This window comes from Erithacus rubecula (assembly GCF_903797595.1).
Source record: "Erithacus rubecula genome assembly, chromosome: 3".
Taxonomy (NCBI): Eukaryota; Metazoa; Chordata; class Aves; order Passeriformes; family Muscicapidae; genus Erithacus; species Erithacus rubecula.
The window spans coordinates 67,947,871-68,004,654 of NC_136689.1; the positions used below are offsets into that span (position 1 = coordinate 67,947,871).

Below are 56,784 nucleotides of genomic sequence, written 5' to 3' on the forward strand. Positions count from 1 at the left end.
GTATATTGGAATGGCAAAAGTTATTCCCTTGTCATCTGTTTAGAGGAGTCTGGTAATACTTTAAAAAGCACCTAGTGGAGCAGAACTACATTTATGCTTCTCACTGCCTAACACAATTCAGATTTCTGGTACTCTGGCATCAGTAAACACTACAGACTTTCTATTGCCCAGGAGATTCATGGAAAGAAAATCTGGGTCAACTCACAGATTTGTGTCTTTTTTAAGACAGTGAGACACATGCTGTGACAACCAGCTGGCTTGAACTCTTTCATAACACAGGTTGTAGAACCTGAACTACCAATTTTATGAGACTCATGATTTCTCTTTGGGTTACAGCATATATTTTTGAAAAATCTGGTAGTGATTAAAACAGACCCCCAGGTGATAAGAGCATCCACAATATCCTTAGGAATTGTTCCAATGATTCTACAGGTCATCAAAATTTTAAATGAAGTCAGTATGAAACAATCTTAAGTGCACAGTCCAAACTTGAACATTTCTAAACTCAAAGAAACATTGGCTGGAGAGCACTTTTTAAACTTTTAACAATAAAATCTCTGAGGTGAATAGGGCTATATAAGGCTGTTAAGTCCTGTGACTATGAAAATGTTTCAAGAAGAAATGCTGCTGCACCAAACTCAACAATGCATAGCACAAAATCCCTGAACTCATATATGTGTAAAAGGGCTGGCAGTTTCCAGCTGGCAAAATTGTGTATTTTAAATGAAAATGAGTCAAGCAATACAGCCCTGAGGCTCCATCTGCTCAACTGTACAAAAAGTCATCATTGAAGAGATATTATTCCATTCAATCCAAACAAGTTATCAAGACCTAACAAATGAAATGCTATGCAGAATAAACCCAGGTGAAATGTTTGTCCTTGGGCTCTATATAGAATGCCCATGAGTGTCCCTGTCTGCTCAGTTCAGGATGAGAGAAAGCCTCAGAAATTTGTAGACTTATGTTCATAGCGGGCAAATACTTGAAGAAATATCATGCAGTGCTTAAAAAATACTGTTTCAGATTTCATTTTTATTCAATTTCTGCTGGTACTCATGTAACAGTAGGAAAAAAAAAGTCCTGAAATTCACTATGCTAAATGTCATTCAAAAAACATAGTAAAAGCAGTGGACTGCATATTTCACAACTTAAGAAAATAAGCTATATTGTTATTTCTGTGCTCTGTCAAAAGTTCAAATGAGCAGTTTCAAAATGTGCCCTGAGATACATGTGCAATCATTTTCTTAGCCTGTTTTCATTTTGTGCTGGGTTAATCTCACTATGAACTACAGGAATATATATCCTAAGTCATTCCATTGCCTGGAATAAACTACCTTAGTGCAGAAGACAACACATTTTGTATATATGCACACCTGATTTTGAAATCACCATACCTTCAAGAATTTTCACATTTTGAATTTCCAAGTTTAAAAGCTAAACCAAAAGTAGAGTGAAAACTAACATAACTAAGAAATATGAAAGGTTTGGCTTTAAAGTGACAAAATTAAGTTTTTTTTTCCAGATAGGCACAACCAGACCATTACTGTATTGTGGCAGGAAATATTGTCACTATCCACCTCAGACCCTCAGAGATGGGGTAGAGTTTGAGGACCACGAACTCTCCAAAACCCAGTTCTTCAAGTCTTGCCCCAAACCTCATCTTTGGGTCTAATGCCATAAATTAAACTATTTTGTTTTCAGTCTTTCTGGTCCTGAATGCAGCTTTAATTCTTTCCCTCCTAGGATCCATATCTACACAATTCTCCCTCTGCACCCAGAGCACCGAGTGCTTTAGGAATAAGAGCTCTCAGGGCACAGCTCTCCTCCATAAGGCTGCTGTGGTTTCAGTGCTGTTGAAAATGGTTATGTATGGCAGCCATCCACCTGGGAATACCACTGCAGCAGGACTCCCACAGGCACTATGTACCAGGCAGAAAGGTTCCCAAAGACAGCTGGTAGCTTGAAGTGCTCCTGCTTTTCAGCCCAGCACACTTCCCAGTGCAGTGAAAGGACACAGCTGCACCATGAGTCCATTGCAGGTCCTGTCCCAAGTGCACAAGCTCATTGTGTGTGCACCAAACTGGATCAAGATGCCACAATGGAATTTGGACAACCTGAATTTTGCTTGCTAGTGTTGTTACTGGCAGACTTTGTTACCTAGGTCAGATTGATCTGACCAGATTTAACATAATTTCATCAGCTAAAGAAATACAGGAACACAGAGGCTGTGTCTTGTGTCTTGTGTCTTGTCTGTCTGTACTGTTAAGGTCTCTAAGGCAGTGACTTCCCTTATCTGCAAGGCTCTCATGTCATTTAGCTGATGCCAATCTCACTCTGATGCAACATTAGTCATCCCTAGCTACCCCTCAGCTGCCACAGCAGAGGAATATCATAGATATATATGACACATCTGGTTGTGCTGTAGGCATGACTTGTTTCATTTACTCTGGGCCCAGGGTGTCCAGGCAACATGTAGTATGGGCTCTTCCCTCCAAACCAGGCATGGCAGCAGGAAGCATTCTCCACGGCAGCTTACTCAGCCTTAGGAAACACAGATCATCAGTGCCCATGCCACGCAATGCCACAGCAATGTGAGCAACAATGCCCCAGGCAGTCATGGGATGGACTTAGCTGAGGCCAGCAGGTACCCATATTAACATCTTTAATATGGTTTATTTTCATTACACTTGGTTGTACACAATCATTCTTAGAGTATGGTGACACAGGAACTTCAGCACTGGCAAGTATTAGATAATGCAGCTGTACTTGTCCCTCAAATTGAAGTAATGCCCTTAACATGACACTTCATTAGCTTCTCAAGAAATAATCTTGATGTCATTGCTCAGCATTCATTTAGTCTTTCCTCAGGCAAAACTAGCTGCAAATTATAGCAGGAATATTATATGAGTAAGACTGAAGTAAGGAGTGCAAGATTTAGCCTGTTATCTGTAAATGACAGAGGCGCCTTTTCTGATTTACTTTATTTAATCATATTTGCAGAAATCAGTCATTTGTCCTGGGGTTTCAGAAGCCAGTTCAGTGTGACTGGAGAGGCACTCTAGTGAGTGTTTTAGACCGAGGTCTGAAACCTAAATATAACATAAAAGAATTAAAAATCATAGGTACAGATAACACAAAATTACTAGCATCAGAAACATATCTGAGAATAATCTGTTACACTAATCAGAATGAGAGGGCAAAGCCAAAAAGGAAATGATACCCCAAGGAAGTAGCCTGTTTTAAATAAAAAGGAGGCTAAAAGTAGCCCAAAGGCTTCATGATGGTATAATCAACCATGAAAGAGTGAAAGGGATGGTTTTGCCTCATCCTTTGAAGATGGAATGAGAAAGAAATGGATTTGCAATATTTAACCCAGTTTTCTTGAGCCTCTCCCACCATTGATGCTATGCTTGAATCCTGATGACCACACAGCTAAAAGGTTCCTTTAGAAATCATCTCTCCTTTCACTTTGGCTAATTTTAGTTGTCTTGAGTGGCAAACTCTCTTTACATCTAATTTCCCAAAACCTGATTACCTGACTTAATCTTTCCTATATCACATCTTTACACATTTGCAGTCAATCTAAGGAGAACAGCTGTGTTGACCATGTCTAAAAATCAACCAAAGCATCCTCAACTCAAGAGGACACTTAACAAATTAAACTGCCAACCAGATGACTTAATGAAGAGATTCACCACAACTTTCCCTGGTACAAGGGGAACTGTGGATGTGTCTTTTTCCCTTGTGCCCAGAGTACACAGCCCACCGGGTGTATCAAAAAGGTTCAGTGGACTTTTATTAGAAAATAAAATCAAAAAACTTACACCGGAATTACAAAGTCAAAGCTGCACTGTGGTAACTTGGAGGTACTTGGAAGAATGGGGTTTATTACAATTAAGTTTGTCAGATTTTTTTTTTTTTTTTTTTTTTTTTTTTTTTTTTTTTTTTTTTTTTGTCCTGAAGGAATTAATGTACCAGAGGGGAAGATACAGCACTTATTTAGCAGACATCCCTACATCCATACAGCAAGTTGTCTTTCCAGAACAGGTTTGGAATCTTTTGTGTGTTGAGTCACTTCCCTCCTTCCCATTCCGTAAGCATCGCCCGTCACCTGACGGTCAGGGCTAACCCACGGGTGAGCGACACTTGCTCATCACTGTCACGACTGATTGAACAGACTGGGCCTGCTTAATCCGGAGAGAACAGGCCTGAGAAGGGATCTGATTTAATGCATATAAACATCTCCAAGGCAGGTGCCAAGAGGATGGTGCCAGACTCTCTGGTGGCGCCCAGCGACAGGACGGGGAGCAGTGGCCATGAACTGAAACACAAGCAGCCATAAACTAAAACTCAACGAGAGGAGGAACTCCCGTACACTAAGGGTGGCAGGGCACTGGGCAGGACTCTGCTGGAGGCGTTCCAAACCCCACCCAGGTGCGCTCCTGTGTCACCGGCTGCGGTGACTGCCTCGGCCGGGGCTGGACGGGCGGATCCCGGAGCGCCGTTCCCGGCGCACACTGCAGCCGCTGAGGGCGGCCCCGGGGGCGGGCCCGGAAGCGGAGGCGGAAGCTGCGCTCGGTGCGGAAGCGGCGGCGGAGCCGCGGTTTGCGTTCGGCGGGCGGCGGGGCAGGGGCGCTGCGCCACCGGCACCGGGCCCGCTCCCCGCGCCACTCTCCTGCCGCTCCCTCCTTCCCTCCCCTCGCCGCTGCGCCATGGCGGCCAACGGCGGCAACCTGCAGGTAGAGTAGAGCGAGAGGCGCCGGCCCTGCCCTGCCCGGCGCGGGGCGGGCCCGGCAGCGGCGGCGGGCGGGGGGCGGCGCCAGGAAGGAGCGGGGCCGGGGCCGGGGCCGGGGCTGTCCCGGGGCCGGGGCTGTCCCGGGGCCGGGGCTGGCCGGGGCCGGGCGCGGGGAGCGCGAACGGCCCGTGCTCAGCGCGCCGGCAGCACCGCCGTGAGGGCACCGCCGCCAAGGGGGTGGGGGCACTCGGCTTGGGCTCGGGGCGGCAGAGCCCGCGGGGTCAGCCCTCATGGGCCCTGAGACCCTGGGGAGGGTCCCGGGAAGCGGAGAGGGTCCCTGGGGCACCAGCCCTGCGGGACGCGGCAGCAGGGCCTGGTGCCCGCCCGGGAAGCGCTGTTGCTCTTGTGGTCTGGGCGCTGGCGTTGCCGTGAGGCTGCTGGCGGCTGTAGGAAGCCTCGCCTGCTCTGCTGTTCCGCTTGTGTTCACCCTTGGCTGGGGGGTGTCGTCGGCTCTGCGGCTGGCCGGCAAAACTGATCCCGAAGCGAAATAAGTGCGCTCCAAACAGTCCTTTTTTCTCTTCGGCTGTTTGAGCCGTGATCATTTTTGTATGCAGTGTTTACGCTGGCAGTGTGCATTGGCAAAGCTAGAAGAGATGTTATAGGGTCTATACTAAGCAGTAGAAGAATGACACATCTTTAGGTTGACATTCTTTCCTTGGGTGATGTTCATCAAACTATAAACCCACGGCCTCATAAAACATAGTTTGAGCCTCAGGGATAGGTAGAGCTGGCCATCTATACCCTACTTCATACAACGTTCTGATAATGATTTTTTGTTTGATAGCAGTGATGTTCTTCACAGGCTCACATGCAGCTGATGTAATGAAATATTAGAGCTGAGAATCTTATAGCCAGGTAATAGTCTTTGGCTGTTTACAAAAAGAGAGTGTAGAAAATCCAGGCAATACTTGATGCAGACTTTTGTGTGTTTCAGAGGAGCAGGTCTGTGACGTCCTGTGTTTTCTCACAGTTCTGTTTTAGCAGATGAACTTGGCCATTTGTTCTTTGGAATTAATGTCGCATGCATCACTGTCTTTGTTGTACTGGATCCAGGAATTATTGGGCTGCCCTGACAGGACTAAAGAGCTTTAATATGAAAATTACTTTTGGGGGATTAATTTTTGCTCTGTTGCTAGATATGAGTGGTGCACAGAGGTCTGTAAGGGAGTCAGCATAAAATGGGCAGCAAGGAGGCAGCTGTTCATTCATACCTGGGAAACTGCTTTTCAGCTCCTGGCCTCTCCAAAAAGGAAAGACTTCTGTTCTGTTCCAAAGAAGCTGATGCTTACAGTGCTCCAGCACAACAGAGCCATAGAGTCTGTTTAATTGGTTCATTGTTTTTAAATACATTTGATTTCAGGTAGATCTGTTCAGATGATCTTTGCTTCCAAGACAGCAACACAAAGCAAAGAATGCAGTATTTTGCTGTTTCTGTGTGTTTGGCTGTGATTTATTGGCTTTGTTCTGCCTGAAACACAGCAGAGTGTAGATAAGGCAAGAGTATCTGTACTGGAATGTCTAATGGAAACTCCTTGCTGCAATTCCAACTCTCAACCTTGCTCCCTGACATTACATAACCCTCCTGAGCAATGCTTAGGAAAGGGAACCACATGGGAAAAAATAGACTATAGAATATTTATTTGGTGAAGATTAACTCTGGCTGACTGCTTATTTTCAACTTACATGAACCAGTGGTCAAAATGACAGTTTTAATTATCTTGAAGTGGTATGGGCATTCCAAGGAGGAAAGTGTAATAAAAAGTTATAAGCACTTAAGGCCAACAGAACAGTTGCAATACAATAATTCCACAGGGCAGTGTGTGGCTTAGATCTCATTTATTTGAAACTAGCTGAACAAATAAAGTGAAAATCCATTCATAGCTTCTCATAGAACTCTGATGCTCAAGATTTTGAGCATCTCTGTTTTGGGGTTTTTTTTTTCCTTCTTTCCCCCCAGAGTGGTAGTTAGAATTTCTCGCTAGGATATCAAGAATCTAAATCCTCCTGGAGAAGCCAAGCAGCTGGCTTTTGAAGGTGTCTCCAAGCATAATGTTTGAAGAGCAATGGTGCTAGTTTCAGTGATTGTAATCAAGTACTTCCTGTATTGACTTTGCTGTTTACAGCGTTTGCTGATGTCATCAGTCATGCAATCATAGAATTGTTTAGGTTGAAAAAGATTGAGTCCAACCATTAACCTAGCACTGTCAAGTGCACCCCTAAATCATGCCCTAAGCAGCACATATATATCACAGTTCAAAGTGTCTAGGTCTGTGATAAAAAAGCCCCAAGCTTTATAATGGATTTCCAAATCTTTCCATAATAAATGTAAGAGATTGGTACGACAGACCGCATAGACAAAATACTAGTAGTTCCAGCTTAGTACACAGAAATGTGTTCTTCCCACTTTCACTTTTTTGTGTGCAAGTAAATTTCAGCAGTTTGTAAATCCTGCTGTTCCTAAAAGGATGGAAATATTGTGTCTTGTACAGAACACCTAAGACAATCAATTGCCTCCAACTTTGAGGGGGTAAATGTTGACGAGCAGAACAACTGGCCATCAAAGAACAGTAACAGCTTAAATAGTCTCTGATCATGGAAAATGCTCTTGTACAGCAATTAATTATTTGTTTGTGTTACAGAAAGCAATAGACCTTGCTAGCAAGGCAGCACAAGAAGATAAAGCAGGAAACTATGAGGAAGCCTTCCGCTTGTACCAACATGCTGTGCAGTATTTTCTCCATGTTGTTAAATGTAAGTGTGACGTGTTGGATGATTAAGTTGAGTTTAGTCGTCAGGTTGCACAAGAGTAATCTCTTATGTTGACATCAGTATTTAAATTTTTGCTCTCATCAACAGTTGATTCTTGCTAATTGTAGTTTGACTGAGGTCATATATTTTGCAGCTTTTACCTTTACTGTGTTGCGTGCTTGCTCCATTCTTGTAAGAAATCAGATTATTTTTTACTTGTGTTTTGTTTTAGGTTTTTTTAAGACAGGAGGCAGGTGTTTGCTGTCTCTCCTCTGGACTTTTGTAGCAGTGTTTCAAGCTGGCCACTGCACGAGGAAATATGACAATAAGTACAGGGATCCCTGTATTTCTGTTGTGCTGAAAACTGTGTTACACATGAAGTCTTTGAGTGGTTTTTGCTCCTTTAATTCATGCTGCTTGCCCTTCTAAAGACTCTCTGCTGACATTTTTTGCTTCTTAATATCATAGTCTTGCCGTTTATTTTGGCCGAGAAAATGTATGAGATGGACTTGTACGTAACAGTTTTTCTTCACTTTCCACATTCTCACTGTTCTATGCCTTTTCACACTTCTTTGTACCTTTTTGTGCCACATTCAGTGTTTGTATGCAAGGAATGGGCTTTCTAAATGTGGGTACGGCCCTAATGTAAGTGGGCTAGGGTTGTTTGCCTGATAAAAGTCACTTACAGATCTTCATGATTAGAAAAAAATAGTTTTCTTTATAGTCCTTTATTATTAGGATAATCTGTGTTCATCACCTCCTGTCCATTTAAATCTTACAGATGTTCTCAGAACATCACTTTCTGTGCTTTTAACAATACTGATGTACTTTTGGAAACTTAGCTCATAAAGCTGACATTAAATTTTGATTGATGGTTTGAAATACTGTAATAGTGATTATGAGAACAGTGTTGCTGTTGAAATGCACCTAGTTCTTTCAGATGTATTATGTAATGTTTCTTTATCTTTTAAAATTAGCAGTCTATGGAAGAATCAAGTATGGTTCTAAATAAAAATTGCCTAGCACAAGCAACTTCTTGATTAGCTATTTTAGAAAAGCAGTTATTAAAGCAATATCTAGCAGCTTGAAAGGCTGACAGAAAAGCTTCCAGTGCTGTTGTCCTTAATCCTTTAGAGTAATATTTTAAGCCAAGGCAATGTTCAGGTGAATATTTGATTTCTGTTACATGATGACATCTTTCTGGTCAGTTCTTTTCAAGGTATTGTAAAAAAATAAGTAGTTGAGTTGTTTGGTTGTATGGTGAGCCCTGAGAGAGATATATTGATAAGAGATAAAGAAGACAGATTTTTAGTCTTGTTTTTTGATTGATGCATATGTGTTTTGCTGTTTACAAACAATTGTTTCTCTTCAAACTCTTAGATGAAGCACAGGGTGATAAAGCAAAACAAAGCATTAGAGCAAAATGTACAGAATACTTGGACCGAGCAGAAAAGCTGAAAGAATATCTGAAAAAGAGAGAAAAAACTGCACCAAAACCAGTTAAAGAATCTGGTCCTGCTGAAGGAAAAGGGTATGTTTTTGGAGAAGGTAAAGCAAAATACTTCCTGAATTCAGCCTATTCTAAACTTCAGCTATTCAAAGATCACTTTTACTTGTGTTTCTGAAATGCTTTAGATGGCTACTAATGTTGAAATTCAATGGGCTAATAAAAATAACTTGAATTACTATCACAAGCACTTCTGGGCTTGTTTGCTAAAATGTGAATGGGAATTTGCATAGGAAATTCACTGAAGAATGAAAGGTGTTTCGGACTAACAGCTGAATCCAGTGATTATTTGATATAATGGCAAGGAGCCTGCTAACCTTTAAAGGTTTTCTGCATTTAAATACTTAGTAACTAGAAAACAATTTCAGATTGGTGATTAGTGGGGTTACTGAGTTTGATCTGTCTCACACTTGCTAAGAGACGAAAAGCACTATAGGGTAAAGTTCTGTAAGGTGGACTGAATCCCTCTAATGTGTTGCTTATGCCTGGGCTCTCCACTGCTTCCCTTCTCTTAGATTTGTTTCTCACTTTGCATATCAGAGAGTTGAACAAGCAGAGCCACCCAAACAAGCCCAGCTTCTTTTGCATTTGCTACATTTATGGGGATAGGAGAGAGGAAGGATTCAGGATTATACCTTTTGGTGGGACTGCCCTTTCTAGGAGTCCTGGACAGCTAAAGTTGCTCATTTGTCTCTGAAAACTTCACCTGATTTTCAGTCTTTTTCAGTGTCTGCTCATCTCATCAGCCTTATTTTTTGAGCTGTACCATCTTCTGTTTATTTATAATAGAAGAAAATGGTAATACCACAAAGGCTACATGTATTTTCATGACCTTCACTCTAATTGTTCACTACCTAGTCTCTTTTCCTTCTTTAACTTTCAGTTTCCTTCACTCTGATAAGACAAGAGCTTCATAGTACTAGATGGAATTGGCCAAGTCCTGTTGCATGTGCAGATGGAGGAGAAGTGCCAATGTCTATGAACAAACCATTCCAGCACCTCTGTGTTGCTGGATATAAGGGCTGTGTTTATTAAAAGCTGGCTCAAAGCACACAGAAGTGTGTTAAGAGGGCTCAGGCCCATAAGAGGAAGTTTAAATGGCAAAGCAGGGTGAATTGGAAAGAAATCAGAAATGTGTACTTCTGCTTTTCTACAGTCATGTAAACCAGTAGAGGTCTGAAAGCATCTCAATGTTTCTTTCATTCCTCAGCCTGATGGGTTTTCTTCTTTTTACATTTTGACTTTTATCCTAAGACACCAGTTTCTCTTATTGTATTTCAACATTTTGTTTCCAAATTAGGAATGACAGTGATGGGGAAGGGGAATCGGAGGACCCTGAAAAAAAGAAGCTACAGAATCAACTTCAAGGTAATTTGAAGCATCCTTTTCTTTAAATAGGGATCACTTCAGTCAAACAATTTCTTGTATTTTTGCCATCTCAATTGTATGGATTAATTTAATGTCTGTAAGTGACTCAGCTAGTATGTAATCTTCATGTGCAAAAGCATAGTCTTTATGGAAGTAAAAGGACTTGTGTGCCATGAATTTACACAGTGGCTATGTTGAAATGTATCTCCTGTACCCTGTGCTTCGTATTAAAGTTGTATCACATATCAAGCTAGCATTTTCCAACAGAAGTTGCGAAGTTCCAGGTAGATATTGACTAAACTGATTTAGTATTTTTTACTCTAAAGTGCACTAGCATGTTGCCTAGAGGCTAAGGAAATGATGGTACAAATACTTAGTGTAAGCAGAACTGTTTTCACAACAAGACTGGAATTCATGTTTAGGAGTAAGAAAAATGGATTCTTGTCCATTTGTAATAACAGGCAGCGTTTTCTTACATGTAGTGATGATGCTGAGCCAGTTCAGTAGCATACTCTGGGTTTTTGAACTCAAATGCAGAACAGTTAGTGAAGCAACGTATAGCAGCTACCAGCAGTTTGGTGTGCAGTAAAAAGGAGGCTTTTTGATATTTATCTCCTTTAATAATGAAGAACTGTTCAGAACTTCCCTTTCAGAAAGTGCTTATGGTTCTGAAAAAATCTCATTATTCTCCTGTTTTTGACTGTAACAAAGATCAAATGCATTTACCAGATCTTGTGCCTGTGTAATTTCAGGAGCTGTATTACCATTGGAAACTGTGCTGTGCTTTCTTCTATTTCTCTGCACATTATTTAATCCTATGCACAGTTATAAGGGGCAATTTCCGTTTTTTTTTAAAGTGACAGAAAAATTCATGAGCACTGAACTCCTATTCTGTCTCTGACCATACAAACTTTGTTTCTTCCCATATGAATCTGACCTCAGATAGTAGAAGTATTGGCTAGGATTACAAGATCTAATATTATAGATCTAATACTCTATTACTACCTGAGTTCCAAGTTTTCCCATCCAGAAGAAGTTGAGAGAAAATTTTTAGCCTGTCAGACTAACCAATTTGAAGAGAAGATAAATTGCAGCTCTGTTGGCTGAAGTAATTTATTGAGAAAGATGAGACTCAGTGCAAAACTTTGAATGTGCCTTGACTAAGAAAATACTTTTGCAGCTAAGCAGGATCCATATAACCTTTCTGATAGTTTCAGCCCTAGCTCTCTAACCTCTTTTCCATTAGATGATCAATTTGTTTGCTGCATGTTTGGAGATACCAGCAAGTTACTTCATCTGCTGGAGAATCTTAAAAAATCCTGGGCTAATGCAGCTACATTATTTAAAATGAAATTTCAAATTTTTTGGGAAGTACAGTGGTAGTTTACTCATGAGATGGTGCCAGGACTTCTACTAACTCACAAATATTTTGGTTATCCATAGTTTATTGTGGTAAAAAATTGTGACAGATTTCTGTAAAAATAGCATCCATTTGGCTAATGGAATTAATTGTTTCTATCATCTTAGAAATGCCTTGTTTTTATTCAGTATAGACATGGGCATAGAATTATTTTCTTTTTTGCCAAATGGAATTTATTGTAATTGTGAAAAGATACGTACATCACTAACTTAGACAATCTTTTCTTACAGGAGCAATTGTTATGGAGCGACCAAATGTCAAATGGAGTGATGTTGCTGGCCTTGAGGGTGCCAAAGAGGCACTTAAAGAAGCAGTCATCCTTCCCATCAAATTTCCACACCTGTTTACAGGTCGGGATTACAGCATTTATTTGCTATTGGCCAGTCAGGAGTGGCACTGGGGCCTATGAAGTGTGTTGTATCACAGACTCAAGCCGATCTCTTAACAGAGAGGTTTTGATCTATCTGACAGAAGTTTCATGGGTAGATTTGGAAAACTTCCAAGCATCCTGAAGAGCGTAATGAGAAAATAGTATTTTGAAAACTTCTGGTTTCTGTCTTGCAGGCAAGAGAACACCCTGGAGAGGCATTCTCCTATTTGGACCACCAGGAACAGGAAAGTCTTACTTGGCAAAAGCTGTGGCGACAGAAGCAAACAACTCTACCTTCTTCTCAGTGTCTTCATCTGACCTTGTCTCAAAATGGTTAGGTGAAAGTGAAAAGTAAGTTGGAGTTGCCAGAGGTCCAGGAAAACATTGTCAAGAAGAAATTATTGTAGAGGAAGATAAGTTGCTGTAAAGAATTGGAGGGAATTGTCTTATCTTTTAAAAAGCAAACTGCAGGTGTTTTTGTGCTTCTTACTGCAGTGCCATGTAAAGATACCATTATGTACTGCATTTTGAGAAACTCTTCAGTGCTCAGAAAGATTTTTGAGAGCTCCACAGAACTAATTTCCCTTCTGAATTCAGCTGTGATTGTACACTGTATCAGTCTGAAGTGCTGAGTTACTTTGCTTCTTGGCATCTCCCCACTCATCTGTCCAGGCATCTGTGTGGCATTTCTTTGTCAATGCAGACGTGGGGGTTTTTTCATCTCAATTTCAAACAAAATCTGAAAGAAATAAGAGATTTGCGAAGATGAGTTGAAGGAGGGGAGCGGCCATGAAAGAAAATTTTTGTGAGTTCCTATGGTAATTCTTTGTTTGTTACTGTGTGATGTATGAAGAAGATGAGGAAGCCTGAAGACCTGACATGTTGGCTGCAGTCTAGAAGTCCAGGAATTTGTCCATCTAGTCTTCCAGAAGAGATTTTGTGAATTAATGAAAAGCTCTGGGTTTATAGGGAAAGGATTTTCATATAGTGAACATACAGTGTCACACCTAATAGTTGGAAGTGTGGAACAACTAAGCAACATTATTTAAAGTTGATAGAATGAGAAAGGAAGGCAATTAGATAAAGTGTTTGAACTGAGTTATTTTTTTCCCCAGAAAGCTGGAAACCTTAAGCTGCTTTTCTTCTGTTGCAAAAGGAATACAGAACTGGAGACTAGCTTGGCATTAGAGTTTTTGCTCGACTTCACTTGAGACTATTGCCTGAGACTTAGTGCTGTAAAATGAAGAATTTCCCAGCATGTTCCTATTTATTTTTCTTTTTTAAACTAGCAAAATATGTTCATGAGAGATGGCTAGGAGTATATGGAGGGTTGTTTTAGGTTGTTTTGTTTATTTGATTTGAAACCAATATTTCTTGTAATACAAAAATTATTTAGCATGTAAAGTTGTATAGAATAAAGGTACATATTATTTCTTACAAAATCTCTAGAATTAATTTAAATTAAAAATGTTAAGAGAAAACATTTTTTTCTTTTGAATCTTTCTAAATTGGTGGTTTTGTATAGTCCAGACTGTCATGTAGAACTGGAAACTGAAAAAGGGCTTTAAATTGCAACGTCATGCCTGAAGCACTCTAATATTTTTTTCATTATGCTGGCCTCTCATTCAGTATAATTCTGAGTCATGGAGCTGGAAGAAAGTTGTGTTTTTTATGTTAATGCTTTTTTTTCTTTGCTTTCTCTAAAGGAAATCACTGTATCACAATCTAAAGTTATGTGTTTCTGCTGTTGTAATTATTAATATAGCTGAAGCTGTTTCCTTCTTTAAGATTAGTGAAAAACTTGTTCCAGCTTGCCAGAGAAAACAAACCTTCTATCATCTTCATTGATGAGATAGATTCCCTCTGCGGGTCAAGAAGTGAAAATGAAAGCGAGGCTGCTAGACGGATAAAAACAGAATTTCTAGTCCAGATGCAAGGTAATTTTATTTGGTTTTTAAAATCAGACAGAGAAATTAAGACATCTATTTTTAAGTGTAGCTTGCATCAGAGCACTAAAAATATCTGCAGTTCCACCCCATTAAATGCTTATGGCTTTTAAAAACGATGTTTGTTTATCATCTAAACTTTGAAATTATTTCTGCCATTATATAGGGGTTGGTGTTGACAATGAAGGAATCTTGGTCTTAGGAGCAACAAACATACCCTGGGTTTTGGATTCTGCTATCAGGAGAAGGTATGATGGCATTTTTTTTTCATGGTGTGCAATTCACAACTGGTGTGAGCCTTTAGCCAGAGAGTGCTTAAGGTGTTCATCCAGCTCATGTTTGCAGACATAGTTCTGCAGCTCAGTTCCATGAAGGGGACTTACCTAAACTGATAATCACTTGCCCCTTCAGAGAGGTAGGTCATTCATTCTCATATAAACTCTGTGAAGTAACAGTTTTCTGCTTGTGTATTGGTTTTCTGGGGGACTTAAGGGACAAGTTAGAAAATACACACCTCAGAAGGGGTAGAACTTTTCAGCTGTTAACAAACTGGTGCTCTTTCTGTTTTGTTTTTTTACAGAGAAGCACCATGTTTTTCTACTGGTCAGGCATAACTTCTGATTTTGAACTGCCGTTTTACAGATAAAGGGCTTTTGCAGGTACAGGACTGCCTGTACCTGATTATTTGGATCTTTCTCTGAGCTGCAGAGCAAGCAGAGGATAGATATAGTATGTGACAAATAGAATTATGTAGTGATGAGGACACAGGGTGGATAATGGCCATTGTTGTTCGCTAAAGAATCATTGATTTGGTTTTTTGGTTTTTTTTTACTGACACCGACTTTTATTTATAAACTGAATTCAAGCTGGCCATACTTCAATTTTATTTGGGGTTGGACCACGTCACCTCCATATGTCACTTCTCATCTGCATGACTCTAGTGTTGTATGAGCAAGATTTAGAAGTGAAGGTGTTGCAAAAAACCTCAAGCCATTCTTGAAATTCCAGCTTTGACTGACATCCACAGTAAAAGACACACATGGACCTAATAGAGTGTGTTCAGAAGGGGGCCATGAAAATGGTCAGAGCACCTTTCCTCTGTAGGCAGGTTATAAGAGTGGGGCTGTTGAGACTGGAGAAGAGAAGGATCCAGAGAGACCTTATTGTGGCCTTTCAATATATAAAGGGAACTTAATAGAAAGGTGGAGAGATGTTCCTTGGTTTTTTTCCCAGGCTTGTAATGCCAGGATAAGGGGCAGTTGTTCAAACTCAAAGAGAATAGGTTTAGATTGGGCATAAGGAAGACATTTTTGTGATGAGGGTGGTAAGACACTGGCACAGTTGCCCAGAGAAGTTGTGGCCAGGTTGGAAGGAGCTTTGAGCAAGCTGCTCTAGGGGAAGATGTCCCTGCTTGTGGCAGGGTGATTAGAACTAGATGATCTTCAAGGTCCTTCTCAACCCAAACCATTTTCTCACTCAGCAACCTGAAAGAGTAATTCCCTAGCTCTTACCTGCAAGACTTAAAGGACTTGTACAACAATGGCTGTAATAAAATTAATTTTTCACGGATTTGGGCTACTTTGTCATGTGTATCTATCTGGTTAATTGTGTTCAGCAGAATTTGGAGTTGCTTTGTTTGTGGGAGGTAATCTCCACTCTGAGGACAGATGCTGCTTCAAAGGAGGAACTGCATTTACCAGTGTTGTCTTGAGAATGACTTCAAATTTACTTCCATCTATGGTGTTTTCTTAATTTAGTTGGACACTGTAGAAAGTTGTTGCATGAACTTGTTATCAGGCAGTTCTTTCTTTGAGTGTGAAATCTGTTCAAATACACTTTAACACTTAAAGACTTCTTCCTCTCAGGTTTTCTTATTTTTAAGACTCAAACTCTGCTGGAAAAACACCAGTCTGAAGAGGTGGTTTTTGTAATGTGAAGGAAGCAGTTGGTGTATTATGGATGCTAGCATATACTAACTAAAGTATTATTTATGAGAACAGGTTGCTGAATATTTTCCTCAGATTTTCTTTCAATATTTGTTATATTGAAACTGCTTCTTTCTAATATTGCTAGGAGCAAACTCATTTGCATGAGGTTTTTCCACTGTGCACCTGCATGAGCTGGCATCTTGGGAACACTTTTGGTTTTGTCTTTTTTAAACTAGGTTTGAGAAGCGTATTTATATTCCTTTACCTGAAGACCATGCCAGGGCTGCAATGTTCAGACTTCACCTTGGGTCAACTCCAAATGAGCTAAAAGACTCAGATTATCGAGAGCTTGGGAAAAGAACTGAGGGCTATTCTGGTGCAGATATCAGCATCATTGTCCGTGATGCACTGATGCAGCCTGTTAGGAAAGTGCAATCAGCGACTCACTTTAAAAAAGTAAGTAGGAATCAAAATTTTTGAAGTTATTTCATCTATGAGAACAGTCTTGATTTGAAAATTTCTTGCAAATAAACTGAATTTGGTTTTGGGTAATACTGCATGCTTTTGAATGTCCTTTTTATTGACTGGGAAGAGCTAGCTGTTCTTCATTTCCCTGCACCCTCCTAGTCCTGCCATAAGTCTGGTGGAGCTAATTTCTGAATACTCATGCTCTGACTCTTAATGTCTCTAGAGAGTGTTAAAAGTATTCAGTTTGCTGTTTAAATGGCAATGTTACAGAAGTACTCCTTTCCTATTTCAAGTTAAGTGGTTCTTAACATGCTGAGAAAAAAAATAAATGTATCCCTCATCCACTTGAGAACAGATGGATTATACTTAAGCACATTCTGTTTACTTGGCATATTTTTCAAACTGAAAAATTAAGGTTCTTGTAGAGTTCTGGTAGAAACATTGAATCAATTACAGTAGTAAAGATGCAACACAACTGAGCAAGGTCTGTGTTTCATTTATACTGGTGTAATGTAGAAACCAGTTTACTCTTAGATAGGTACACACCAAAGAGCCTATTAAAACTACATTGTTTGGCTTATCTTCCAGTTACCTCTATATGCTGTGTATTGACTTAAGTAACATTTCTTCACAATATTTGGATCTCAGAAACTTTTTCTGAAGGAGAACAAATTGGCATTCTTTACCACCAGTCTACGTCCATTACATCTGGGAATGTCTTTCCCCTGGAGAATTTGCACAGATAGGCCTTTTTCAGTCAAATGTATTGTTCCCTGTATACTATTAAACTCTTAAATTGAGAAAAAAAAGAGTGATAATATCAATGGTTATAAAAAGAGATTAAAATATGTACAATGTGTATCAGTTGAATAAAATTTTATTTTGCTATATAGAATATTTTAAAGTAGACCTAGACTAAAGGTACTTTTTGTTAATATTTTTTGTGCAAAGTTAGATTTTTACAGAAATTCATGTTTCTTGGATGAAGGTGGGTTAGGATATTCTGCAGGAGTGCTAATTGCTGTAAAATGAAGTTTTAATTTGTTGCTTCATAAAAGAGCAGGTGTGGTAGGAAAAACATTAGGTCCTATGGTGTCAAGTACCATGTGTGTTGTATTGGCAGAAGTTCGTTGTCATTTTAGTTACTATTACAGTTTTTTTACCAGTAACTCAATCTGATATTAAACAGTTAAGGGCCCTGAAACAAGCAGCTACACTCACTTTGAAGATAGGCTCCTTTTTCTCAATATGTTTTTTCCAATGAACTCATTCAGTTTAAGATTCAAAGAGAAAGACACTTAAATCCAGTATGGTCCAGAATGTGAGAGGGCAGGAAGTTTAACTTCTGAGAACAGCTCACAGTAACAACATGATGTAAGCTTTATTTGTTGATAAATAAATAATGACATTGATACATCAAAGATTTTCTAGATACTTCCTTCCCTTAAGCAGTGATGTCTGGAGTATTTATCTCTTGTTAACTTTACATGAAAATGGCATTTCTGGCTAAAGGGCTGTTAGCTTTTAGCATTTTGTTCAAATTTGGAACAATCTGAGGCATGTTTCAGCTTGCCATGGAGCAATGAAATAACCTCGGTTGTCACAGTTTGCAGAACAACTTCAAAAGCACTTCTTGCATATTAACTATTTTTGCTCAAGAAAAAGAAAGGAAGGAAAAAACCCACAACTGCAATACTTTGAGCACTCTGACATGAGCGAAGTTCATTCCACTTGTATTGTTAATGATTTAATTGGATGTGATTTTGTGTTTTTATAAGCAAAATCTTAGCGTTATTATTTGTGCTGTAGCAGATTATTTGCCTCAGCTCAGCAGAGCTTTTCTCAGTTGTCAGTAATGAACTGTAAACCTTTCCTTGCCATGTGTGATAAAGCAGCTTTATCAGAGTGCATTTTGAATATCAATCTGCTGCCCAGCATCTTGCTCTAAATGCATGGAATAGCAAATCCAGTTCTGTCTGTAGCCACTTAGCGTGTTGTGCTTTAACCTCCGCGTGTGCTCCGCGTTCCCGTCGGTGCGTGGTGCTGCAGGGCACAGTGTACTGCCGAAAGGAGCAGACACCCACGCGGCTTTTTTGGGTCTGTCCGTCTGTCCTGGGGAGGGGAAAAGGCTGTTTTGTTCTCCCACTAGGTGGCGCTGCTCAGGTGATGCCGGGAAAGGTGCTGGGAGCTTGGGAACGCGGGATGTCAGAGTGAAAAGCACTGGGAAGCTTCTAGGGAGCTGTTAACTAGAGATGAACGAACTCCTAAAGTGACCAGGGACCAGGAAGGGTGGTCTTCACCAAGCAGATTTCCTGACCTGTCAGTTTTCCACAGAAATCCTCAACCTTAAGAGGTTGTGGCTTCTGGGATTTGATCTGATGTGAATTTAAGCATCTGGCTACAGCTGCATGTTTTCAAGGTGAATAATACCAGTACACTTGTACAATTTCTCTTTCACTGAACGTGTGTTCCCAATGGGTAGAGCAGCTGCATAAAATCCAGGAATGGATTTTGCTTTTGGTGTTGTTCAGCTTCTGGTTTCTGTCTTCAAAATAATAACTCATATAAACTGAGTATTTTCTTGTTTTTAGGTAAAAGGACCATCAGTGTCTAATCCAAACACAATGGTAGATTTATTCACCCCCTGCTCTCCAGGTGATGCTGGTGCCATGGAAATGACATGGATGGAGGTCCCAGGTGATAAATTACTGGAGCCTAAAGTTTCCATGGTAGGTATTCTTTGTACCATTTCATTCTCGTTTGTCAGAACTCTGAAAATGCTTTAAGATAAAGTCTTTTTTAGGACAATTGGATGAGATGTTTGTTTTCAGAAATGCTGGGCATACCAGATAACATTTGAATTCTCAGCATAAATTGCTACAGTATGGCATGCTTATGAAAAAGACAGCTGTCTATCCCTGATAAGCATTTCTTATTCTTGTCTGTTGGCATGCAGCTGCCATCCTTTCATTCAGAGACTGTATCTGGCTCTTGCACTGTTCTTTCACTTGGCTTTTATTAATTCAAAACCTGTAGGGTTCCTGCACCATGATACACTTTCTTCTCACCACTGTGGCATATACTGGGAAAATTACATTCACTTTAAATTGGGAAGTGATATGCTAGAGTTAAATACTGCCCATAAAACAGATACACATATAAAATCCAAAATGTAAGAAGATTTTGGATGTAATGGTAGTTTAGCTTAAAATTCATCGTAGGTGATACAACTCTTTCTGCTGTTTTCTTTGTGCATATAAAAATACTTGCTTTGGCCTAGGGAATAAAATGTGTAACAGTTTTCAATTTTAGCTCACTGTTTACAAAAAAAAATAATTGCTGGACACTCTGTATTTTTTTCTTGAGAGCAGCAGAAGAAAATTTTGAATTTAAGTACAGAGTTTGTGGGGAGCACTTAAAAAAAATCTGTGTTGCTGTAGTTTCCTGTGTGCAAACTGTCCTGTAAGGAATTAAATAAATCAATGCATTTCATGGGGATCACAGGCATTGCTTTGTAAATAGAACCATTGCTGTATTTCAGTAAAGCATTTCCTGTGTGTATTTGCATACTGAGGAAGCAGAAAAGGATTTATGAAGGTACAGGCCTGCCATAAAACTTCTCCCTTGATGGTCTAATTGGATATTTAATCAGTCTTTCCTGAAATTAGACAGCAGTTCCTTGTGTGCTCCTAATGGTACCTGGGCTCTGATGCACTACAGGCAGATGTTTCCATGTCCAAAATCACTTCTTGTCCTTAAAAGATAAGGCTTTAATTCCTTTTGAGCAGGGTGCCTCTTGTCTGATGAGACAAATACCATGTATGGAAAATCATTATACTAATTTTTTTTATTTTATCCATAATTTTATAGTAATATGAGATTAATAATATAATAATATAGTATATATAGTAATATACTTTTTTCAGTTGCCCTTGGCTGGGAATTGATTAGTTTTCTTTATCCTTTTTATTTATAGTGATTTTAACTGCTGCTTTCAACTTCATAGACCTATGGGTTTTTCTTCTGTACTCCATTTCCTAGCATCTAAATATTTATCTAGGAAATTTACTGAATTGAAGAGACAGAAATTACCAGTCATAAGCAGTAGAACTCTGCTAGAGATGAATCACAAAATGCTGTTCTACATTGCTGGACTGTGAAGAGTACATGGGAACATCTGATTATTTTCCATTTGATCTGTGGTAATTAATCACGAGTTGAAAACAGTAACTGACCAAATAAAAAGGAAGTTTGGTTCTTTAAAAAGAAAAGAGATGAATAAAACTTGAATGGATGAGTGGCTTAAACCTAAACCTGAGGTTGTGGTTTTGTTACTGGAAAACTCACTGACCTTGTCTGTATTCAAAGGATCAAAAGGCTGCCTCTGTGCAGAAGTGTTCAGGCTTACTTAAAGTTTTGTGTTAATAGGAACTTTTTAATGTGTTTTTTTTTTTTTTTTTAATTGCATATTTGTCCTGGCAGCAAAATTGCTAGCAGTGGTACTGTACTTGTTTCTGAAAACATGTTTGTTTTTTTTTCTGACAGACTGATATGCTCAGGTCGCTTGCTAGCACAAAACCAACAGTTAATGAGCAGGACCTGGAGAAGCTGAGGAAGTTTACAGAAGACTTTGGTCAGGAAGGCTAAACCAAAGATGTGTGTGAAGCATTAGAACTTTCTTTTTCTTTTTAAAGTATTCTCATGTCTTTATTGATGGCACTTCAAATAAATGCCAATAAAATCACCCCTTTCTTACTTTGCAGAAGGAATAGAAGATGCCTTTGCAAAGACCCTTAAGTTTTTTTATTGTTTTCCTCAAATGTCTATTAAATGTCTTCTCTTGAAAAATAATGCAAAAATGCAATTTTAGGGTGAGACAGCAAAGTGATGTGGTCATGTCTAATAAATACTAGAAAGCTTTAAATTACTAGTTCCTTTTTAGGTAGTAAATTAGACCTGGATACCAGTGAGTTTGAAACTCCCAGTAAGGTCAAATATCTTTTAAAGGGGTGGGAGAGAACATATTTGTCAGGTGATTTCAGTATCAGTCAATCAGCATAGGTATTAATTGCTTTCATTTCATTTAGGAAAATGCAACAAAATTTTCTAATCAAGCATATTGCAAGTGTAGGTTTGCTGTTAAAGTAAGAAGGAAGACATTGTGAGGATAAGACTACATGGGCCAGTATTTTGATTAAATATTGATAGACTTGTTATTTGGCTTTTTTCTGCTATGCTGTATTAAAATTTTGCCTTAAACAGCAAGATTTTGTTTTTTACTCCTAGCTAGCTGGTACTCACTGTCACTATGCAATTTAACACAAATTTGTTAAATGCAAGTAACTCAGAAGGTGTTCTGCTGGCTGTTCTTGGGGGTTTGCTTTATTTGATGTTTTGGTTTTTTAAATCTGGATTCTCTTCCTGGTGAAGTTTTGACTAAAATTAGAAAAAAAGCATTAGTAATGTCCTCTAAGATCCCACATGTTGAGGTTGGCAAGGTATATGTAGTCTTTGGAGAATGTCTGGGAGGTATTTTGGGAAATAGCATACTTTCACATGCAAGGAGATTAGAACAGATGTTTTAGCCACAGCCTTTCCAGTGATGAATTAACCCAGAACCCCACTGGTAACTGTAGCATATAGGTTACATCAATTTAGTGCTTTAACTGGAGAGAAGGCTGGCAGTTTAGTATAAAAGTAGCACTTCCATTGCTCTTTTTCTGCAGAACTGCAAATGGAGATGTGCCTGAATGTAACTTACAACACTACAGCATCAGCATTGAGTTTGTGCCTTGTAAGTTTGCACTGGCTGTAGATAAGAAACATCACTAGGATATCTAGAATACTCTATCGTCCATTATCATTGTACAGCTCTATCCTGCAAATGTTTTAACTTGCATTAAAAGAAATTTGCACATTTTAGGTGTGTATGTTCTATGTACATATGCACAAATATCATCTTTTGATGGGGTTTGGTTTCTTTTATGTACATATTTTGTGTACTTTATAAATCATAGGATGGGTGACATTTTCTGTACTTAAATGAAGTAAAATGTTGTAGTATGACATCAGCTATGTTATTTGAGTATTTCTTCAATGTTATGTTCAAGTTTTTACTGCTTTATTGTCTTCTTAGACTTTTGTTTCTGTGTTTAATAGCCAAACAAAATAGTTAAATATTCTTAGATCTTCAAGGTGCTGAGCTTTCTTTTTTACTAACATGATGAAGCATTTTTTCCAAATTCCTTCAGTTACACAGCTTTACCTTTGTCTTACATCAGAATGTGTACACGTGAATCAGTGGGCTGCAAATTTTTCTGTCAGGTTTTGGGGGGATGGCAGGAGAGGGAGCAGGTGAGGGCAGGAATTCCAGCGTAGGTACAGGCAACTGTGGTTAGTAAACGTAATTCTCATTGCAATAAAATCTCATTTGTAGTTTTCTCTTGTGAACTTTTCAGAAGTGAGCCACATAGTAGCAGAGGTTTGAAGCCACTGTCTGAAGTGTTTATCTCTTGTCCTTTTGAAAAATGAGAGTCCTTACTGCAATCCTGCAATCTTAAAATTCTCAGGAACGTTTTGTTTTTTGGTTTATTTTTTTCCTTTTTGTGGTAAGCTGATTTGTCCTATGGGCTTCCATATGCTTAACCATGTAATCTCATATGTTTAATGCAAAAAAAATATATACTGTATGTTTTAAATTTACATCTTGCTGCTTGCTCAGATGACATCTGTAACAGAACCTTTACTATTTGATGTTGAAAGTTGTTTTTAGAAATATATTCCAAATAAAGTTTGCTGCTTAGAATTGCAGCTACAAGGGCAACTTTTTTGTTTACTGTCTTTGTAAAATTATGATAGATTAATATATATATGGCAATGAGCTTCTTAGCCAAGGTATCCACAGCAGATGATAGCCAAATGAGAGAGAAAAATCACTTTTTAATTTTCAGATTAATTTTAATTAAGAATACTCCAAAATAAAGAATTTATGAAAGGCTGTATTTGCTTTGAATCATCAGAACCTCTGTAAATACTGCACAAATTAGTTGTACATTTTTAACGAGATCTGATCTTTGGCTGGTTAGCTTAAAAATTTTTTCCATACCTTCTGGTGTTACTGCTTACTCTGACTGCAGTATGAAAAAATGTCATTTTCCTTCCTGTGTGTAAAATAATTTTTCAATTAAATCACTTCTCTATGTGCTTGTGTCCTTCACAGATTGTTTCTTCTTGACAGTAAGTTTTGGATTCCCTACCATTTGTGGTCTGTGTCTTGATGCACATACTTAGAGGGTTAGAACAGCTCAGTAAATCAACTTCTTACATTTTTTTCCTGCATTCCCTGACTGATGTGAAGTTCCAGAGTCGTTTGATTTAAGTGTTGCCTTTGTCCTTGTCTATCATAACAAAAACATACAAATCTTTTCAGTTTGCTATAAATCTCTTAAGGTTTTAATTTGGTTTGGTTTTTAAGTCTGTTGGTCTTTGAATATACTCCTATGCTTTTGTTTTAATTAATGGAGTAGAACAAATGTAGCTGAGGGAGATACTCTGGAATCTGCTTTTTTCATATTCCTGCCTGTCAGAATTTGCTCTTTTTGTCAACTGAAGCAAAGAAGCTGCTGAATATTCTCTGGTCAAGTATTTTGATCTACTTTTGGTGTTTATTTAGCGTTCTTAATAAGAATATTCCACATATTTTGTTGTTTTTCTGAGGGGTATCTTGACAGGAAGCTATTTAATAGTTCTGAATTTGTTGAAATATGCAGAAACGTCTTCATTTTGCTGTTTACTCTTCCCTTCCTCCAGAATGACAAGCTTGTTTCAAGATTGGCTTCCATACATGTTTTTGGTCTTAACCAGATTCACCCTAGCAATCATGGTTGACTTAAAGCCATTCCTGTAACTTAGGTAAACAATTGCAAGAACTCAGTGGACTGTTTGTTTCATGCTGTGCTGCTATTCCAGCAGATAATTAATTCTTATCAAAACATTGTTTCTTTTATTCTTGAGCAGGTAGCTTTTGTTGTAGCTTTTGTGGCGTAGCTTCAGTGCTTACCCCTTCAAATTTTTTTTAGCTTTTTATTAACATACTAATCTAGGGATTTTATTCCACAGATCCTCTGTCATCATAATTAGCTGCATAAAAACTCTTTTAATTGGTCGTTCATCCTCTGTCCTGGCATTTGTGTAGTGACAGGCCAGGTATTAGATAAGATTGTCCTGTTTTTATCTTTTGGTCCCTGTGACCTAATTAGAATTCTTCCTCTCCCTCCCTACTTCTACATGCACACACACCCTTCTGATGGGAGTTTTTCGACTAGGTTGCTGGTTTGTGACAATTTCTGTTTACTCACCTTTGCAGCCTTCCTACTTGAGAGGCTCCAACGATGAATAAACACTCAAGGATACTTTTTTCCTTTGTCTTATCCCGAGTTTAGGGATGCTGGATTTCCATCCACTTGTGCCACCTGTTCATGGTACCTGCCATGTGTACAATCTGCTAGTCTTTTGCAGAAATACTTGACATTTTGCAGCTCATTTAGCTGAACTTCTCAACCATTAGGCATATGGAAACACAATAGAATATCCTATCTGCATCATGGCAGGAGCTTGGTTCTCTTCTAAATAGATTTTGTTTGTGTTTTGAGACATCTCCAGGAAATAAGTCACTGACACCTGACACAGGCCTGATGTTGATAGTGCAGCCAGAGTTTTCTTTCCTGCTCGGTGACCTATTATCAGGCACTGTAACATGAATTGGCAGGACTTGCTTTTGCTTGCCCTCACTCCTCCTCTGCTGCCTCAACTCATTTAAATCCAAGCTATTCAAGGCAGGGACCTTGCTTTCAAACATGCTCAGTGTCACATGCGTTCTGTCAACTATAAACAGTAATTTCCTCTGACTCACTGTTGTTGGTCCAATGACCATCCACAGGTAACTTGTTACAAAAATCTCAGCTGGAGTAGTTGCTTTCTGCTGTTTCTCTGTCCGTGTCTCAGCAGTAGCGAGCCAGCTAGGCAAGAGGCTGGGGAAATGGCTATAAATAACCATCTCATTCAGGAAATACAGTGGCAAATGGGGACTGGTACTCGCAGCTGTGACTTTGGCTCTAGCAGATCCAGATGAATGGTTTGCCCAATAGAAAATTAAGAAAACAATTAAAACTGCAGGAATTCAAATTATAATTTCTTCTTCCTCTCCTCCTTGAAGGCTAGGGCATGGGCTGTAGCAGGGAGGCCCTGACCTATCAAGACTTTTGCTTGTAATGTAAGATTTTAGAAAATCTGGAAAAATTAACTGATTACTGTTTTTAAATGTCCTATTTAAGTTGCCAGTTGAAATGCTCATGCTCTTGCCTGACTGAGCATGACCTCACTTGAAGTTTTAATTATGTTTTAATTAATTAATCGCAGCTATTAGTTGCTCCACAGACAACTGAACAGCAAAGAAATTATTACTGTTTTAATCTTTATACCTCCTCTAGTTTTGCTGTGGACCAGTATGTTTGTGTCTTGCCTTGCTCTGTCACTGTAATTCTAAAATGTTTTCTTTTACACTCCTGTGTGTAGGAATGCTGGTGACAAACACCTCACCAAAGCAGGCAGGGATCTGTGCAACCACCCACCCAAAGCAGGGAGGCGCTGCAAAGTTACCTCCATCCAGCACCTGGAGCACAGAGAGGCTCCTGCCCATTCCAGGTTTGGATGGGCTCAGTCCAGCTGGGAACAAATGTGCTGGAGCATTTATTGGGTTTCTGTGGGGTAGTGGGACATAGTGGTGTAGTTCATCCTGGGCAGTCTGAGACTCTACATGGGATAAAGGAATCCACAGAAATGTGTAGGGTCTGTGCTTCAGATTCCCTGGAGCTGGCACAGCTTGGAAGTTGACTGGTGAACAAGGCACTCAGGGCTCCTATGGGGTTTTGTTCTAGTTGTGTATAAAGTATAAAATGGTTTCCACAGGCTTTGAGGCTGTTTGACTTATTCTCTTGGGCCTTCTTTTGTGTGAAGCGTGCTCACTTCACTGCAGTACATACTGGAAATGCATGATGCTTCTTACAAGAAGAAAAAGGTTTTGATGGGAATTTTCTTTTGATGTGAATGTTAATTGGCAATTTTTGCCTACCTCTTTCCTGTTGCTCTTGACTAATTTTCTGGGGTTTTCACTTGCTTTTTTAATTTCAATTTCTTTCTTTCTTTGTATGACTTACCCTCTGTGTTCACACCATTTTTTTTCCTTTCTCAAACAGAAGATAAAGCAGTGATTTCTTTTTAAATCCTGTTTCAAAGCTCTTTATGTTCCAATATTTCTCCAGTGTTTATAGCAAAACAAGCTTATATCCAACAAATCAGAAGCTGGCAGAGTGTCTCTGATTGCTGTTTTTCCCTTCAAAGCAACAGGCCCATCTGTACACACTGCCCTTTCCCAGGCTGACAGCAGGAAGGCAATGGGCTGTGCTGTTTTTAGAGGATGGAGATGGACTTGGAGGAGCACAAGCAACTCTGATGTACGTGGTAGTAGTGCAAGAGGGAGGAATGGTTGAATTGCTTGTGCTCAGCAACCTGTTCTGTACCTGTTTCTTGGGTTAGAGGGGGAAAACTGAGCTATGTACAAGACATCTAAATTTCTATTGCGCAGCAGCAGCTTCTCTGCAGTGCGTGCCAAAGGTAAATTAGCAGGGACTAATGGCAAGGGCAGAGGTTGTGTAATTTCATTCAAGAGATAAACACCAGCCTGTTGCCAGTGCTGTCAATATCCTGTGTGTTACCTGGAACTGGAAACAGACTTAATTCATGTTAAAAGATTGAGCAAACGAAGTTGTCTGAATGACTTTGACAGAGAACCTGCCATGAACCTGGAGGTGGCAATTTCAGTTCTTCTGGTATTTTTAAGAGAGCAGCTGTAAAGCAAAGAGCAATGGGAGAGTACAATGCTGTCCCACGCAGCAACGTGGGGTAGGGCAAGCAGCTCTAGAAACAAGAGCTGTCAGTGAGAGGCACAAAGACCTGGGGAGCAATGTGGTGGTTTGCAAGCACAGCAACTGCCTAAGATCAGCTACAAAAGGCAAGTTTTTGAGAAAACCAGAGGCCTATGAAGACTGCAAATCATTAATGTGGTCTCTTGTAACAAGATCGAGTCATAACATGAGTGCAATAGCCATGGCTTAGCTGAAGTGGTACAACTGGTAGCTTAGTTTTAAAACAGAGAGGACTCACAAAAGTTTAGGACCTGTCAGTCTTTAAAGATTACGTGGAGGTGTTTCCAAAAGCATGATACAAAGCAGAAAATTATTCCTATTTTTGAAAAACACATTAGCAGCTTGGGTGGAGCAACTTAATCACCAAGTTGCTGAATAGACATAGGCCAGAAGTTGCTGCAAGTTTAACTACAAAAATGTTCCCTATCTGGCTAAAAAGTGAAAGCATTCATGAAAATACATATCCAGGAAGGCAATGATGACAGTAGTAGGTAAAGACCGTCTCTGAGGGAATGCAAAACATGATACAAACATTGAGCAAGCAGTGCAGTAGCTTCAATAGTAATTCCTAAGGGACATAGTTGAAAACAGCCAGAAAAGGCTCCATCCTTTAGCTGTCTGCCTAGAGTTTCTACCTGTAAGCCTAGAAAGGTATAGTGACCAAGGAGCTAATTTCCCCATGGATGAAATTCTGTGTTAGAGCTCTCTCTGTCACGCTATCATAATAGGAGCTTAGAAATCATAACTGCAGCAGCTGTGGATTTTCTAGACAAGTAGGGGCCAAGGGAAGGTGAAGCCGTGGCAATCCTCACATTACTCATATCTGAGTTTGCTAAACAAAGGAGGAGGGGGGCTCTCAAGCCTGTAAACCTCTTCCCTTTCTCTCATTATCTAATTTTCAGCAGGAGGTGTCCTGTGTCATTCCACAGTAAGCACAGCACTGACGTTTTTTCCTCTTCCATGCCCCTGAAGCACAGATTCCCAGGCAATGCGTATTTTTGATCCCTCTGGTCAGCAGATCCTTGGTTTCTGCACTCAGCCGTTCAGCTCTTCCTTAGGACACTGGGGAAAGCGGGCAGCTGCAACCAGCTGGAGAACTGTGAGGCAGGATAGGAGTTGCAACTGATTTTGCTGGAAAAGAAGGAAAGGCTGATGGCAGTGCTGACAAGTGGAAGGCTGCAGGGGGAAGGTGTGGAAAGCCACAGCAACTCCAGAAAACGCTGACATGTCACATCTTGGAATACTGTTGATTGTAGGAATGGCTCTACAGACCAATTTCATGACTAAGACTTTCAAAACACAAGCACTAAGCTTTTTCCAGTAAAGGCTACAGCATGTCTGCACATTAGAAAAAGGATTGCTTTTCATTGGGAATAAAAGAATGCCCTTCCCCAGAACTTAAGGTACAATAAGTAGTGGAGAAAATCATACTACACCTGAAAGAAAGGTGATTTTGATGGAACTGCATTTTCAAACTCCCCAGTGTATCGCTTCTAATCCTATAGAGCATTTTCCTGCACATGCTCCATGACTGTGGCCCTGTAGAGTGTTCCCAGGGGATAAATGAAATACGGTGGGAGGGGCAGTGAGGCACAGGGGGTATTGTTACAGTGTCAGGTGAACTCACAGTTGGTGTCTCTGGAGTTTCATCTAGTCAGACAACTGCTGTTATCTGTAATATCAGCTGCGCTATCTTGTAACATGAACTTGCAATGCAACCATCTGCTTAAATATAATTTTTGAGGTGATAAGACCAGTTGGGAGTGGATACTTATGTCAAGACAAAGTGGATGTTCCTGTGTTAAAGGCCTGCATTCACTTCTTACAGATACTTCATGTTTTAGCTCTGAACCTTTGAGCGCAGGGACCAGCCACAGCCTCTTGCCTCCTGTGCCTGCTTGCTTTCAGCAGTACTTTTCCATGCCACCTGAGGAGAAGGTAGGCTGCTCAGCCTTATTTTCCAACCCACAATCCACAGCATCCCTAGGAATATTTAGCAAGCTAAAGGAGTCTCATGCCCAAGTGTGAACAGCAAATTGTTCCTGTGTGAAGTCTGATATAAGTAGGTGTACCAAACTAAAAGAAACACATACTAAATGAAGTTCAAGATCGTCTTGGCCCCAAGTTTAATTTATGTCTTTCCAAATGAGAAAGTAAAGATTTTCTTTTACTACTGGGTTGTCATTAATTTTATTTCAATAGATCTAGTGTTCAACATGCAAAATATCAGTACAGTTACTTCTTCAGAATAAAATAAAAATTACAACAAATAATGGTTCATCATTTACAAGTAGTTAATTCTGAATATTGTTTTCCTCATTTTTTCCTTTCTAGTACCTATGCCAAACATCCTAAGCAGTTAAATAAGTTTTGAAGTACAGTGTGAAGAACCAATTCTGATTGAAACAGTGATTTGAGCACTTTTGTTTCCAGAGGGCTCTTCCCAAAGCAGCTGCAGCAGCCCTGGGGAAGCAGGCTGGTGGCTGGGCTATATATGTGCGTGTCACCTGCTTTTGCAGCACACGATCAGGCACCCACACCTCCTCTGCTGCCAGCAGGCAGCCCCGCTTCGACCCGAGCCCCCGCTGCCCACAAGCACCACCTGCCTGCACAGCCCTGGGGAGTGATTCTGCAGCAGCCCCTGGGCCATCAGCCCAGCCCTGTTCAATGTGGCAAGGGCTGGAGGCTGTGAGAGCACTGGGATCCAGCCCTGCTGCAAGCAAGCACCTCCTGGGAGATACAGAGTGCAGCAGCACAGGCAATTTCCTTCCAGGGAGACCCACAGCATTAGCATTTTTCCAGCAGAGAGGGTACCTGGACAGGGTGCTGAGCACTGCTCTGGGAGCTGTGGGGCCCTGCAAGACAAAGACAATTCTGTGATCTCTGCCAGCAGGAGCACCAGCACACGAGTTGTTGTACAGCCACAGCGGGGCTGGTTTTTGGTTTGGGAAGGCGCAGCCAAGTAAACAACTGGGTGTGATACACATTTCAGTCACCCTACATTTGTCACTACCGTATACTGGCCATCATTTCATTCCTCTATCCCAAGTATCCTCTATAGACAATGGACAGGGACAGACAGTATGTTATATACATCCTTTTCTGATGGAGTGCAGCAGCTCTTGTGTTCCTATTAACTATGCTACTTCAAGAAATAAGGGATCATGAAAGCTGGTTGACAGGAACCACCTACTTACACTGCCATTATTCTAAAACCTTGAGTTTCCCAGGAATTCCAGAATTACTAACATGGCTCTTATCTCTTTTAACCATTAATGCAAATTTCTTAAGAGGGCTGTTAGACGCCACATCTATGCTTGTTATAAGAAAAAAAAAAAAAATGGGGAAGGCTAGAAAAGAAAGCAAGCTATTTTGGAAAGAGAAAATAAAACACGTCTTTTGCCTGGCCATGGAAATTACTCTGTCACTGCTATTTATTTTTCTAAGTGCAGTAGGAGAGTTTGGATGGAAATCACACCAAGGCATCTCCACCTTTATCACAATGTAGCCCATGGGATCCTGGTCTTCCCCTGCCCTTCCCAATGCACAGAAAACACAACCAGAAAATTCCGTAGATGAATAGTCAGGCACAAGTGACTCCAGAGGCTGGAGGATATAACCATGCTACCTGCTCTTCCAAAACTTCATCCCTTGTCCCAAAGACCTCTGGAAGTGTGACATGTTTCTTTTACCTGCTGATGTGTTCTGGGAGCACGTATCTTTTAAGATCAAAAGGACATTTCTAATATCAACCATTTGTCCTGCAGTATATCAATTCACAAACTTGTCTCCATGTTTAAATGATACTTTTCATTCTATAGTTGCCACACTTTGGTTCATATTGAATATCTCAACCCAAAAATTGTCACTGCAAAACTCTGTTGAAAGATCTAAATTAGCAAATCTGAGGAAGCAGAAAACCACAGCTGCAACAGCTGTTGTATTTTGCTTTCATCTACTTGCATTGTATTCCCTGTCCTTCTCTAAACACATCACTGTTGTATTGAAGCTCCTTCTGCAGATTAATTAGCAGAGTAATGAGTATGTTTTATCCATTCTTTCTCCCTCCCCATCCTCAGGGTATATACAGACATTGGCCGGCTCACTGTTGAAAATTATACACTTTGTGATGTTATTTATGAAGGTCAGATTAATTAAGTATTGCTTTATGTATAGCTGCAGTTTGCAGTGGTGTTATGATGTTTATGTTAGCATTCAATTTCCAGCTCCACAGTCATTGAGAAAACAGTTCTGTTGTAAACAATTCCCTCGTGCCAGGAATGCATTTCCTCCGTGAATGAGGTCATGTGAGATGAATACAAACCAGGTAACTTGGGGAGGGCAGACTTCAGTTTCCATTGGCATTATTTGAAAGAATCAAAAAGGTTTGCTGGGGAAATAATTGGTATGGAGTTCATAAGGTCTTCCCCTTTGAAAGCTTTCCTCACACAGAAGTCAACACCACCTTAAAATGCAGAGAGCAAAACAAGAGCAAACGTTATCACAGCTGCACTGTCAATCCCAAGGTTGTTAAAGTGGCCTCTTAGCCAGAAGAAAAAAGCAGTATGGATTTTTGCACAAAATCTACCAGGAAGCTACAAGGATGCTCCCTACTACAAGGGACCTTCCCCATTAGTCTGGTAAGCTGTGAACATTTAACTGAACAGGGCAGTATCACAAGCTCAAGGATTCTAAAGGTCCCCTACCAGTGTTTGACCTTCATTTTACTGGGAGCTTAGTGCAGATGATTTTTCGCACGCGCGTCCTCACCTCACCTCGAGAGCTGTATGGTGAAAGACAGATTTACTGCTGTTTGCTCTGCTCTATCTCTACACTGCTGACATTTGAGCTTTGAAAGCCTCAATGTCTTTTGTGGTGGAGGTCTAGAAATAGTCTATAATTATTATCTGATTATTCTCCTCTTTTGTAACAATTTGATGTTGCTGAAAAGACAGCACATATAGACTGTCCCATATGTAAAAGAGGAAATGAACATATTTGTTTGCTGCTTTTTCCTGTCCACATCCTATTTTGATTTCTGCTAGCAACATAATTGACATACTTTCCTTAGATGGGTCACAAACCAACTTCCATTGATGTCACCCTAGCAGCTAGCATTTTATGATGCACAGTATCTTCCTCTCACTTCTTTGTGTCTCCACCTCTGAGGCACTGGACTCAAAATGCCACCAAAGACATATTCCGGGTCAATCCCATTTCCAGAATAATCCTTGATTTTCTCATCCTTTTACTGTATAAAATCCAGGTCCTTTGTTCTCACCCTGAAAACTGCATAATCCCTGCCCACATCTCTGTTTCCATTTCCACCTACTCACTACTTCTAATCTCCTCCTCAACAATATTACTTCCAACGCCCTTCTGCACACCTTCTTGCCTACGGGATTTTAGTTTTTCCTTTGTTTTGCTGGAAGTTTGGTTTGGTTTTTTTTTGGGGGGGGGGGGAGTTATTTTGTACAAGCTAATGACTGCATATTAACTAGAGAGAAAAAGTAATCTGAGTGAGTTTTTAGATTATAAATAATTATAATTTAAATTAAAATTTGCTAAATAAATAAATATCTAAATCAAATATACATAATATTTTATTCAAACTGCTCGGGTTTTTTTGTTTGTTTGTTTTAATATTTGTTCTAATATTCTGCCTCAAAGCTGAAAACTGTGCTTTTATCTTCTTTTAATGTGAGTAACATGAAAAACCTGTAGTTTCACTCAGCAGAGAACGCCATGCTGAAAAAGATCTTGGATTTAGAAGAGAGCAGCATGAAAATCAGTTGCAGCCAGCAGAATCCAATGGAGCCCAACCACTGTGCAAACCAAGTCCTACAGAACCTGCATCTGTTTTTACGGGAATGACGATGTCAAATAGGCTTTAAAACACGCCGTGATAAAGTCTGTTCATTATCTTGCATAAAGTGTTTATGCTTTTTACCTCACTGACACACGGTATTTCCCACCCAAGGGAGAGCTCTCTCCTCTCAAACCATTCCGAGAGAACATTGCAGGAACGTTCCGACTCTTCTCCACAATTTTCGTCACGTCAATAGGTACCTTACCAATTGACACATTACCAATCGGCACCAATTGACAATTGGTACATTACCTCAGGCAATGCATTGACAAGTTTGTGTACAAACAGGTGCTTGGTACAGTATACGAGAGGGTTGTGTAAAGACCTGGGGGCAACCCGAGGAACTCAGGAACCCACAGGGCAGACACAGAAGGATTCCTTGTCAATAACAGTAGTGACAGGACAAAGGGCACCGGGTGCGAGCTGAAAGCGGGGGCACAGGCGGGCTGTGCAGCCGAGCTGCTGTGTTGCCGTGAGGGTGACGAGGCGCTGAGCGCGCTGCCCACGGAGGCCGCGCACCACCCGTGACCGGCAGCGCCGCGGCCGGACGGCCCCGAGCAGCCCGGTCTGCTGGAAGGTGTCCCTGCCCACGGCAGGAGACTGCCTCGAGGTGATCCGTAAGGTCCCTTGGAACCCAAACCATTCTCCCATTTTATGATAAACCACCGTCAGGGGATTTTCCCTCCGAGGCCGGCAGCTCCCGCCTCACGGACGGGGCATTCGGGGCGAACTCCCAGCCCACGCCTCCGCGCCGAGCCGGCGCGCACCGCCCATCTGGGCCGGGCCCGCCCTCACGCTGCCCTGCACCGGTACCGCGGCCAAGGCCGGGCCCTCCGGACCGGGACCATTCCCCGCCGCCCTCCGGAGCGGCCGCCACGGGCAGGGACCCGGGGGGGCTCAGCACCGCCACCGCCCCGCAGGGGGCGCCGCCGCGCCCGGAGCGGCTCGCGCTGCCCGCCGCCCTTTGCCTCCGTCCCTGACCCCGGCGCCGCCGCGCGCTCCAATCCGCGGGCCCGGCCCCGCCGCGCCGCCAACCCGCGCGCGCCCGCCCCCCGCCCGCCGGCCAATGGCGGCGCCCCGCCCCGGCAGCCAATGGGGCGGCGGAGCGGCGGCCGGGCCCGGCCCCTCCTCCCGCGGCCGCCTCCTCCGCGCCGTGCCGCGCTCGCTCCCGCTCCCGCCGCGGCAGCGCCGTCCCCGCCGGTCCCGCCGCGGCACGGGCAGCGGACGGGCGGCCCCGCCACCCCCGCGCCGCAGCGCCCGCCTGAGGGGCTCGGCCCCCCGCCCGCCTTCCCACCCGCTGGCTCTCGTCCGCCGGCGCAGCCCAAGCCATGCTGCTCCTGGCCGCCGCCTTCATCGTGGCCTTCGTGCTCCTGCTGTACATGGTGTCGCCGCTTATCAGCCCCAAGTCTCTGAAGCTGCCCGGCGCGCACGTCGTGGTGAGTGCGGCGCCCCTGGGGAAGGGCACGGGGCGGGTTCCCGGTGCCGTCCCGCTGCCGCTCGGCCTGGGCGCCGGGGGGTGGCTCCCGAGCCGCCCGGCCTGCGCCGGGAAAGGGAAGGGAGGAAGGAAGGAGGGAAGGAAGGAGGGAAGGAATGAAGGAAGGCGCCTTCTCTGCTTTCTCAGTGGGGCTGCTGGGGGCATGGCTGCGGGAACCCCGCTGCGGGCGCGGGGAGCGAAAGGCTCTCGGCGGGGAAGGGCAGGGGAGGTTCGGGGCACCCGGAGCGGGGTCAGCGCCAGGCTCGGGGTGCCCGCGGCTCCGAGGGGAAGCGTGGAAACCTGGCGGTGGCACCCCGAGCTACCAAAACACCGGGAGCCACAAGTCCCGGGTGATAAGGAAATGACCTGTCCCGATGGCTCTGACAACCGCTGTGTGTCCCGGTTGGCTTAAGGCGATGGTCTGAGTCACCATCTTCCAATCTCAGCGCTGGCTTTTGAGACGTTCCTTTTGTGCTCTCCATGCCACCGGTTACCTCGAGTTTTTTGGTGTCTCCCAGAGTAGTGACGTGGTGTTTGTACACACGCCTAAACCAAAGGTCGAATCTATGATCTCTTTGGTCTAAAAAACCAAGTCGGGTATGAGGAAGTGGAAAAACCAATACAAAGGAAGTGGTCAGATGGCACTTGGGTGCTCTTTTATCCTTAAGCACATAGATAGGGATGTCTTTGACCAGTATTTTGACAAGATGGTAGAAGGAATTCTTTGGAAGAGCACACTGTTGAAAGAGGCAACGAATAATGTTTCACTGGAAGTTATATGAGTACGTGGCTTGAGAAGAGTGGGACGGAAGAAGGGGGAATACTACCCAAGTGCTTTCAGAGGGATCATAAATAGTGAATTTGGGCACATGATAACAGTGAGTTAAGTGGTTCAAAAGATTTAGGGTCCTAGAATCAGCTTTCTTAGTTTATCTCCAAACATCCAGGGTGTGTTTTGTTCAGAGGAGCTGCAGTTTACTGTTTAAGTTTACTGTAGTAGTTTTGGTTTGGTTTTTTCATTATTATGTTTTGGAGTTCCTCTTTGGAGGATGGAGCTGTCCCCAGAATGATTAAGAGGTTTCCAGGTTGCAACAGTGTTCCCAAGTTGCTTTATGCAGTAGGTGTGAACTTGGGTGCTGTAACTGGCTTTACAGCATCATATTCTGTGTGAGGTGTGTTCAGGGTTGCACTAAGGTTCTTGGGTTATGGCTCTTTCCCTGAAGGACTAATGATTATTAAGGCAAAGGTGAAGGAGGCTTACAGGCTTTCTGTGACTTTTATGAACAAATAGAATAGCAAACATTAAAAGTTACATGGATTTTGGTTGGTTGGTTTTATTTATTTATATATGCAGTGATCATGTGGAGTTTTGTTCATTCTGTATAGTGATTAAACTCTTTAAAAGCTACTGTGCTGGCCCTTCTAATCAGAAGGGTTCATTGAAACAAGTTCATATTGAAAATGATGAGACTGTTCCTGTTGGAGAAGCCTCCCTGCAACTATTGCTGCTAAATGGAATTTTAAGCTCAATTTGGTACTAGTGGAAGTCTGTACAACAGTTTTCCTGCAAGTCCTGTAAAATTAGGAGTTCAACTAGAAAACTAACTATAATAACATAGTGATGAAGAAAAGGCTGTAAGATATACAGCTTGATGATACAAATAAAAATTTGCAGGCAGTTTTGTTATTGTCACCACTTGTAGAACTGCTTGTTTTATTTTGGCTTCAGTTATGCTCCTAAAATGTTTATGCAAACTAATAAAATATGGAACAGTTGGTTTGGAGGTCAGTAGTTCTTATATGTATAGGTGCTGTTAGTAATGCTGGGCACTTGTACTTGTTGATTTCAGATTCCCTAATGTCATGCATAAGGAAAAGTATTGGATGATGGTAATGTGAATCAGAAATACTATTTAAGAAGGCTTTCTATGCTGTGTGTGTAAAGTGAATTCTTTACTCATATGCTGGGAACGAACATTCTCTGCTACTGAAATGACTGAGAGATTTCATCAAAATATTTAAGGACTGTAATATTATGTAAGGGCTTCTTTGAAGTATTCTCACAGAAAAAAATAGCAAAATCTGTTTAAGTATCAGGCCTCAGTTAAGCCCACTACTGAAATAAGTAAAAGAATTGTGTATATAGCTGGTCGAGCCCTTTAAAGAGGGCAGGTGATTGTTATTGCACACTGTATTTTTTTCAAAATATACCTGAATAAATTGCTTTACTGAAGCAGAAAAAGTCAGTCTTCCCTAGACACATTTCTTTCTAGGGGTCTAATGAAAGTGTATCTGTTACATTTCTGAAGGAAGGCCATTGGGCAATTTCAGAGGCTATTATATACCAGTTATTGAATTTTCAACTTAAGTCAGCGTTCTTTCCACTTTTAATCCTTCAGAAAAATTATCTCTCTTTACTCCTAGAAGTTGTGGTTAGGAGATGTCTGAGTTATGGCTAAATGACTTATTCTGGCTGCCATTTGGGGTAGGAATTTGAAGCAGAAAACATTTTTATTTTTTTTTTCTTTTCTTTGTCCTCTTCCACAGTCATTTGTGTGATAGAAGCCCTTGCTGTGTTAGGCAGGACATGGTTTCTGGAGAAATCATAGAATTATAAGAGTCTCTTTTTCTTAGAAAAGAATAGGAGTGCTATTCAGAGTGAGAGTCTAGAAAGCTCCAAATTACTCATCGTCTAATCTTGTGGGTTCCTCACCTCCCCCCCCCCCCCCCCCCAGTCCTTATCTGCTATGTATTTTCTTTACCCCAGCTAGTACCATTAAATGGTGAGGGCTTTCTCTGCTTTTAAATTGCCTCAGGCATTAGGTTTAGCTTATTATAAACAAAATGCTTCTTAGATGCTTGATACTTATTTACTTCTTGCATGGCTAGGAAAGCATTCTCAAAGAAAGGGTGTAAAAGTTACTTTTGTGCTGTAGAGATGCTGCTTCATATGCTGAACTTCTTTGTCCTTTGAGATTCAGAAGGCAGTTTTATACATGTCTTATTCTGCCACTGGCTTTATCTCACTCCTTTGGTCTCAAGCTACAGACATGTCACAGATTCTGTGAGAATAAGCTAGTATTTTGGTAGCTGGCTGTAACATTAGAGAGGAATGTGAAAATAGGCTAAGGCAGTTACCACTGCTGAATTTGCATTGAGCTCACTCGGACCACATTTAATTGCCTTTACATCTGCTCTATACATGTTCTCTCTTAAGTTTTCTCTACAGAAGTTCTTGAGTGATGTTTAAAAACTCCTTGTTGAGATAATAATGTTAGTCTTCTCTCCTTGTTTCAGCCTTAATCTCCCCGAAACCAAGTTGAATTTATGAGAAAAACCCGAACCCCTGAGGTCTCAGTGTTATGAATGCAGTTTATCAAAGTTTGCATTAGTGATGGCAGGAAATGGAAATATGTTATCTGCTTGGGACTGTCTCCCATTCAGTTTGACCAGGGCCATTTTTCACATGGATGTAGTTCAGGATGATTGTGCCAAACCCTCCTGCACGTGGGTCATCTCTAGTTTGGTAATTTCCCCACTCCTGTGCAGAACCTGGCCTGGTAGCTGTCGTTGACTTTTTAAGGAAAGCCCATCTTGGTGTCTCAGCACCTTCACCTTGGTGTTGGGAGTGATAAGGTCTGTGGTTTGGACACATCCAAGAGGTTCAACAAGAGGTCATTTTGAGACTAGTCAGGTATGATAAGCACTTAGAGCAGATTAAAGGCACGCTCTGTTTCAGTAGAACCATCTATCAGAGCACTGTCTAAAAGCATCCAATCCAGCTTGCATCCAATTCTAAATGAAAGTTTTTAAGTTCTATTGGAGATGCCATATCAAGTCTTGATTTTTGATAATTTCTGATGAAACTTCACTGAGTTTGGACTGCCTCATCAATCGAAGTGACTTTCCAGTATCTCAGATTCAAAGCTCTAATAGATCAATTCTCTGTACCTCACACCACCGTTTCCATTTATAAAGGGGAAATAAATCCTATGATTCTTAGAAATTGAACTCTGTTAGTAAGGATCATAGCTCAAGAACTTGGAACCAGACACTTCTTGGAATACCTAGTTTGGTACCTGTTCTTTTTAAGCATAGAAACAGCTCAGTAACACTGCTCAAGGGCTGGTAGTACTGAATCCTGAACATCTGAATTAATACTAAGTTTTAATTGTGCCTTGTTGTCAAAATACTAATCGGTAATTTAAGCTGCGGTGGCCATATTTTTATTTTTGATAACTCCTCTGAGGCTGAGTTACAGTAAATTAAATAATGGGATTGGTGGCAATTCAAATGTCTGGAATTAACAAAATGCAGTAGCAGTGTAGAACCATTGGCCACAAGAGTAAGTAATTGTAATACTGTTGTCTTTAACGGAGTAGGTATGTGCTCTTCTGTTAGTTCTGAGCATGTGTTAGGAACTTACATACCTAAAAGACCTCATAGATTTGCTTAGGTAAACTTCATTACAGCACAAGGCAAACTTTTCATTGATGTTGGGATTCTGTTTTTCATTTTGCTATTGCATTAGCAGTCATGGTGAATGCTCCTGAAAGATATATAATAGCCTCCCACGTGCTTCTAGCAGCCTCCCACCTAAATGCTAAAGTTCTCAGCTATTTGATATTGCACTTTATCATCAGCCAATCTGATATGAGCTCTATCCGGTGCTCTTGGGTGTGACTGTAAATAAAAACTTCCTTTTTCTGTTCCTTGCATGATTTCAAACATTGTCTTTCTGAAGTGAATGTTAACATTGTTTGACAAACTGGAGTTTTAATGCCTCACCTGCAGATAATTCCTCAAGTGCTGGTGTAGTTGACCCATTTCTGATAGTCACCAGTTTGTGCTGGTAGTAACCAGCTGTCTCACCAAAAGTTGTAATTGGAGCAGTCTTCCATGCCCTTTGGTTAATGCTGGTGTACCTGCTGCTGGCCTGTAGAAGCATCTCATACATACTGTGGATCTAAGGTCTGCCTGAGTATGTCAAACTATTTTAATCTTTTCAGATATGCATTGAAATACTGCAATCTCTTTTAAGAACTTCAGTGTATTGGTTACTTCTTTCCATCATGAAACATTGAAATAGTTCTGTGGTTCTGCTGAAGTCCCAAATCAATAATTAACACTGGCACTCTTATGGACTTGCTCTGGAAGCTGTCATTGTTGGTTCATGATACTGCAGACAGGGTTTGGCATTTCTAGAACAGGACACACGTCTTGGAGTTATCCTCAGAGGTTTGGGTAGTGTGAAGCTGATCTTGCAGAGTCAGTTAGAAGTTAATCTGAAGCAGTCCTCTCTAATAACAGAGGAAGCCTAAAGAGCCAAAATTAGTCTTTGTGAGTGCTACACCCATTCTTGGCCCATTTGCGGATCAAGGTGAACCAGTCAGAAACTGTGGATTGTGTTGTAAATCTTTGCTGGGATTATTTTATTTGCACTAAGCTGTTTTTGAGGGCTAGTGGTAAAATACACAAATGAAAGAAGAGTTTAGTGACTCATGGGAATGTACTTCTGACTCTTCTGACTTTACTGCCTCCGGGAGTGGAAAGAATTTTGAGGATAATGCATCTCTGAAAACAAAACTGAGACATTGCCTAATGAGGAAGCAACACAAGACTTTTGATAGGATGTGTAGTTGGAGATTGGAATCTTTGCTGTTGCACTAATTAGCTCAATGCCTCCATTTTCTTAAAATGGAGGAGGCAACCTTTCACTGGAGTCTTTGGAAAGGTTTTGATAAAGAGCAAAAGGTGATGATTTTTGAAGAAATCTGAATTTCATCTTTTTCCAATTCTTCTGAACTAATTTAATCAATGCGTTTTTCTTTAAATAGTTGCTTCTAGGTATTTTGTCCCAATATTTTCTTAATATTGCTTCTACTATGCTGTTTAAGGAAAATTCAGATTACTTGGGTATATAAGGAAGATATCAGTGTCCTATAACTGCAGGTGCGTGCAGACTGAGGCTGATCCAAGTCACCTGAGTCAAAAAGAGAGGTCAGGATTGTCATCTACATCTTGTTCCACAGGCAGTTCATAAGTAGGTTTATTGAAGATAGGGAGTTGGTAAGATAACCTTCACCTGTATGTTGGTATGATTTGTAAGGGGACAGTCCTGCAGCATATGATGCAGGACTGTAGCCATCAGCCTGTATTTGTCTAATATTAATGAAATATTAACTTCCTGTTTGCATATAAGACTATCCAGGTGTTACAGCTTGGAGAAAGAATAAAAAGTTATGGAAGTTTAGGTGCTGGCATCCCCACTAAACTGAAATAGCAGGATGGAATGGGGGCAGTTCAAGGTTCTGACTGGGGGACTGAACAAAGGGACAATTGTTGAATTAATGGGATTTTTTTCTTTTAATAAGAAAGAAGGTGTGTTCTGTTTATGTTTACATGATGACATCATTAGAATACAATCTGCAATAGCTGACCTTACAAGTAATTTCTACTGTGGCCAGGTATGAAGGGGCAGTATATGATGGCACTGGCATGGCATTAACAGCAATTTCATGCTTTTAGAAACATGTTTTTAGAAATAGCCTGTGGAGCATGTGGCAGCACCCACGTGGGAGTGCTCTAAGTGTGCCTGGCAACAGAAATAACCAAAAATTACCACTGAGGTAAAACTGGTTTTAGGGTAGAAACAAAGGCTCATTGATCTATTCAGATCTTAGATTTCATTCATGCTCCATAAGTAAGCTAACTTTAGTGCATCTCCTGTGTTTATATCTCATCGGGTGATATTTTAACCTCAGTATGTTTTTAGAAATTTCATGTGGTTTGACTCATACATGTGTGAGAAGTGATGAGAATAGTGGACTAACACTGATATTTTCAAAATTACTTTTAGGTAACTGGAGGCTCCAGTGGAATTGGAAAATGTATTGCTATTGAATGCTATAAGCAAGGTGCTTTCATAACACTGATTGCAAGGGATGAGGTAAGTGGGCTAACTGTTCATAAAATCTGTATAGGTGGGGAATAATTCCAGGATTGATTATTCATACTTCTTCAGTGTATATTTTAAGGGGACCCTAAGCATTCCAAGTTAATGCATTTGAATAGCAGAGGTGGCTGCCTTTTTAAGAAGCATAGCCCAACATGGAATTTATGATTTGCTTGCCTTAAAACTTCTGCCAGTGCTATTGCATTTGTTGTTGGCATTTGTTATATCATTGTCTAGATCTGTGCCAGAGCACAGAATCAAGAAAACCCCTATATTGGTTAAAACTGCAGAATTTCCCTACAGTAAGTGACATGTGGGAGTTTAACCATCTCTAAAATTCACAAACTATACTGATGTCTAATCAGCATTATACCATATTTTTTACTAGTGAGAAACTCTTCATCAAGACAGCTTTGGAAGAAAAAACATTGCTTTTTTTGTTTGTTTGGGTTTTTCTGTTGTGTTGTTTTTTTGACTAGGAGATATTCAGAATTTAATTTGAATTACTCTGTTTTCATAACAGGCTGTTATTTTATTTGTTGCAAAAACCTAATTATTTTGGAAACAAAAGCACTTAATTTTGGGGAGTCCTCAGTCCCACCTGATTTGATAATTTACTTACATTTGGGAACTTACTTTACATGACCTTGAATTCAGGGAATTTTTCTTCAAAGGATTATTACACTTTGAATTTACCAGATTTTGGGGGTTTGATAATTTCATTCCAGTGATCGTTCTGCAGGAAGGTTTATGTAATATCACATAAATATAAAATAGACCCAAAATAAAGGGGAAGAATCAATACCTATGGTCTTAGGTGCTCTCTGTAGCATGAAACAAAAGCATTAAATCTATAGAAGTCATTACTAGCTTTAGAACACAAAGTGAAAAACAGAAGTGAATTCTTGATAAATTTAATGTTTTCATATCATTGTAAGTCTTCAAAATGATGGTAAAATGCTGTAACTAATTGAGGATAACTTGTGGGGGGGTTAGGGGATGTTTTTTAGCCTTGTTGAAGTACTGAGGGTTACAGTGCTCTCAGAAGTTTCAGTTGTCTTTGTGTCCATTTCAGAACAAACTGTTGCAGACGAAGAAGGAAATAGAAAAGTATTCTGTTAATGACAAGCAGGTAAGGCCACTGCCAAGAAGGGCTGTTGTGTGTTTTGTTTAAGACAGTGACTACAACACAGTTCACTGGTCCTGTCTTTAAAACAAAGATGTTTGACAAAACTGAGTGAGGACTCAGTATTTGGATTCAGGAATACCAGTCTGTTTACATGAGATGTTCTGAGCTCTTGCTATATTTGATGTTGGCTAGCTAGTGCGTTAACCTGTTTTTCTTAGGAAAAGATGTCTTGTCTGTAGGTGTAGAATGCTTTTTTGAATAGCTGCAATTTACTGTCACTTGGTAAGTATTTTATTTTTTCAAATGAAGTGGAAGAACCATTTTTTTTCCTCAAATACTGTTTTTTGGAATCATAAATACAGCATCTGTCTTGGGAAAGAAGTTTAGTTGCTTGTTCCCAGGTTTATTTCGCTACATCATACTTTTCTTCCTTTTCTTGACTAAGTACTGTACCAGTTACACAAGTTTAATTTGTGAAGTTCTGAGACTTCTAAACATAGCAGCTGCTTTGCTAAATAGATAATGCACTAGTGCATTAAGGCAATGGTTTAGAGCTTGCAGAAGTACTAGCTTAGAATAGCTAAGCTTGCTGTATTCAAAACATGCAAACTTGAGGTGAAATATTAAAATAAATTTTTCTTACTACTAATGATAAAGGGGAGAGGGTAAATAGTATTGAAACTATTCACATCTTTAACTTCCTTGTGTTCCAGAACTTTGTTGATCATGAAACTAGCTCAGTAACTAAGTTCCTTTCATGATCACAAATAGAAGCAGTTTATTTGTCCATAATTTTGGGGGGGCTCTCAATTCCAGCTGATTTGATAATTTACTTACACTTGAGAACTTATTTTAAAGCTCTCAGGAGCTTTAGAGATTTGAATTGATAAATTAGATATTCTGTTGGAAAGAAGCAATGAAAAAACTGAAGAAAATGAAAAAGAAGCAATGAAAATTTGCAGGCAAAAATGTTAGTATAGTAGCTGATACAAATCTTTTTAATACCTCCATTTGTAAGATAAGATTCTGCCTTTGCTTCCTTATACTTTTGTCAAATGGCTTAAGCTGGGTTGTATTATTTTTTTTCTGTGCATGCTGCCTTACTCAGATCAACTTTGTTTGAAAACCTAAGCCATTTGAGGTGAGGAAAAGCTGCATTTTGCCCATTGAAAGAAAAAAATCCTGGTAACCATTTTCTTTTAGCTGTTCTAGCAGTTTTCCAAGCTTAGCATTACAGTTAATCCCTTGTCAAACAGTGTGTCAGGATGTTCTTGTTAAAATCTGTCCTAGCTTGATAGATGCTGACTTTTAAAAAGACTATTATTTGGTGCATGTACCTAGGAGTTTCAGTGAAAATCTTCAAAAGCACCTTCAAGGCTGAGCAAGCTCCAGTGTGGAGTGACTAGGACATTTTTTGCAGGAGCAGTTTCAGTCTTGCAGCCAGGTTCAGCAGTTGGCAGCTGAGGTGATGGGCAGGCTGGCTCCTCTGTAGCTGTTGTTGGGTTGTGGATGTGATCTCAGGGAAGCCTGACTGATCTGAATGGAAAGAACAGAACTGGAGAAGACAGGGAGTCTGGGGCACAGCTGGCACTGGAACAACAGATCAAAAGCTGTTAAGTGACAGTAGATGAATGGAGAAGTATAAAAGGATTACTGCAAGGCTGTAGAGAAAGGTGGTATCTGGTATAGATAACATACACAGACTGTTACCTTTACTAGATCATAGAATCATGGAATGGTTTGGGCTGGAAGCCACCCTGAAGATTGTCTAGTTCCAATTCCCCTGCTCTCAGCAGGGACACTGCATTAGACCAATCTGCTCAGAGCCCTATCCAACCTGGGCTTGAACTGCCAGGGGAAAGGCATCCACAGCATCTCTGGGCAGCCCTGTGCCAGTGCATCCCAGTAAAGAATTTCTTCCTAATATCTGATCTAAACCTACTTTCAGATTAAAGCCATTTTCCCTTGTCCTATCATTACATGCCCCTCTTTAGGTACCAAAAGGCAGCTGTAAGTTTTGCCTGAAGCCTTTTCAATGCTGCACAGTCCCTCTCTCAGGCTGTCTTCATTAGAGGGGCACTTCAGCCCCCTGGTCATTTCTGTGGCCTCCTCTGGATGTGCTCCATGTCCTTCCTGTGCTGGGGCCCCAGAGCTGGATGCAGTGCTCCAGGTGGGTTTAACCAGAGCAGAGGGGCAGAATCCCCTTCCCTGCCCTGCTGCCCACGCTGCTCTGGATGCAGCCCAGGGCATGTTTGGGTCTCTGGGCTGTGAGTGCCCATGGCTGGGTCACATCCACTCATCCACCAGCAACCCCAAGCCCTTCTCAGCAGGGCTGCACTCAATCAGTTCATCTCCCAGCCTGCATCAACAGGGGGGATTGTCCCAATTCAGGTGAAGTACCTCGTACCTGGTCTTTGAACTTCATGAGATTCCCAAGGGCCCACTTCTGAAGCTTGTCCAGGTTCCTCTGGATGGCAGCCTGTCCTTGGTGTGTGTCAGCTGCACCACTAGCTTGGTGTCATCTGCAAGCTGCCTGCAGATCTCGTTTGTGTCATTGAAGGCACTGAATGGTCCTGTGTCAGGCCAGGAGGCAGAGATCCTCAGCAAAGATTGCTGTTTTCTTGGGCATGTGCTGTCACTTTTCAGCTCTTGGATACATACTTGAAACCAAGTTGCATTGACAAACCCGAATTTCACTTTTGCCTGTGATTTGGAGTGGTGGTGGTGCAGCCTCTATGGATGTTGGTGTGCACTGGAGAAATATCCTTACCCTTAGAGTTTTGGGTTTTTTCCAATATTTTAAAAATCCTTTTTCTAATCTAAAATATTCTCAGTTACTTTACCGGAGGTTGAGTTGATCTTTTATTGGGGAAAACTTTATTAATGCTTTATTAATGCTTGTGGTAGCATATTCTGTGTCCTAGATGTGAATCTGGGGTCCATATTTTGGAGTAAAGGTAATTAGTATATGGTAGCAGGAAGAATGAATGGTAATATAAGCAAAGAGGTGAATTGTAAAATGCTGTAGTAGTCAGTAAAAACTGTGGGAGTTCCCGAGTGTGTTGTTCACAGTGTAACCAATCTATGCAATCTGTTAAATTAAAAAATTGCTCCAATTTTTTGTAGAGAACTGTGGTTTACTTCATCTCCTCACTGACTTGGCAAAGACATGCAAATGATAATTCAATGTTGTTTGCATTCAGCTGCTATTTTGTTCTTAAACTTTTGAAAAAGATAAATGTTTCCAAAATGTAATAAATGCCTTAAGGGGATTCCTGCCAATAACTTGTGCCACAAGTTTACTCTGCTGTCCAACTACACACAATGCTGGGAGGCAGGAATAGCCAACCTGCTGTGCAGGAATGGCAGGCAGATTCTGTTTATGCAGCTAAGAAGTGTCACTGTGACCAGGGGCAGGAGTGACGAATCACTGGCTGCCAAAGCAGTTAGTTACACTGTGGTGAGCCTTTTTTGTGTGTGTGTGTTTGCCCACGTGCTCTATGATCAGTGGTCATGAGCATACTTGTTACAAACTACTGATAACTTTGTTTTATTTCATCTCTGACTTTTAAATTAATTGACCAAAGTAACAGAAAGGATACAAGTTGGAACAGGAATGCAGGAATCCCTCCTATTATTGCAAAGGAGATGCCTTTTCTGTTCAAGATGAGGAATTACCCCAGAGCTCTGGTGATGGCTTAGCAGAGAGGTAGCCTATTTGTCAGAACCCGATGTTTGCAGCAGTCTTACAGTTTGGAAGTGTAACCCAAAAGAAGCTGTGCTTGCTTTGGCCAGAAGTTGATTTGAAGTAGCTTAAAAACCTAGATTCTGAGACCATCCTGCTGAAAGGAATCAGTAACTTTTGAGGAAAACATGGCAACTTTTAGCTGCAAGAAAACCATAATAATTTTCTGTTCTCCTTCATCCTGTCTGCCCACTCCTCCCCTCTGCTTCTTTCTTTCCTGGTTATTTTAATTTTTCTGTATCTTTTAAAGGAAATTGCTAAATTTCCAAAGAGTAAATATGTACACATGCCTTCACTTTTTTAGATATTTGTGACACTGTGCAATGAGCTAGTTACTCGTAGAATTTTTATTTTCACTTTGTGCTTGAGGTGTCCCAATTAAATATTATGCAACTAGGTTTACTATTATTCTTAAAAAAAAAAAAAAATCCTGAAATAAGGAGGTAGTGTGCATTGCACTAAAATTAGTGGGTTTATAACGCTTTCTGAATTTTGGAATAGATTATTTTTGCAGTGCTGGTGCTGACGTTTCAGGGTAACACTGCAACCATGCCTTGCTATGAGGTGGGAAAAAGCATTTTTTTTCTTTAAAGATGAGCTTAAGCCATACAAATGATTTGACTTCTGTTTAGCTGATGAAAGTTAAATATATCACTGGGGAATATTGATTGTCTTAGTTAAAATAGCTTTTACTAAACTTCATGTAAATAACTTGGTCAATAGAGAGTCTTAGTACAGTAAATTGTGCTTTGCACATATGTCACTGTTTTGAAGATCATGAGATGTTTATTTGATCTTAATGTAATCTTTATTATACCAGAACATGTGTGTGAGGGGGAGGAAAGCAGAAATTGCTTTCTCAAGTGTGGAAGAAGTGCAGAAATACTTTTTTTGTGGAAAAGATGACATTGGACTTGTTTCATTTTGAAAGGCTGTAAGTCAACAATTATTGGACTTAGTGTGGTGTGCTTTCACTTTTCTTTTCTAGGTTGTGCTTTGTATTTCCGTTGATGTGTCCAAAGACTATGAACAGGTGGAGAATGTTCTAAAACAGGTGAGAAAATAACTGATTTACCTACATATCTTAAGAAACTTATCTCTGTGTGTTGCATTTCTGTTGGAAATAGTTTATTTTATTTATTTATTTAGTTTATTTTATTTCGTTTTTATAGTTTATTATGATGATCTAGGAAGGCTTTTTCCTTCATAATGAATATCTTAACCTCTGTTCCCTCTTCCAGGCTCAGGAGAAGTTGGGGCCAGTTGACATGCTTGTAAACTGTGCAGGAACATCAGTTACAGGAAAATTTGAGGATATTGAAGTGAATTCTTTTGAAGTGAGTGAACATACTTTTTTTTTATTTCATTGTATGATAATTTCTTATTTAACCATTTTAACAATTAGATTGCATTCTTGTGTCTGCAGACTTGACTTGTGCTAGCTGTCAGAATCTCTTCAGATTTGCAAAGGTTGCTCTAACTTTTCCCCTAATGATTTCACTTTTTTTTCTGTTGAAGGTTTTTCAAAAATATTTTTAACCTATTTAATAAAATGCAGCTTTTATCAGTGTTCAGTTCTGAGATGCACAATCTGTTTCAGCTTGAGAAGCTGCTCTGATGAAAAGACTAAAAAGCAACCCCAAAACACCTGTATTTTGGTTACTATTTGCCCACAGTCCTGAGGCCTCCATTCATTTACAGATAATGCTGAATCATCTGAAAATACTAAATGGACATAATTTTATATAATAAATTTAAATCATCCATTTTATTGCTTGTATAGGCTATCAGTTGTATTTTAGGTCTTGTAGAGAATTAAATTAAAGACTTCCCTTTATCCTGGCAAAGAAGAAAATCTCTGAAACGTGTAAATACATAGCATTTTTCCTGTTTCCTGTTTTAGAAAGCTCTTTAAACTTTCAGTATGTTTTCATGCATCATGCATAAATGGATTGCTTCCTGGAGGCTGTTCAGGTTAGATTTTCCCTGAAATATTTTTCTTTTTCCCTTCAAGGCCATATGGTTCACAGTATTATCAGTATCCTGGATGCTATTAAGACTTGCAGGATTTCTTTTGGCTTGGAGTAAGATTTTTAGCTATAAAACAGTTTATGAAGCTGTAGAATAGAAAACAGTTGTTTCTTTTGCCAGAACAGATCTGGTGAACTTGATTGTTAAAGCATGCTGAAGTAGGTTTTTTTTTGATAAATAAGACCAAACAGCTGGAGAATTCTGGATCTGTGGCTCAGATACTCAAATATTACTGTTGTTTGTGCAGAGATTAATGGCAGTCAATTACCTGGGTAGTGTTTACCCGAGCCGAGCAGTAATCGCTACCATGAAGGAGCGCAGGATGGGAAGGATTGTGTTTGTATCATCTCAGGCTGGGCAATTAGGCCTCTTTGGATATACAGCTTATTCTCCAACAAAATTTGCTCTTCGAGGGTTGGCTGAAGCCCTGCAAATGGAGGTATGTGTGCAATAGTTTTTAGTAATTTTGGTTATAAATAATTTTGTTTTAGTTGTCAGCACAGGACATTTTCATTTAAATAGGTGGAGGGGGTTTTGTATTGTGCAGCATTGCTGATATCTGTGTGTTATTTGCCTTCATTTGGCAGCAGTACAATCCTATTCCTCTGCATGGGTTGCAGAAACTAACCTGATTTCAGTTGCATAAGAGGGAATAGATTGAATCTGTTTCTAAAACTGAGTATGACCATATGTGCAGACATGTTTTTAATCTTTTATTTTAATTAAAAGGACTAGATTTTTAAGACTTTTGATTAAAAGCCCTCTTTAAGGTTCTAAGTGTGAAATGGTATTGAAGATATCATATAGATGCATGAGAGACAGGCCAATGATTGCCAGCTTGTTTGAGAGTCCATGGTAAGTGGTATGTGAACCGTATGAAACTGTAAAACTCCTAAGCTAGAATTTGAAGATTGTCCACCAAAGAAAAATGGGATTTGCAGTGACTCACCCTTATGTATTTTGATATATATGAGCTTTTTATCCTGCAGTGATCTAAGCTTATGTTTAAGATCAGAACCAAACAAACATTATTTTCATTATTCAGTGGAACGAGGTGGGTGAGTACATTGTAGTAAGACAGATAAAACTGATTTGAAAATTACTTTTGTCATTTTCCTGTCCAGAATGGATATTTGAGTATTTAAGTCTTTATATATAATGCCTGTGTGTGGTTCTAGACCCTTGCATAGTCACCATTGTATGCCTTGATCAGGATAAGAATGTGGGGTAAAACTGCCTCTAATCACTTCTGGTCTGCCTATTAGAACAGGATGAGTGCAGGGTTGTTCTTCAGACTGGTGACTGATGCTTTTGTGAAGACAGGATTATTCAAGACTTAAAATAGGGTGTTTATGGGCATGTGATGTGGTATATCAGTAAGTGTTTTCAATACAGAAGGTTTCATAATATAAATAAAAATGCTTAGTGTTTTGCAACACTTTGCTTTATTCGTAGCCCTCTGAATATTTTCATCAAAACTTTTTTTTCATTTGTATTGGAGTACAGATTTGTATTGCAGCAGTTTCTGAATAGTATTGCACTAAGTGATATAATTCTATGACACGTCCTTACAAATATATAACTAAATACAATCCTGGATGTAAGACCTTCCACTTTCCCTCATACTTTCCCATTATTTTTTGTCTCCTTAGACTTTGACCTCTTGCAAGCTTATACCGTGGGTTGAAAAGCCTTGAGACTTGAGTATACCTCTTTAAGATAACAAATTTGAATTTTACGTTTTTGTTGGTTTTTTTCCTCAGTGAAAGCCTTTTTAGCCTTGTGTTTATAAATGTTGGGTACTGGTATTTGACCATGGTTTAGTCTTCTTCTAGAAATTGAAATTGGTAAAAGTATAGACTTAAACTGCTTTAATATTCTTCTTAAATGTCTTTAAAACCACTGAAATTCAACAAATAATTTGCAAGGTTTTTAGGGACTTTTATTAGAAAAAGCACCACAGCCACATTTTTAAAATCTTCACTGTTTTGTTTCTCAGTTGACAAAGCTGCTGAGTACTTAACCCTAGAAGTAATTTGAATTCATGCTTGCTGAACTTACAAGAGAAATTGATGAAATTATAAGGGGCATGTAAAGGCTGTCAGTATTAAGATAACACTTAATGCTTTTGTAAAACACAGGTAAAACCTTATAATGTCTACGTAACAGTGGCCTATCCTCCAGATACTGATACTCCTGGCTTTGCAGAAGAAAGTAAAACAAAGGTACGTTGTCCTTCAGTTTTTGAAGTCAGTATTTTAAAAGCATATTAAGATTTTAAGAAATACTCTCAAACACTTAAATTTTACCAGTTCTGAACTACTCAGAGTTATATAGCTTGTAGGATAATTTTGTGTGGTTTCTTGTTTGGAGGCTTTAATACTTGCTTCAAGATCTGAAACATTATAGAGTATTCCTGCATGCAGTCAGAATACTCATGTGAGATGGTAAACTGTAAAATTACTAATTTGATAATAAAGCTTAATTGACCAAAAATAATATTTCTATTTTGCATCTTTGAGAATGTGTGGCTGTTGTGATAGATGGGACTGATCAAAGTAAACCTCAGTTCCTTCAGTAGAGCCTGCAACTAAACTATATTGTATGAAAGCATGCAATGACCCAGTTCAGTAATGGCTGTTCCCTAGCATTGCAGTAGAAAAGAGACTCTCTTCACACAGTGTTCATAGTGGAAATGACAGCATCACTTTTCAGAAGGATGTGCCAGCAGCAGGCCTTTTTCATTTGGATTACTTTAGAAGTGAAAGTTTTGCCTTTAGTCACCTCTTGTCATTTGCCATGTCCACACATGTGAAGTATAATTCTAAAAATCACATTCAAGCCCCCTGTTCAGACTATAGCATCAGGTAGCCAGGAAAAAAATAAATCTCTATTTTTTTATTTGCATACTGTGAACTAGAAATCTGGTATCTAAGGCTATCATCTTTTCAACATGCACCATCATGTATAATTGGAAATTGAGTTTGAATTCCATTTTGTCTTTCACCCTTTGAATAGGAATCAGTAGGGATTGTATAATACAATTCTTACTTCATCATTTCTTGATACAGATATTCTGTATTAAATGTATACTCCCACACATCCGCATAAAGTGCCAGAATTAGACATCTGCAGATACTTGTATAGCTTGCATATTCTCTAGGACTTTTTCCTTCATAATAGCCTATTTCAGGGCACCAGCAGGCACCAGGAGAATATACTGTTCATCTAAGATTTCTCTTTGAGATTCAGAGAGATTTATCTCATTTGTCAAAAAAGTCTTGTCTTTCAGGAGAGAATTATGCTTTGTTTTATTCTACATGACCTCTTTGGATGACTTGCTCCTGGTGTGATACTTTACCTTAAACCTCTGCAATACTGTATTGCTCTGACATTTTAGATACTCATTTATTGTTGCATTTATTTAATGCTATTGAATTAATATTAATATTTAGAACATATGCTTCTATCTTGCATCTCATTTTTCTCTGTAATCATTGAATATAGTAAAAGAAAACATCAGGTGCTAGGTTGCAGTTTTCCTGTGTCTGAGTAGCCAGATCAAGCATTTAATGGCTGATTTCTGTCTGTCTTATTTCCAACATGTCATTAACTTTACCTGTTGCTCCTGAATACCTGTTTTTTCCCAGATTTAGAGTATTTGAATTACTGTTGATATCCCTGTATCTCATTTGGATTTGTTTGATACTCAAACTTTATTTTTGAGTTAGCTCAAAAGTAAATGAGGAGCTGTGAAATGGAGATCTGATTACATGAGCCATATCACTGTAGGAATGCATGTAAAAGGGTTTTGTATGTGATTTCTGCTGGCAAAGACACTGATGTGGCCCTGGACACCTTTAAAATACACATATTAAAAAAAATAAAATTTAGTGAGCTTGTTTGATGAAATCTGAACTCATAATTCTACAAATATTGGGAAATAGGTCCTTTTCTGTGAAATTTAATTACTGTAGGACTTTGAACTGACGATGAGAGACCTGTAGTTGCTCAACTTTTCCCTAGAAGTGCTCTTTTTAAAAATAATAATTCCAGAATTAAACTAGTCCCAGTATTAGAGTAGGCCTGAAAAAAAAAAAAAAAGGCAAGCTGTTTTATAGGATCTTAAAATATTTCAGGCCTATTTTATACTTCATTTCTGGCAAAAAAACATAAATGAACGAGTATAAGTATTGAGGAAAAATAGTTAGTGTTTTACTTCTACTGAAAATAAAATACTTGGGGGGAAAAAAACCTCACTTTCATAGTAGTAATAAACTATATACAAAAAAGTACTACTCAAGGAAAAGTTGTCATTTCCCTTTGTAAAATTGGACTATTATTTATGAACGTGCTTATACCTTTGTTTAAATGGGTGGTTTAGGTGACACTTCCTAGCAGTGATATAATCTGTGACAAAAGACCCAAACCTTGATTTGACCTTCATGTTTTTCTCTCCTGTGTGTTGTTAGTCAAACTTAAACTGGTGTTTTTCTATTCCAGCCCTTAGAGACAAAGCTGATTTCTGAAACCTCGTCTGTTTGCCAAGCAGAGCAAGTCGCCAGAGTTATAGTGAAAGATGCCATAGTAAGTAAATTGTGGTTTTTGAGCATGTTCTATGTTGAAGAGACTAGGATCACATCATGCTTGCTTGAGACTGTAAGATAATGGCTAAGCTAAATGCAAAAGAAATTAACACAAAACAGTTCTCTTAGGTAAGTTTGAACAAGAACTGTTTGCTTTATTCTTATTTTGCCACTGTGCCCACAAACCATTTTATACATCTCTCAGAAGTGAAAGGTCTCTGAAGTTGTACATGGACAGAATAAAATGATGCATCAGTATGATGCAATGTCTCAAAGATGGATTATGACTGACTTGAAAGCACTAAACTCTATTGACTCTTTATGTATTAAATGCCATTTGTCTAACCTCAAAAAGATTGTTGTACTCTCTTTTTCTTGAAGATGAGTTCATATAAAAATAATTTTACAGTAAAGGAAGGCAATTGAGTTTTTTTGGCTTTTAACATCTGAAGTATGTGATTTATGAGTGATTAAAATACATAAAATGCTGTTCTTAGTGTACTGCCTTTCTGAGGATTTTTTTTTTTATTATTTTGTGCTAGGGAATGTCTGCATGCTTAATAAAGCACCTCAGAATTGAAACAAACATGAAATTTCATGATCAGAAAACAGATCCATCGAATCCTAAAATCTGCAATTACTTTGCAGTTCCAAATACTCTTGATCTTCAACATAGTTTACATCTACAGCAGGTGTTCAGTTGTGAAGTTTTTATAGTGTTTGCACAAATACAGCACAAACACAAAATTATGTCTGATTTTGTTTTAAAACCAAGTACTACTTCAACACAGTATTCTCCTCTTGTGATTAAGGAAAACTAATCTCCTTTCTCATCTTAAGCATCTGGTATACCTATACCATATTTTCTACACTTTGAATCACATATTTAGTTCACACTGATGCAGTCCGGCCATCAGAGAGTCTGAAATAGAAACGAGAAGGTGTTTGTGTACTCTCAGGTGTGTTGGGAAATAATCAAATCTAATGACTTCTACTACTTTGCATAGATTCACCCCTAACCCTGATTCAGGAGCTCCACCTTTTCCTTTTACTTCCACATTCCATTGCTTTAGACCCACAGTATTAAAGAAAATCTGTTTTCTGGCCTAAAGTCAAATGGAAACAAATGAGAGAAGCCTGGGAGTAAGATCTGTAGAACTGCAATTTTACTGTTAAGTAATTAATGTTGTTTGGGGTTTCTTCCTGGTGTCTTTCCCCCCCTTTTCTCCCCTCTGAATTGCTTAGCAAGCTGTGTCTTGCATTTAAAAGTCTTTGAGGTAGGTGAAGGAGAAACTGCTGCCTAGCATTTGAAATGCACCCTCTTACCAAATCTCACGTGATAAGCAAGCTAATTTTAACAAAAGGCAAGCTCTATTTGTCATACAATTCCAGTAGTGGTTGGTGATCTGGTGGAGTTAAGGTATCATTCTGTTTCTGAAATATGCTTATAGCTGTGAAGACTGTCCTGCATTTTCTATACAAACATGCCTCAAGAAGAAATTTACTGTCTTTGTATCTTGTAAAAATCTGCAGTAATTTAGCACACCTCTCTCTAAAGAGAAGTTGGCTTCCTTTTCCATTTTTAAGTGAATGCCTTTTGAAATGTTGCTGTATAGCCCAAAATATTTTTGAATATTTTGTTTCTTAATTGTGGCAATATTTTTTTACAATAAACTATTTGTTGTTAGTGATGCCAGGTATCTGTGTCCATCAAGAGTATCTGTTGAAATAAGACACATAATGATTTGTCACAACTGAATAAATTATTTTTTCTTTTTTTAATCCTTCCATCCAGCAAGGGAACTTCAACAGCTCAGTTGGATCAGATGGTTACATGCTGTCAATATTGACAAGTGGAATGTCACCAGTCACTTCTATTACTGAAGGTCTTCAGCAGGTAGGATTTATAAAGTACCTCTTGTTGTAATTTCTGATAGTTTAAAATAATTTTTAGAATGTAGAACATTACACTAACAGGAATTATCTTTTCATCAAATGGCTGTTACTATCGTAGCACTTGGTTTTAGGAAACTGCAGTAGTACCAAGCTGAAGCAGCAAGTTGGTGAGTGAGCTAAGAGTATTTTCTGCTACTCAGTCCTGAACTGTTACATAGTTAGCTTGATTTGGTAAATTTGTTTTTTGAAGATTAACGTGTCTGCCTAGAACTGCTTTCTTTATTTTTTTTTAATGTTGATTCAGTAATGTGGTGCAATCCAGGGTCCAAAATGAATTGAAAGCTGTTTCTCTCTGTTTCCAGGTTGTTTGCATGGGCATTTTTCGCATCATTGGCCTATTTTACCTAGGAAGTTTTGACAGCATAGTTCGTCGCTGCATGATGCAAAGGGAAAAATCTGAAAGTGCAGATAAAACTGAGTAATCTTTACTTTGAGTGGAAAGAAGAAAGTCAAGCAGTCCTGGACAGCTTGCTGCTAAAGTGGGACTCAGTTTTGCTCCTGAAGGATTTAGGCTGGAAGTACTTGCATGTGTGACAGAGGAGTCCCCTCAAAGGCTATGAAAGAAAAAACAAAAGTACAAATCCAGAAAATGCCAAACTATGCAAAAGTGTGAATGAGGATTAGATACCTTTTTTTTTTGGTAATTTGAGTTGGAAAGAGTTTGGAGAGCTTGTAAGTGATCTGCAGAGTAGAATTTGAGAATGGACTATGTGTGGTAATTCTGGACAAATACTTAAGTTTTCTCACTTTGGTGCTTATGGATGAAATAAGTACCATGACAGAACAGGCTGAAGTAGATTGAAGTCCCCTGATCAAGTTGGTACCTTTTGCTAACATTTTGGGACTGCTTTGATTAACAATGTTAACTTTTCCTTTGGCCAATCTACAGATCCTTCTGTCAATGACAGCTTTCCTTATTCTGTCCAACATACAACTGTGGAAACCTGAATATGGCAAATATGTTTGTATGATCCAAGCTTTCTCAGTGTGGGAGTAATTAAAAAGTATGGTTTAATATATGCATACTTTCTAAAGGGAGATGAAGAACCCGTTCCCACAGAGAAATGCTAGGAGATGTGATTGGGTCTGTAGCTCTTCTGGCCTTTGAAGTACGTTGTGAACAAAAAAAAAAAAAAATCAAATCAGTATCAAGTGTGTCATTTATGACTCAGCATTTTAAGCCATTGAAACAATGTACAATTTTTACAGATACTTAATCTGCCAGTTTTTGCTCTGGAAAGGAAAGTGGCTTAATGCCACTGTTATGCACATTAATTTCAAAGCTGCAAATGATGAGCCAAACCAGTAGTTGATGGTAGAATCAATTGTAATTAAGATGCCGGGCTCTTCCAGTAGCAGGAATGTAGCTTTTTAGGGCAGAGGGGTCAGGAGGGGGAGAGGTGTGTGTGTCAGAACGGCCTTCCACACTGCATTTTATCACTGCACAGAAAAGCTTTCACATGAGAAATTGCATAAAATACTCTCCTTATATGACCCACTTCTAATT

General features: G+C 39.9%; 2 protein-coding genes across 2 annotated transcripts; both read left to right on the plus strand.

The window, feature by feature from the left end:
* The first annotated feature begins 4,547 nt into the window (after positions 1–4,547).
* VPS4B (vacuolar protein sorting 4 homolog B) lies at positions 4,548–23,373 on the plus strand. Its single transcript, XM_079301647.1, has 11 exons — positions 4,548–4,739; positions 7,435–7,546; positions 8,924–9,074; positions 10,351–10,418; positions 12,069–12,188; positions 12,403–12,559; positions 13,997–14,145; positions 14,321–14,402; positions 16,319–16,538; positions 19,142–19,279; positions 21,096–23,373. Exons 1-11 carry the CDS (start codon positions 4,713–4,715, stop codon positions 21,195–21,197), a joined length of 1,326 nt encoding a protein of 441 aa, XP_079157773.1. The 5' UTR covers positions 4,548–4,712; the 3' UTR covers positions 21,198–23,373.
* Positions 23,374–34,594: 11,221 nt separating this feature from the next.
* KDSR (3-ketodihydrosphingosine reductase) lies at positions 34,595–56,419 on the plus strand. The gene is made up of 10 exons (XM_079301893.1): positions 34,595–34,837; positions 41,735–41,824; positions 42,906–42,962; positions 47,693–47,758; positions 47,946–48,041; positions 48,983–49,174; positions 50,877–50,960; positions 53,239–53,322; positions 55,117–55,218; positions 55,580–56,419. Exons 1-10 carry the CDS (start codon positions 34,730–34,732, stop codon positions 55,697–55,699), a joined length of 999 nt encoding a protein of 332 aa, XP_079158019.1. The 5' UTR covers positions 34,595–34,729; the 3' UTR covers positions 55,700–56,419.
* The last annotated feature ends 365 nt before the right edge of the window (positions 56,420–56,784 follow it).

Coding starts and splice junctions, on each gene's coding strand:
- KDSR (XM_079301893.1), top strand. CDS start 34,730: ATGCTGCTCCTGGCCGCCGCCTTCATCGTGGCCTTCGTGCTCCTGCTG. Junction 50,961..53,238: donor CAGAAGAAAGTAAAACAAAG/GTACGTTGTCCT, acceptor TTTCTATTCCAG/CCCTTAGAGACAAAGCTGAT. Junction 55,219..55,579: donor TTACTGAAGGTCTTCAGCAG/GTAGGATTTATA, acceptor CTCTGTTTCCAG/GTTGTTTGCATGGGCATTTT.
- VPS4B (XM_079301647.1), top strand. CDS start 4,713: ATGGCGGCCAACGGCGGCAACCTGCAG. Junction 9,075..10,350: donor GGTCCTGCTGAAGGAAAAGG/GTATGTTTTTGG, acceptor TTTCCAAATTAG/GAATGACAGTGATGGGGAAG. Junction 14,146..14,320: donor ATTTCTAGTCCAGATGCAAG/GTAATTTTATTT, acceptor GCCATTATATAG/GGGTTGGTGTTGACAATGAA.